The sequence below is a fragment of the Dipodomys merriami genome, unplaced genomic scaffold (assembly GCF_024711535.1).
Source record: "Dipodomys merriami isolate MVZ:Mamm:240054 unplaced genomic scaffold, mDipMer1.0.p SCAF_1, whole genome shotgun sequence".
NCBI lineage: Eukaryota > Metazoa > Chordata > Mammalia > Rodentia > Heteromyidae > Dipodomys > Dipodomys merriami.
The window spans coordinates 89,449,677-89,521,765 of record NW_027202270.1 but is presented as its reverse complement, the minus strand read 5'-3'; the positions used below and the strand labels follow the sequence as shown (position 1 = coordinate 89,521,765).

The 72,089-nt window shown below is 39.3% G+C and overlaps 3 gene segments (V, D, J or C); all 3 read right to left on the bottom strand.

The window, feature by feature from the left end:
- Positions 1 to 12,447: 12,447 nt before the first annotated feature.
- On the bottom strand, positions 12,448 to 13,511 carry LOC138840760 (T cell receptor alpha variable 13-1-like). The segment is given in 2 exon segments: positions 12,448 to 13,187; positions 13,344 to 13,511. Coding segments are annotated over 2 exon segments (480 nt in total).
- Positions 13,512 to 46,747: 33,236 nt separating this feature from the next.
- LOC138816295 (T cell receptor alpha variable 9-1-like) lies at positions 46,748 to 59,807 on the bottom strand. The segment is given in 2 exon segments: positions 46,748 to 47,133; positions 59,732 to 59,807. Coding segments are annotated over 2 exon segments (462 nt in total).
- A 7,805-nt stretch (positions 59,808 to 67,612) lies between these two features.
- Positions 67,613 to 70,545, bottom strand: LOC138815536 (T cell receptor alpha variable 12-2-like). The segment is given in 2 exon segments: positions 67,613 to 67,959; positions 70,473 to 70,545. Coding segments are annotated over 2 exon segments (420 nt in total).
- Between the last annotated feature and the right edge of the window lie 1,544 nt (positions 70,546 to 72,089).

Sequence of the window (72,089 nt, the reverse complement as noted above, 5' to 3'; positions counted from 1 at the left end):
AGCACCTGAGATTTACATAATTTTGTTAAAATAGAAAATACAATGACATATTGAAAACCCATTCTTATTTAAAACACTAGATATAATATGTCATTTATTCAGTATTAGCAGTGGATCAATTGAAAATTCAAGACTTTTGCAAAGTTTTGCTCACTTTTTGGTCACAGTTCTGAATTTATTTTTATTTTTATTTTTATTTTATTTTATTTGAGAACATACTGTACAGAAGGGTTACAATTACATGGGCAGGATAATGCACATATTTCTTACCAAGCATAGCAGCCTCCTCCTTTGTTTACCCTTCACCTCCCTTCCCAGCCTCCCCCCTCCCACCCACCCATTCATACACCCCTCCCCCCACCACACCGACATGGAAAGCTGGTTTTGACATGACATTTTGTACTTGTCATTGTTGCAACAGGTCCACCTGAATCCTTAAACGACTTGTTTGTCCCCATCTCCTCCACATGTTATACTGACATCAAATATAGTGAAAGTGGGGGTTACACTGTGGGGGAGGGACATACAAAGCAACAAAGAAATAAGTTTATAAATGCGTTAGAAACACATGCATTAAAGAAACGAAAACATTAAAATACATATTTAAGGGTTCGTTTTCCTAACATCACATTATCTGACCTTTTCCGCTTGACTCATACCTATACTAGATATTGCAAATAAGGGAAACCATGGGACCTATGTTTCTTTGGGCCTGGCTTACTTCACTTAATATAATTTTTTTCCAAGTTTTTCCATTTCCTAACGAATGGGGAAATGTCATTCTTTCTGATGGAGGCATAGAATTCCATTGTGTATATATACCACATTTTCTTGATCCATTCATCTACTGAGGGGCATCTGGGTTCGTTCCATATCTTAGCTATGGTAAATAATGCTGCAATAAACATAGTTGTGCTGGTAGCTTTAGTGTGGTCTTGTTTGTAAACATTTGGGTAAATGCCCAAAAGTGGGATTGCTGGATCATAGGGGAGATCTATGTGAAGTCTTTTGAGAAACCTCCATACTGCTTTCCAAAGTGATTGAACAAGTTTATATTCCCACCAACAATGAAGTAAGGTTCCTTTCTGTCCACATCCCCTCCAGCATCTGTTGTTGTTAGAGTTCTTGATTTTTGCTGTTCTACCTGGAGTGAGGTGATATCTCAATATTGTTTTGATTTGCATTTCTTTTATGGCTAGGGATGTTGAACATTTCTTCATGTGTCTATTGGCCATCCTTCTTTCTTCTTCAGAGAAGCTTCTCTTTCAATCTTTTGCCCACTTATTTATTGGGCAGTTGTTTCTTTGAGGATTTGTTGTTGGGGGGTTTAATATTATGAGTTCCAAGTATATTTTAGATATGAGACCCTTGTCCGTTGTATGGCTAGTAAAGATCTTTTCCCAATCGCTGGGCTTTCTATTGATCTTGCTAGCTATGTCATTTGCCCTGCAGAAGCTCTGCAACCTTATGCAATCCCATTTGTCCAACCTTTCTTTGATTTGTTGTGTTTCCGGGTCTCTATTCAGAAAATTTCGGCCTGAGCCAAGGAGACCTAGGATTTCTTCTATTCCATCCTGTAATGTTTTCAGAGTGTCTGCTTTGACTTGGAGGTCTTTGATCCATTTGGAGTTGATTCTGGTGCAGGGTGATATATAAGGATCTAGCTTTAGTTTTCTACATGTAGTTAACCAATTTTGCCAGCACCATTTACTGAAGAGGCTGTCTTTCTTCCATTCTATTGTTTTAGCTTCCTTATCGAAGATTAGATGGCTATAGGTCTGTAGGTTCATTTCTGGGTTTTCAATTCTATTCCATTGGTCCTGAGGTCTGTTCTTATGCCAATACCAAGCTGTTTTGATTACTATGGCTTTATAGTAGAGTTTGAAATTTGGTATTGATATTCCTCCAGCACTGTTCTTTCCATTGAGGAGTGTTTTTGCTATTCGGGGTCTTTTATTGTTCCATATGAATTTTTGGATTGCCTCTTCTATTTCCTTGAAGAATGAGAGTGGAATTTTGACAGGTATCGCGTTGAATTTGTAGATTGCCTTGGGAAGTATTGCCATTTTCACGATGTTAATCTTGCCAATCCAGGAGCATGGGAGGTTTTGCCATTTTTTAAGTTCTGTGTTGATTTCCTTTTTCAAGATTTTAAAGTTTTCATCGTAGAGGTCCTTTACTTCTTTAGTTAAGTTAATTCCTAGGTATTTTATTTTTTGTGGGGCTATTACAAATGGAGTTGCTTTCCTAATTTATGCCACACTTTTGTCATTGTTGGCATACAGAAAAGCCATTGATTTTGGCGGGTTAATTTTATAACCTGCTACTTTGCCAAAGTTTTGAATCAGCTTGAGAAATTTGGGAGTAGAGTCTATGGGATTCTGTAAATACAAGATCATGTCATCTGCAAAGAGGGAGAGTTTTATTTCTTCTTTCCCTATTTGGATCCCCTTTATGTCTGCATCTTGTCTTATTGCTGTAGCTAGGCATTCTAATACTAGATTGAAGAGAAGTGGAGAGAGTGGGCATCCTTGTCTTGTTCCTGAGTTAAGAGGAAATGGCTTTAGTTTTTCACAATTGAGTATAATGCTCGCTGTAAGTTTGTCATATACAGCCTTTATTGTATTGAGGAATGTTCCATGAATTCCTAATTTTTCCAAAAACTTCATCATAAAGGGGTGTTGGATCTTGTCGAATGCTTTTTCTGCGTCTATTGAGATAACCATGTGGTTCTTGTTCTTGCTCCTGTTGATGTGATGAATAATATTAATTGATTTGCGTATATTGAACCAGCTTTGCATCCCTGAAATGAATCCTGTTTGATCATGTTGTATGATTTTTTGGATAAATTGTTGAAGTCGATTGGCCAAAATTTTGTTGAGAAGTTTTGCATCAATGTTCATCAAAGAAATGGGTCTATAGTTCTCTTTCTTTGATGAGTCCCTGCCTGGTTTTGGGATGAGGGTAATGAAGGCTTCATAGAATGTGTTCGGGAGTGAGCTTTGTCTTTCAATTTCATTGAAGAGTTGGAGGAGAATTGGTGTGAGCTCTGCTTTGAAGGCCTTGTAAAATTCCGCTGTAAAACCATCTGGTCCTGGACTTTTCTTAGCTGGGAGGTCTCTTATTGCTGTTTCTATTTCAATGCTTGATATGGGCCTGTTAAGATAGTATAACTCATCTTGGTTTACTTTTGACATGTCAATATTTGCTAGGAAGAGGTCCATTTCTGTCAAGTTCTCAAACTTATTAGCATAAAGTTTTGAGATATATTCCCTTATAATGTTCTGAATCTTGGTTGTTTCCGTGGTGATGTTTCCATTCTCATCTCTGAGTTTATTAATTTGGGTGTGTTCTCTTCTTTTTCTGATAAGATTTGCTAAGGGTCTGTCAATTTTGTTAAGTTTTTCGAAGAACCAACTCTTTGTTTTGTTGATTCTTTCTATAGTTTTTTTGGATTCTAATTCATTTAATTCTGATTTAATTTTGATTATTTCTTTCTGTCTACTGGATTGGGGTTTATCTTGCTGCTCTTTTTCAAGGAGGTTTAGATGTGTCATTAAATTGTTAGTTTCAGATCTCTCCAATTTGTTGATGTAGGAGCTCAGAGCTAAAAACTTGCCTCCGAGTACTGCCTTTGCTGTGTCCCAGAGGAGCTGGTAATTTGTGTGTTCATTTTTGTTGAATAGCATGAACATTTTAATTTCCTTTCTAATCTCTTCCTTGACCCACTCATGATTCAGCAGTGTGTTGTTCAGCCTCCATGTGATACCGGACTTTTCTTTGGTGGCTTTTGGTGTTGAGTTCTAATTTTATTCCCTTGTGGTCAGAGAGAATGCAAGGTATAACTTCAATGTTTCTGAATTTAGACAAGTTTGCTTTGTGGCCTAAAATGTGGTCTATTTTAGAAAATGTTCCATGTGCTGCTGAGAAAAACGTGTATTCTGATGCTGCTGGGTGAAATGTTCGGCAGATGTCTGTTAAGTCTAGTTGATCTATGCAGCTGTTTAGATCTGCGGTTTCTCTGTTGAGTTTTTGCCGAGTTGATCTATCTAGTGGGGAGAGTGGTGTGTTAAAATCCCCAACAATTAATGTCTTTGGGTCTATATGGGATTTGAGGGAAAGTAGTGTGTCTTTGATAAATTTGGGTGCTCCATTGTTTGGCGAATAGATATTTAGAATTGTATTATCCTCCTGAAGGAGAGATTCTTTAATTAGTATGTAGCAACCTTCTTTATCTCTTTTCACGAATTTTAATTTGAAGTCTATTTTATCTGATATTAGGATTGCAACTCCCGCCTGTTTATGAGGGCCGTTTGCTTGGTAGATTTTGTTCCAGCCTTTAACATTGAAAATGTGTTTGTTTTTATGGGCAAGATGTGACTCCTGCAGGCAGCAGATAGAAGGGTCTTGTTTTTTAATCCAACTAGACAGTCTATGTCGCTTAATTGGAGAGTTCAGTCCGTTAACGTTAAGAGATAGGACTGAGAGGTATTTGGGAGTTCCTGCCATGTTATCCACCTTCTTGGGGGCTGCGAAAACTGGGTTCTTCCTATGGTTCTTGGATTTTCAGTTTGGGTGCAGTTTGTTGGCCTTTATTGCGTTCTTGTTGGTTTTCTATGTGTAGGACATCTTTAAGAATCTTTTGTAGGGCTGGTTTGGTGGAGATGTATTGTTTCAATTTTTCTTTGCTGTGGAAGGTTTTTATTTGGCCTTCAGTTATGAAGGAGAGTTTAGCTGGGTACAGTACTCTTGGTTGATAGTTGTTTGTTTTTAGGGCATGGCATACATCATTCCAGGCTCTTCTTGCTTTGATTGTCTCTGCTGAGAAATCTGAGGTGATTCTAATTGGTTTCCCTTTATAGGTGATTACCCTTTTCTCCCTGACAGCTTTAAGGATCTTTTCCTTGTTCTGAGTTGATCCTGTGTGGATGTGACGGTGGGATGTCCTATTCTGGTCTGGTCTATTTGGGGTTCTAAAGGCTTCTTGTATCTGAATAGGCCTATCTTTTTGCATGTTTGGGAAGTTCTCTGCTAGGATCCTGTTAAACAAATTTCCTAGACCATTAACTTCTGTTTCTAGGTGCTCCTCTACACCCATTATCCTTAAGTTAGGCCTTCTGATGGTGTCTTCCATGTGTTGAATAGATCTATCATGTTTCTTGGACTTGTCTTGGATGGTTGTATGTTCTTTCTCTATAATATCTAGGCTGTCTTCAATCCCTGAGATTCGATCTTCTGCATGGTCTAACCTGCTGTCAAGACTCTCTACTTTGTTTTTTATCTCTTTTCCTTCTAATTGGTCAGCTTTGATGGCTTCAAGCTCTTTGTTGAAGCTCTGTTTTAGGTCTTGTATGAATCTCTTTACTTCCTTAATTTGGTGTTCAGTGTTTGTCCTCAAATCACTTAGTTGATTGGATATGGTTTCTTTGGACTCCCATTCCTTCTGTTGGGTTCCATTCAGCTTTCCCTTTGTGGTCTCCCTGACTTCCTTCAGCTCGTTGTTAATGGATTCTATGGATGCCTTTAGTGATCTTTGTGTGTTCTCTACCTGGTCTCTCAATTCCTGTATTACTCTTTGATTAGCTTCCTCACGTTCGTGGGATTCCTGCAGTTCTCTTTGAGTGTTCTCAGCCTGCTCACGCCATTCCTCCCTTTCTCTTTGAGTATTCTCAAGTTGTTCATGCAAATCCTGTATTAGTTTTTCAGTAGCTTCCTCACACTTATGATATTCCTGTATAAACTTCTGGGATGCCTCCTCTCTCTCCCTATCACGCTCATACAGTGTCCTTTGTACATTGTCAAACTTCTCATTTATCATGTTTGTTAGTAGTGTTTCAAGAGCTATTTGGGAACTCTCCTCTGGATTATTCATTATCTGTTCTAATCCCTGATTATCAAGATTGGGAATTGAGATACCTGAATTTGCCATTTTTCTTGTGTTTTTCCGGCTTACTCTGCCCATTTGAGATGAAGATAGCACCAGTTTTGTGCTAGAACACTATCTTAAGGCAACCATCAACCAAAGTTTGCATTTGTACAGTCAATAGTCTACAGACACAATCTAGTTCAACAGATACATCTATTCAACATCAAACAACTATATGTTAAAGGATTTCGAACTGCAGAAAAGAATTTGGAAAACCAGAAATTATTAGGATTAGAGAGAGATGTGGGTAAAAAATAGGAATAGATTGGTGTGGGGAGGCACAGGGAGAGTTAACTATGTCCTAATCACAATGCAGGAAATGGGTTGGGTAGGATGCAAGTAGAGAGAGAGAGAAAAAGGAGAGAGAGAAAGGGGAATGAAAAGAGACCAGAAAAAAAATAGAAACGTAAAGATTAATGTTATTATAGAGATTAAAAGACCGTCTATTTAGAGAGGAATGTGAATATGTTGAGAGAAAGGGAGGGACATAGAGGAGATGTGAAAAACTTTAAGGATGGGAAAGGGAGAAGAAAAGATCAGAAGTTCAGTAGAGCTAGACAAAAAACAAAAAGATAATTAAGAAAGAAAGAAAAAGAGAAAGAAGACAAGAAAAGAAAGGAAAACGCTCATTCTCATATTCCTAAAATAAAAATTATAAGAGGAGCAAAAAAAAGTTACTGGAAAACAATTATTTTTTCAGAAGAGGCAAAAATTAAAGATTAATAAAAGTTTTAGAAGAGAAAAAAATTTTATATATATATAAGGTAACAAAAAACAAAAAACAAACAAAAAAAAGAAAAGAAGAAGAAGAAAAAAAAGAAAAAAGTCTTGATTTTTTTTGGGGGGGGGAGGGGTGGGAAGAATCCTGTATCTCCCTTTTGTCTGTAACCAGTCTCTTGTTGGAGTCTCTGGTCAGCTTGAGGTCCTGTGGCTTGATTGGTTTCTTAAGTCGGTTTGTTGGAAGAGGCAGAAAAATGCTCTGCTTTACCCAAGATTTTGAGATCCCCCTCCCAGGTTAGTTTTCTGGGAGGTTGATCTGCTTTGAGAATCCCAAAAGAGGGGGATGCGGTGATGAGGCTAGGTTCTGGGTAGAGTTGAGGCCTTTCAACAAACAGTAGCTTTTCCCTGGGGCTATTTTGTGATAAAGCTCACAGCGCCCAGCCTGGAGCCATTCTCAGGGTTTCTGTTTTTCAATTGATTGTGGGGGCTGCTAGAGGGATGGGCAGCCTCTGGCTCTGGTTACCCAGTGAGGCAAGCCACTCCAATGGCTGGCGCCTGAGCTGGGTGACTTTTCCCTGGATGGAGCTGAGTCTGGCAGGTCACTTCGCCGTTAAGTTCTTGTGACCTGCTAAATGACTCGTTTTATTCCAAGGCCTGAGCTGGAGCTAGCAGCTCCTCCTCGGAGCTTTGTCGGTATCCAAGATGGAGATCACCGGTGCTGGTGGGGGTGGCCTTCCCTCCTCTGCTCCCTGAGAAGGAGTGAGGATGTCGGGCTTGTACTCACGCCGAGTCTTGGATCCTGGGTCGTCTCTGGTCTGCAAACTGCAGGATGAAGATGTTCGCTCCTTGTCGTTTCTTGTTGGTGTTGAGTAGAATCCGCTCGTCCGCTGCGTCTGGCCCCTTCTTCCCGGACTCCCTATGTCTCAGGTATGACCCCGCGGTGGTGGTGGACGCCACGACCCTGCCGCTGCAGCGGCAGCTGCTGGCAGGCGCTCAGTTGTGTCTCCTTGGCTTCCCCTCTCTTGACTAACTCTCTGTTCTGTGATGGCACACTTGGTGTGATTCTCTGGCTTAGGACTGTTCACTGGAACTCTAAATCTGCTTTCTATGCGAGAGCTTGTTCAGATTCCAGCTTCTCCTCTGCCATCTTCCCTGAACTCCATGAATTTCTTTCAAGATTAATCTGAAGGCCAAGTAGCACATTGTTTATTATGGGTATTCTTCCCTTTCAATCCTCTGTTGAAAAGTCTGTGTTTAGCTTCAAAGATTCATGGATTTAAAAAAATTAGTCATAATTCTAGATGTGCCCTATGAACCTAGAGATGTATTTTCTCAGAGGAAACATTTTCCGTCAAATACATTTGTGCCACAGACCTGGCCAGTTTCTACCTGGAAAAATGATTCTTTGCTTTGGTCCCCATATTAGGTGGATGTCAGGCAATCCCCGAGTTCTGTAGTGTGCCTTTCTCCAGAACTCTTGTGTTTTGCTTACACGTGAGCCCCTCAGCTGTGAAGCTGAGATAAGAAGAATGAAAGATTTCTTTGTCTTCTATAATTCCACTAAGCAGTAACTTGCTCTTGCATTTTTCTGGTTCTGAGAGTTCTGGAGAACAATGAATGCCATATCCCCACTGCTGGGCTCCTTGTACCAGAAGAGAGCATGTCTCTAACACTGGTGTCATAGGTGCACTGCAGGAGTACATCCTCTTTCCCCTGAACCCACATTGCTGGTTGCATCTGAGCTACCTTCTGGATAAACTGGATCATGATGGACAAGATAGAATCAGAAAGTGTAAAGGAGCTCGGCACCAGTAGCTCACTCCTGTAATCCTAGTCACTCAAGAGGCTGAGATCTGAGGATTGTGGTTCTAAACCAGCCCAGGCAGATAAATCCATGAGAACTTAAATAAGCCAGAACTAGAGGTGTGGCTCAAGTGATAGTGTGCCAGCCTTGAAAAAAATAGCCAAGGGAGAAAGTAAGGCTCTGAGTTAAAGCCCAGTAGCCATGCATGCACGTGTACATGCACACACACACACACACAAACACACACCACACACACACACATACACATACTCATCAATGAATAGAAAAGCAAAGGAAAGGGAAAACAGAAAAGAGAAAAGAAAATTTAGTGTTGAGTGGTGTAGATCAAAGAAACCCCACTTTTACCTCCTGTTGCCCCCTTTCCCAGGTCCCTATAAGACATTCCTATTCCAAGTGCTCAGGTCACACAGGATACACATTTGCAATGGCCCACCCCTACCAGCCAGATTGAAACCATGGAGCGTCTGGAGACCTGTATGTGTGTTCTTCCTTTGATGTGAAATGTATGCTACCTCTACTTTCTGAGCTCTGAGCTCTGAGGGGCCCTCCCAGGGTGAAGGAGTTTGTGAGTTGTGTGTTGCTGCTGCAGGAGAATGTGAAACATAGAATAACTGGTGTACGACTTGTATATCATGTCTAACTTTTCTGTGCTGGCTGAGACTTTCACCCAATCCTACTTTTTAGAATTTTTTTCATTATCTTTAAATAGTTGTACTAATTCAACCTGCCAGTTTATGGATATAATGCATCTTGATTAATGCCACCCTTCCATAATGCCGCCCATCTCTTCCAACTCTACCCATCCCTCAAGTTACATAGTTCCATTTTCACATATGAGCATTGAATATTATGTACATTTGCCTACCTTTCTTCCACCATTGTCTGCTCCACCTTCCTTTGACATCATCCCCTCACTTTGGACAACACAAGTTCTAGCTTTTTCGTGTTCATTTTAATACATACTAACTTAATTGTTTGAAGGAAATATCATTGCAATCTTTCCTTGCATACACTACTTTAGTTATTTATGTATATATGCATATGGCCCTGTATATGTTTAAGTATATATTATTAATTTAAATATTAATTTTACATGTGAGATGAAACAAGAATCTTTTGTTTCTGTGAACCTGAGTTATTTCACTTAACATATTTTTTCCAGGTTTATCCATTTCCATGCAAATGATGTAAGCATTAACCCACTCAATCTTGTAAGCATTAATCTAAGGTGAAAATAATCTAAAGCATATCAAAAGGAAATTAATTTGATATCATAATCTCAGTCCTTACATCTGTGATATGACTGGAAGGGGGTAATAGTAACAATACCTGTTGGTATTTGTTCCTAAGGACCAACCTAAGATACAATAAATGGATGTTCTAACACCTATACTGCTTCTTAAGTAGAAATCAATCACTTTATCAACACAGGACAAAGTTGGATTTCAGCCTACCTATGGACACAGTAATATTCCTCATTTCTATTTTTAAATATAGACCTTGGAGTAGACTTTGCTTGCATCAGTGGTATTTTACTCTACAAAGTCACTACTATGCAACAAAGTGAAAATTTTGTTGCATTTTTTTATTCAATGCTATTGTTTGAAAATTCCCAATAAGTAGACAGTCCCAACTAGAATAGATAATGTAAATTTTGATCAATAAAATCAGCCTGGTAAATGTTATAAAAATCTATTGATGAAAATTTAAGCTAGAGCTGGGGCAACTAAAATTATACAGAACATAATTCAAACTGAATGTATAAAATAGTATCAACCAGTTGTCATGATTTTGTAGAACAAAGAAGAGTGTTTGAATATATGCAGTGTATTAGAATTCAATAGTCACAAACAGAAATACACAAAACATTTGTTTTTTTAAGAATACTTTAAAAATTGGGATTGTTGAGAATATAAGATAATTATACTTTCTGTTTTTCTTTGATGGAACTCTGCCTAATTTATTATGTTCTCAATTTAGAAATAAAAGCCTAAGACATGTCAAAATGTGAGGTAAAAGGAGAGCTCTCTCTGTATCAGATTCCTTCCTACCAAATCCCTGACAGTTACAGACAAATATAATTCAGCTAAGGGTCCTGAGATCTGAAGAGTATCATTGATTATCAGAGCTTAGTGCAATCACACATATGGTTAGAGAGAGATTGACAAGAAAAGAAGAGATTCCAGTGCAACCAAGGAGGCAGAGTGAGGAATGATGGAGTCACAGGCTGAGAAATGGTAGCAACCATCAAATTCGGTTCTGCTGCCAGATGCAGTCTGATGACATCTTGATTCAGACCCAGGAACACAAATTTCAACCTCATACTTTCAGAACTGTAGGGGGAAATGCATGTTGTTATTCTTATATATTCCTATCCTTTTAAGCTAACAAATTTGTTACAGAAGTAAAATGAGGAAACATACCACTATGGCCAGATCTAACGCTTAAATGTGTATGGATCTGAGATGCAGACTCTGTATTCTGGGTATTGACTTTGCCTGAACACTCTGGGTACATAATTATGGTTTGTTTTCTTATATTTGATCCATTGTCATCTTAATAAGATACATCAAGTAAGCCAAATGAATACCACATCATTTCTCTTTTATAACCAAGAAATAAAACAATAAAGTATAAGCCCTTGTTGTCTCCCCACCCTATACTGATTTCTAGGGCGAATTAGACCAACCAAGAGCAGACTTGCTTCTGTGGACCAGGAGTTAATTGTGTAATGAGGGAAATGAGAAAAGCCAGATGATGGCTGGGCTACAATATAGAACTTTGTTGTTGAAAACTAATATATTTGATTAACATTGCCTATTAGAACAAATCAATTGGCTGATAAGTAGCATCCACAACTCAGCTACAAGAGATTATTCTCACCAACCTAGTCTCCAATTACTTTCATCCTTAGATAAATATGGGAGCTCTTGATCTTTTGCTACCCTTGTCTAGAGTTTGGATAATTAGAGAATCAAACATTTACATAGTGTATTTATTTCTGCTGATTTGCTGACAAAAGTAGAAATATGTTTTTTAAAGACATTTAAGATAAAATATGTCATTCAGTCAAAAGTTAAGATAAAGCAAAAATTAGTGGTGAACTGTTAACTATAAGTCCACCTTCCTTTTGTAACCCACTACTATGAGATGATTAATGTAGATGATAAATGCTCACATAAAACTCTTCAAATACTAGAGAAATTTAAGGTGGCAATAAAATTGTATCCAAGGAGTAAATTTAATTTTCTTGAAACAATGGACCTTTATTGAGAAATATGAATTTAACTAAATTTTATTGTGAATTATTTGCTGTCTACAACATGACGTTATTAGGTGAACATAAGTTGCATACTACAAATGTCTATCATTTTACTTAGTTACAGTTTTGAAGGTTAAATGCAAGAAAATACTTATTTGAGAAAAATGTAATAGTGTATAATTTTATTAACTACAGTACTTATATTGTACATTAGACTTGTACACTTATTAATCATCATATCAGTTTCTTTGTATCCTTTGACTAAGTGTTCCCAACAAATAGTCTGAGTAAAGAATTATCAATTTTATCTTTTGATGTTTTATTTAGTTAACAGTATATAATAGTTAATCATGAAACTTTCAAAAGACTTAAACACCATGCACAATAGAGAGGCAATATTTAAATTGAAGTCATTCATATGGAGAAATTTGATATCATAAATTCATAAAGCACTGAGTTAAGAAACCATCATGTTGGATGCCATTGGCTCATGCCTGCAATCCTAACTATTCAAAGGTTACAATCTGAGGACTATGGTTGGAAGCCAACCCAGGCAGGAGAGTCTATAAGACTCTTATTTCCAATTGCCCACAAGAGCCCATGAGATTCTTTCCAGTTATTCATCAAAAGCTGGAATTGAGTTTTGGCTTAAGTGCTAGAGCACTAGCTTTGAACACAAAAGCTCAAGGGCAGGGACCACGCCCTGAGTTCAAGTCTACATACTGGCAAAAGACAAAAAGAAAAGAACCCACCAGTTGCTTCTAACAAGTTGTTAAGTGCAGCTTAACAAATGTTGAATCTGAGGATGAGCCTGGATTTGGCATGCCCAGAGAAGTTGGGAAATGAGACCTTGTATTCCATCCCTAAACCTAGCTCTACCGATTTTTCTTTCACCTCAAAGCATGCATTCTTCCTATAAATAATACCAAATAAAATAGAAACATTGTCTCTTACAAATAATCCACCTGTAAGAGGTTCTCAACAGCCATGTCCCCTAAACATAATATTTATTCTTAATATTTATTCTCAGTATCTCTGTGTTAGCTGCCACCTGCAAACAATAGGCAAATGCTGTGCTGGAAGGGCTATGGCAAGGAAAGATGTGGGCTGCAATCCTAGTGGCAGGTTTGAGGACGGGCTGCAGGTGCCTGGGGAGCAATGTGCACTTGCTGCACAGTAGTAGACAGCTGAGTCCCCAGGCTGAGTGTCTTTGATGAGCAGGGAAAGGTGTTTGTCATTCTTCTTCAATAAGACCAGGAGTTTTCCATTTTCATTTCTGTCCCGATTTGAACGGATGTCTATAATAAGCTGGGGACCCTGTCCTGGTTCTTGCTTGTACCAAGGGAAGTACGAGAAGGTACTGTCTGTGTAAGTACAGTTGATGACACAGCCGTCTCCCTCCTGCACACTCAGGACAGAAGGACTCTGCTCCACCTTCTCTCCTTGGCTCAGCACTATAGGGAGAGAAAGACAGAAAGGAGACAGTTAGGTCAGTACTCTTCAGAATGGTCTTTTCCTATAGTAACTATAGACAGTTTGGATAAACTGATCTTCTCCTGGATATCTAAAGAAATCCACTAATATATGGTTTCCCTTAATCCTCAACTCACAGTGCAGCTGCAGCCACAGAAGCAGGAATAAATCATGAATCAATCTCTTCATTTTTCTTCCCAAGTAGAATCAGTTGAAGACTTAAGATCTCCTATCTGGATGTCACTTCTGTTACCAAGTTGTCTCCCTTTCTCTCTTTCAGTTGTAGTATTTCCTGAGATGTCTACATAGCCAATTAGAAAAAGAGTTGCTTTTGCCCTTGGCCTATTCATTTAGAATCCACTAAAATGAACATATTGGATATCTGCTGAGTTTCACTGCCACCTTGTGGTCACACCCCTAACTACTGAACTCTCGTTAAAAGTTCATTTAACTGTGTGAACTACAAAGCACAAAACTGCAATAAGTTAAATAAAGTATGTCTTGATTAAACAGTAAATATACAGTAAGTATGTAGAGATCAAGGTTGACATTTTGTCATAATTAAGTCACTTTTTGGTAATATAAAGTTTGAACTCAAGGCCTCACTCATACTTTCTCCACTGCAATGTGTGTGTGTGTGTGTGTTTAACACCAAACTTTGAAAAATTCCTTTAATCTTTTTTCTTAAAATTTTATTGTAAAATATATTTTACTAGAGGTTATAGTTACATAAGTCAAGTAATGATACATTTCCTTTGAACAGTATTACCTCATCCCTCATTCTTTTCCAGTTTTTCCCCTACTAAATTACTTCCCCACAAAGTTGTATGGTTCATTTCCAACATAAAAAGTCCTTTAATCTTCCAAATTTCTAGGATTTCCTTTTTTTGTCAAAAAACCTTTCCCAAAGGCATTTGCTGTTGGCTCATGCCTTTAATCCTAGCTACTCAAGAGGCTGAGATCTGAGGATTGAGGTTCAAAGCTAGCCTAGGCAGGAAAGACAGAGACTCTTATCGCCAATTAATCATCAGAAAACCAGAAGTTGTGCAGTGGCTAAAAGTGGTAAAGTACTAGCCTTGCACAGAAGAGTTCAGGGACAGGACCCAGGCCCTGAGTTCAAGCCTCACAACTGACAAGAAAAAAGAGGCTTTCCCATCTACTTTAATGTCTTGATACTTTCTGCTTACTTTTGCAAGAATATTTCAAGTGAAACCTTAACACTGTGTGTGTCTGCAAAAAGAAATTGATCTTAGAGAACTGACCACAATCAATAATTTCAGAAAAACTAACATGATCTTATTTCAGGAAGTGATTTTATGCTTAGAGTTCCAGGAGTTGTGGGGAATTAATCTAATTCCTTATTCATGATACACAGACTTAAAGATTTTAGAAAGTTGTGATAATTACCCTCAAACCCAACTCAATTTAGAATTCATGTATACACACATACATACATGAAATATATAGAAAAATACATGCATGAGATGTATATTGCGAGTTTATAACATTTCCCTTTCAAAGGCTTTTGTTCTCCTTCTCATGTCCTATAATGGAATTCTCAAATCAGTCACTGGGCAATGTTTTCTCTGCTTTGAAACAGATACTTTAGGATAGTGCCATCTTGTTGAGTCATGGCATCCAGGTAAGGATCTTTTTAACACTTTGATGGACTGTGAGTTTCAGGAAGCCAATACATACCTTCATCTCAGTTTCATTCACCAGTTGACTGACAATGTTTGATTGAGGTTTATTATGTTGCTTTCCTGCCTTTAAAGGACATTTGTTGGAATTGGGTGCTGAAGACTCATGCCTGTAATTCTATCTACTCTGAGATCTGAGGGCATGGTTCAAAGCCAGCCCAGGCAGGAAAGTCTATGAAAGTCTCATTTCCAATTAACTACCACAAAACCGAAAGTGGTGCTTGTGGCTCAAGTGGTAGAGCACTCACCTTGAACTGAAGAGCTGAGGGACAGTGCCCAGGCTGTTCAAACCTCAGTATCAACAAAAACAACAACAAAAGATATCTATTTGGGATAATGAATAATGTTACTTTAGAAAAGACCTTAGAAATCATGGTCTGGAGAGGACAGCACTGTCCCTTTGGCTCACTCTCCAGCAGCCAGTAGAATATCCTCAGCTCATCCAAGTTTCCTTTCTTGACTACTGTGTCACACATTTACACAAACTGGAACTCCATAGTGGAAGCTCAGTGTTCCAAGACTGTTCCACAGTCAAACAGCAGAGCTCAGTTTTGGGGGTTTCATTATAACAGTTTCTCCTCACTCAGCAAATGGACCAGCAAGAATGGGCAGGTAGAGAATTCTCAGGAGGAAGTGAGGAAATGGAATTTCTTTCTATATACCCCCATTTACTAGATGTTTCATAGTGGCATCTTGAATATCCTTTCTATCATTGTAAACTGAACATCAACTGTCTTTTACAATGTTTATCAGAGAAAATTGCTTTGAAGGGTGTAGCGACCGTCTACTCGACCAGCGAGAAAGAACGACCACCACACCAAGAGTCTTCTCAGATCATGCTTTATTGGAGAGCCTTTTAGTTGATGGGAGAGCCTGGGCGCGAGAGAGCGTGCACCCGAAACATAGCCGCTTATATAGGGAAATAGGAACGCGGGTCGGTCTATTGTTGGTCGCCTGCCTTTCACCGTCACCAGGTGTCATGGGATTGGCTGGGGACTCTACCTGGCTCGCGCACGCGCAAAGCCCAGACGTCCCGCCAAGCACCGTCTAATATGGGGTGGTTACCTCAAAGCTGCAAGGGAATGGGCGGAGTCTCGCCCCGGCTCCCTACAGTTCCCCCTTCTTGATTTTGGTGACAGGTAAGAGTAGAGGTTGGGCCTCTGTCTAAAACATTAATGAGAGGACCTTGCACTGGCCTTCGCCTGAGGGGCGCCTTCCCCAGTGATGACCAGGCCCGTCCGATGCCTTTTTTGCAGAGGTGGGATCTTGGGCATCAACCCACTTGCAACCCAGCATGCTCTTCTTGAGGAGATGAGAACCATCTCCTCAAGTGCAGTGCACTTGCCTTGCACCCTGTCCCAAATTGCAAATTGCATACCTGTCCCGGTGCAATGGGATCCCCTGATCCCTCGGGGTGCTAAGGCTATGCAGAATGGTAAGGCTTAACTGCCTCTTAGGGCTGACAGCCAAATCTGGGGTGAGGATCCACTCTCCAAAGCGGCTAATGCTTGCAAGATAACAACCTTGTCCCTTCTGGTTTGGGCTCGAAGGCGACAGACCAACCATAGGCAGACCACGCATCCTCCCAAGCAGCAGGCTAAAAACATTCCGACTCCCACCCGCTCTTTGGAAAAGGACACCGCAGAGGCAATCCAGTCAGTAAATTGTAACAGCCCACAGCATCATTGGTTTAGCTATCACAGGGATTGCTATTAGCACTGTTGCTAACAGCAGGAAGATCAGCTGTATCAGGAGATGAGTGGATGGCATCTTCAAGAGGGGGTTCTGCTGCAGTCTCCACCAGCCTGGTCAGTCTCGTTGGCACCCAGTGAGGTACTTCTTGACTCGGGGGATATTTACCGACGTCCCCTCTCCGCGTGTTGAGTTCTGGCTCCGGTTCGGCCTCTCGCGCGGGTCCCGTCCCTGGTTCGTTCCCGGGTTTCGGCACCACTTGTAGCGACCGTCTACTCGACCAGCGAGAAAGAACGACCACCACACCAGGAGTCTTCTCAGATCATGCTTTATTGGAGAGCCTTTTAGTTGATGGGAGAGCTTGGGCACGAGAGAGCGTGCACCCGAAACATAGCCGCTTATATAGGGAAATAGGAACGCGGGTCGGTCTATTGTTGGTCGCCTGCCTTTCACTGTCACCAGGTGTCATGGGATTGGCTGGGGACTCTACCTGGCTCACGCACGCGCAAAGCCCAGACGTCCCGCCAAGCACCGTCTAATATGGGGTGGTTACCTCAAAGCTGCAAGGGAGTGGGCGGAGTCTCGCCCCGGCTCCCTACAGAAGGGCCATGTGAAATGTGGAGTAGTATAATAGTGGCGTGAAATTGCATAGCATCTTAGACATCCAATACCATTTCATGTCCATCTGTGAACCAGTGTGTGTGAGGTCACTCTAACCATCTTCTAGGCTTCTTCAGAAGCAGAAACAAATATTCAGGATGTTATCTTTCCTGGTCCATCCTTCTCTAACATAAATGATGGATAGTAGATCACTAAATCAACAGAAAATGAAATAAACTCCAGTCTGAGCATGAGTTAGCAGAATTGTCTATTAGGAAGCTCTATTTATTTTATTGGATAAATGAGTCATTTGTAAGAAAATAAATAATTTGTATCCAAATTACAGCAGACCCTTGACATCTGCAAATCTTTGGTTTCAAGCAGACTGTCATTGTGGAACAACATAAATTCTCAGGCTGCATTGAGTTCAGCATTGTGGATGCTTAGTTCATCTTCATTACAATGCTACCATGACACTGGCGATGTTTGGGGACACTATTTAAATACATGAAACAGATTTTACAAAATTAAGGGTAGGGAAACACTCAACAGATCACACAATAATTAAACAATGCGTGTGGTGTTATGTTCTTCAGTGCTGAGAACTTTTTGGCATCTACTGAGCTGCATAAGATATGTGTAGTTATTTTAAATTTCCAGTTCTGTATTTTCTTTTGTGGTTTTTAGTTAATCATTTTTATTTTGCCTAATCAAAACACTTTAAAGTAAGTTTACCTTGCTGTCTATCTTCATACAGGAAACACGCATCCACAAACACACACACAGAAACACACACACGTTATCCCACTTATTCACTCAACTTACCATCTTGGAGATGCCAGAGTGATTTATTAATATATTAAACCAAAACATGTTGTTGAATACTTTGAAGGATTCTGAATTAAGTCATTCTCATTCCAAGTGTACTTTCTAAATTCCAGTTTCCAATAGAATTGGCTACAAAATTCATGGACTCAATGCAAAATGAATTTTGGGGTCCTTTTTCAGGAGCAGAGAATGTATCACTAAGTAAGAGAATAACACTCCTTATAAAACACAATATATATACTGACCCATAAGTAACAAAACAGATGCAGAATGCAAAAGATTAGCATTAGAAATATATATAAAATTGCATTGCCTTTTGAAAATGATATGATAATTTCATTATAATACTTTTCTGGCTCGCATTTTTGTAATTTGATGTTGAAGGTTTTCACAAATAACCTTGTTCACAGTTCATTTTCAAAAAGATATCAGGTTCCCATCATCAATTCAATATGGAATCTGAAGGTTTGATCATTCTTAATTTGAAAAATGATGCACAAGTTATTGGACCTCTTTTATATGAAGTATACATTTTATATGCTATGATAATATAAAATATTAATGATAAATGATAAAAATATTTGAAATAAAGTATTTAACAATAAACCTGCCTCATGCCTGCAATCCTTGCTGCTCAGGAGTCTGAGATCTGAGTGTCATAGTTCAAAGCCAGCTGGGGCAGGAAAGTCTAGGGGATTATCATTTCCAATTAGCCATCAAAGAGCCAAAGTGAAGCTATTGTTCAAGTGGTAGAGCTTTCATCTAGAGAAAAAGGTTAAGAGACTGCATCCAAGCCAAGATTCTAGGTACCACTACAGCCATAACTAAATAAATAAATAAAAATTAAACAAGGTAAATTCACACAGGTTTACTTTAATGTTTCTTATAATACGTTATTGAAACTTCACAAGAAAAGAATGTTCTCTATCAAACTGCTATTTTTATTACCAATAATTTATGTCTGTTATCAGGCACTCTGCTGTGCTATGTGATATCTATTTTCAAGATTGAAAGTTGAAGATTTTGTAAGGAGTCACACATAATCACACAGAATGCTTTATTGCAATGTCTACCTATGTGCTTTCATGTTGCAGTAATGTAATAATGATACTTACTGATCTCCAGTTTGAGTTTACACCAAACACAGAGAGTCCATCCCATCACATGCACTTGGACTGGTCCACACAACTGCTCAGCTCTTTGATTATACCCTATGTCTTGAACCTGAGCTTGCCATTGCTTCTGTCCTCAAGCCTGTAAATCTTCTCTGCTCATGAACCTGTTCAATCTTCTTATCCAACTTCACTTATAAAAATGAAGACAAATCATTCAAGGATAAAGTAGTATTTCAAGACAGCATTAGAGGAACAGTATTAATTAAAGACCCAGGCCCTTCCTGAAAGCTGGACCCTGGGACAGCACAAATCACAAGCCAGGAAGCTAACCCTGCCTGCTCCCAGCTTCACTAGGATTGTCCATTTCTCTTCCTTGTAATTTTTAGGGCTGTATCCTTCCTTCTCTTGCACCTTACATTAACATTAATGAAGAGAAAGTTTTAAGGAGTTCTTCCTTATAAGGGGCTGTTAAGAAAAGACAGAATGGATATTTTTCAGTGATATATCACTGAAATCACACTATATAAATTTACAAATTACATTATATAAATTTACCAAAAGGTATTATTTACATTCTGAAATGTTCTAAAAGGCTCACTCAGAGTACAAGCTCTGGTTTTGGATCCAGCACTCCTAGATAGAAACCGCTCTGGGAAGTCACCTTCACTCTGCAATCCTTAGTATCTTCCTGTGCAAAGTGATGAAATATTGTCAGTACATAAATAATGCATATAATCACCTAGAGTCCTAACATTTGATGACAGGAAATGTTCTTTCAGTGTATCTGTTATGGGCCTATATTTGAAGAAAAATCTGAATATAAAATGTGTATGTGTGTTTATGTAAACTTTCCTTTGTTTTGTTTCTTGGAAAATTAAAAAGAACTGTAATGAATTGAAAACTAGAGTATATTTTTCTATTTTTTGACATATATTAAAAATGAACTGTAATGAGTTGGATCACTAGAGTATACACACATACACAAACACACAGATACACACACATACACACACACACACACACACACACACACACACACACACACACACACACACACACACACACACACATACACACATATTCAGTGCTAGTACTGGGGCTTGAAGCCAGGCCCTGAGTGTGGCCCCTTGAGTTTAGGTTAGCCTTCTACCACTTGAACTATAGTTTCACTTCTGGCTCTTTGGTGGCTAACTGGAGGTGAGTTTTGTTGCAGACCCTGCTGGCAATGTGTGATCAAAGGTTTCCCGCCATTGACCTCAACCCTCTGGGCTGCAAGTACTTCCCCTTTTATTTTATTTTGTTCTTCTTGGCTTTGTGCCTGGCGCTTATCTGGGAGAGTATGGTAGACAAAGATTGTTTGAACGAGGAAGTACACCTACTGTCTGCACATGTTGGCACGGTGGGTCCTGAAACAATGTGATGCAAGCATTTGAGAAACATAGAAAGTCTATATAGCTGAGGCTTTTGTTGAAATAAACGGAGTTGTGCTTTCAACCTTCTCCTCTCCTTCATCAATCCCCTAGCCCTGGGGGAGCCCCTGTTTGTGCTGCAGCTGGGCTGGGGCAACTGGCACCTAAACAGGGACCCGAGGAAATCACAGTGAGGACTCCTCGAGCACAGGAGTATCAAGGTAAGGGAACCATGAAGTGCAGTAGTGGAAAAGGAAAGGAGACGTAATATGGGGCCTAGGTGGGATGGCGGGGGCAGAGCAAAGAAAGACGATTGTTTCTGATGGCCTTCTTAGCCCTTGTAAGGCAAAAGGGCTGCAAGATTAGTCCAAAGGGGCTAGAGGAATTTTTTGAGGTTGTGGAGAATCTCTGCCCCTGGTTCCCCAATGAGAAAGCAGTGGATTTGGCTATCTGGCAAAAGGTGGGTCAAGATTTAAAAAATCAGATTAAATTTATAGGAAAACACGCTATCCCCCCTCAGACATTTCTTATTTGGAATATAAGTCAAGAGAGTCTTGACTCCAATCACCAGATCAAAATTGTTTCTATAAGATCCTTGTCTGAGGAAAAAAATAAAGAGACCTTCCTTTGTACATCAGATGTGGAAGGATAGGACTGTCAGTCTGAGTGTTGGAATTTCAGAAGCATTGAAAGTCTGTGTCAGGTTTTCAACACTCTCAGTAAAGAAGACAAAGACCCTCCAGGGTAGCGGCCCTACCCCAGGCCAGCCCTGTGAGAGCTGCCTTCTTCCCTGTGATAAAAGAGGAATGCAATTACCACAGATCTTAATTCAGACTCTGCCACCTATGTCTGCAGCCCAAAAGGCTATACTGACTGCTAAGGAATGGGGTGAGGATACTGGGGATTTCCAACTTTTTCCTGTCTTACAAGACTGAGGCCAACAGCAGAGAGGATATATTTGGAAAGAGATCTTTATCCAGTTGCCGTTCCTACATGGGTCTGGGGTCCTTTGCCACATAGGACCGTAGGGCTGGTGTTGAGCAGTCAAGCTGGACAATGAAAGACTGATTGATTACCCAGGTGTCATTGATAATGATTATTCAGGAGAGATTAAAATTATGGCTGGGTTGAAAAAAACTAACCTTGCTTGTGCCGGCCCATACTCCCATTGCTCAATTGATTTTGCTTTTTTTAGTTCCTCTTCCTAATAAGTCTCTTCAATCTAACCAGGGAAATAGAGGCTTTGGCTTCAAAGATAAAGCCTTTTGGCTTCAGAGAATTGGGCAAGAGCGACCTGAGTTAGAACTCAAATAAGAGGGAAGCTTTTTATAGACACCAAAGCTGATGTTTCTGTTGTATCTGGCCTATACTAGCCTCCCTCCTAAGCAAAAGAAGATATCCTCACCCTGCGCAGGCATGTCCAAAGTTACTCAAAAAAGTTCTGCCATGCTCAGGTGGCTGACCAAGGATGGTTATTCGGGCATCTTTTTCAACCTTTTGTTCTACCTGACCTTCCAGTAAATTTGTGGGGCTCAGATGGGTGCTTATATCCACAGTCCCAGCCCAGTTGTTACTCAACAAATGCTTAATCAAGGGTATGATGGATGTCAGGTCTGGGACACAAGGAAAAGGAAGGTTGGAAACTTACCAGCCTGTTGCAAACCCAAACAGACAGGGCTTGGGTTTTCCACAGGGCCACTGATAATGGCAGCTTTACATGCAGAATCTATATGTTGGAAGACCTCAACTCCTGTATGGGTAGATCAGTGGCCCTCGCCTAAGGAAAAACTTGAAGCTGCCAAGGCTCTGGTTCATGAGCAATTGAAACAAGGCAATATGAAGCCTTCCACTAGTTCCTGGAATATCCCTATCTTTGTTATTAAAAAGAAATCAAGGAAATGGAGACTTCTCCAGGATTTGCAAGAAGCTAATAGTGCTGTGTCCCCTGTGGGTGCCTTGCAACCTGGCTTTCCCTCACCAAGAACTATTCCCTTATTCCAGTGGTCAAGAGAAGGTTGAAGGGGCCAGAAGGGCTCTCACCCTGGAAACCCTATTTGTGGCTATGCTAACATTACTACCCTGTGCCAAAATTTCAGCTGAGGTACACTGACCCTATTTGCCTGACTCCCCCCATTGCCTGCCCAGTGTCATGGGAAGAACTATCCATGAGAGTGTATACTAATGCCACAGGCTCTTTGGGGGAGAGACAGCTGGATTTCTGGAGCCATATTCTAGACACTAGAATGGACTGGGCTGTCTGTTAGCTCACCTATTTGCATACATGGATGTGTTAGCGTGGTAGAACATACATGTGTAGTAAGGTATTCAGGGGTAGATTATGGCTCTGAGTTCTTCTGGGAGAAAAAGGTGTATGGATGGAAAAAGATGGAGGTTATGTATAACACTAATAGAGTTGCTTTGGCAGGACATGGTGTGTGCCCCAATGGATTCCACTATGCCAGGAAGTTCCTGCAGCTGCTGCTGATCAACCACCATGGAGAGCCTATGAATTCAACATCTTGTTTACTGTTCCAGTGGTGGGAGTTCCCCACTATGCATTGCAGGACTGGTCTCAGAGGAGTGATGTGATCAACAGTGTTTTGCCAGCTATGCTGTTGGTCAACCCACATGGACAAGCTCACCCTGACATCTGGAGACTGGCTACTGCCTTAAGGCCCACTTGGACTAATACCTCTACCTTCCCGTACCACTGTTCTAGAGACCTATTCCACTCCATGGATTTGTATCATTTACTGTGCAAGCTTGTGTTATGCATCCATACATGCTGGTGGTTGGGCAGGGTGTGGTGGTTAAGGATGGGGAGGCATTTCATGCCTCTTGACAAAATAATTGTGTTCTTACTAACTATATAAGTAATTCTGGACATTTTGGAGCACATACAGTGTTTGTTACAATACAACTCCTTATCTTATGTTGCCTGTTAAGGTGATGGAACCATGGTATAATGATTCTGGGCTTCAGTTTGCTATTGAGGTTCAAAAGGCTCTTAGCTGCTCCCACAAATTTTTGGAAATATTGGTTGCCAGCATTATTGCTACCATAACTCTGATTACCAGTGCTGTGGCCCTAACCCAAACCACATATACAGCACAACATGTTAATCATGTTAATACTTTGGCTCAAAATGTTTCTAGTGTCCTTGGGACCCAAGTGTGAGTGGGGAAAAAGATGGCAGAACATCTAAATGCTTTGGAAACAGCCATGATATATATTAATAATCAGGTATAATTGCTGAAGACTCAGTTAAAAATGACATTCCATGCTATTTATCAGTACATTTGCTACCCCTTTTAAATATGATGGAAATGTGACTTGGCCAATATCAAGCATCATATTCAAGGAATTTGGGCCCATGATAATTTGAACTTTGATATTATGCAGCTTCAGGGGCAGATATTTGGTACTGGTCACTCCACCCTAAAGGTAGCAGAGCCTGAAGACTTGGCTGCATCAGTTCTTCATTCCCTGCAGGGATTCACTCAGGAATTGTGTTACAACACTCCTTTTGGTATTTCTTGGACATTTTGCTGTTTGTTGTTTTGATGTTACTTTCTCTGCAATTCTTCCTAAGATGTATGATCCACTCCTTTGCCCTGGTCCAGGATATATATAGTTGCTCAATTTAAAAAATAATAGAGGGGGAAATATTGCAGAAGCTGAGGTGCCAGGAGCTGGCAATGTGTGAACAAAGCCTCCGGGACATTGACTCCAATTCTCTGGGTTGCAAGTACTTTGCCCTTTTATTTGAGGAAGTGTTTTTCTTGGTTTTGGGCCTGGGGGCTTATATGGGAGAGTATGGTAGACAAAGATTGTTTGAAATAGAATGAGGAAGGATGTGTACTGTCTACACTTGTTGTGGTGGTGGGTCCTGAAACAATGTGATGCAAGCATTTTACAAATATAGAAAGTGTATATAGCTGAGGCTTTGTTGAAATAAACAGAGTTGTGCTTTCAGGCTTCTCTCCACCTCCATCAGTCCCTTTGACCCCGCAGGAGCCCCTGTTCATGCTGTGGCTGGACCCTGGCAGAGTCTCACAAACTTGTTCTGTTGCTAAATCGTAGGTGCTCAGATCTCAGCCTCTTAAGTAGCAAGGATTATAGGTGTGTGCCACTGGGTCCTGGATAATCATCTATTTTTAAAAAGTGTTCCATAACAGTAATTCCTGTGTAATTGATGAAGTCTGTTGGGAGACCTGTTTTCCCATTACTTTCAGTCACTGGTTCCATGAGGGATTTTCTTATAAAATATTTCCTGGATGGTAAATGGAACAAATCAAATGAATGACATTCCTGAGATCAGAAGAGCTGACAGCGAGTCGAGGTGAATCAGGAACCCACAGCTGGGGAATGCTGCTGTGCACCCTCCCTGAGACAGAGGCTGGGGCTGCAGCCCAGCTGCACTTTGGGGCCAGGCTGCAGGGTGTCTGGGAGCACTGTGCTTCTGCTGCACACAGGTAGGTGCCCGAGTCTTCCAGCTGGGAGGCAGAGATGTGCAGGCTGTTGTAGCGTTCCTTAGAATCCAGTGTTGACTGCAGCCTTCCCTTCTGCTTTGTCCCTGGAGTCATGAAGAACAGGCTGAGGATGCCGCCACCAGGATTCTGTCGGAGCCACTGCACATTGGACACCGTGGTAGAGAAATTGCACCTCAGGGTCGAGCTGGCTCCATCCTGGAGTCTCTGGACTGAAGGGCTCTGCTCCACCTGCAGCCCTCTCAACCCTGGTGGAAAGAGAACAGCAGGTACAGATGTGTCACAGGGAAATCACCAAGGCAGCTGCCAAGCCTGAGGACACCCCAGGAAATGCCCAGGATGGGGAGGACAGCATAGGAGCTTTGTGGCAGCTGTCCCCCTGTCAGCTCTGGAGCTCCCTGACCCTGCTTGTGATGGCCCCAACTCAAAGCAATTCTGCACCCACAGTAGTCCCAGAGCAGTCCCCATCCTCCTCCCCATGGCTCTCGGGATGTTTGCTGGGGTGATTTCCCCAGCTCTGGAGGCAGCCAAGTTGTCAGCCCACACACACTTCTTCCCACAGGCAACCGGTTCCACCTGACTCACCAGAGCCAGTCAACTCTGAGCTCTGCCCTTCATCTAACAGGAAACCAGCCTCACTGCCTGAAGATGCACAGCAGCCCCTGCTGTGAGGGCAGTGTAAGGGTCCCAGTCAGAGCTTCCAATGTGTGAGGAGGAAAGGATTGGTTTTATCTTGACAGAGTCCACCTAGAGAGAAGCTTGTGGGGAAGGCTGTGTGCTGGAGGTTGATGCCTCAGGGAAGGACCTCTGGAAAACTGTGTTGAGTAGGGCCTTGAGGAGTTACAGGAATAGCAATCCCATTTCTTTAATACAAGCTTGCCAGAGAATTTGAGAAATAATTCACATGAAAATCCTGAGAAAGTACAGTTTTGATAATATGCAATGTGCCTTAATATAAACACAGTTGTGTAAAATTACTAGGACACTGACTGCACATAAATTGTTTCAACATTAGTTTGCTTAATTAAGAGAAAATAGGACAGACAAAAGCTGTTCTGATTTCCTTCTCTCCTCTTTTCTTTTCTTTTCTTTTTTTTTTTTTTTTTAGTCTGGTCGTGGGTCCTGAACTCTGGGCCTGAGCCCTGTCCCTCTGCTCTTCAGCTCAAGGCTAGTGCTCTACCACTTGAGCCACAGCGCCACTTCCAGCTTTTTTCTTTTTTGTTTATGTGGTGCTGAGGAATCGAACCCAGGGCCTCAGGCATGCAAGGCAAGCGCTCTACTACTGAGCCACCTTCCCAGCCCTCCTCTCCTTTTTTCTGTCCAGCCCTTTCTCCTACTGTCTGCAGGCCACACAGCAACTCTGCCCAGGCCTCACACAACCTCACTGAAGCCAAGACCAGGTTCATCATCTGGAGAACTGCATGCTGTGTTCTCCCAGAGATGTGACATGAGTCTTCTTTTACTTTCAGGGCTGAAGTTCTTAGTGACCCTCACAGATTAAGCAAGTTTGTGGGCTCTCACTGTTGTAGCAGAATGGGAAAGAAAGTCTTCTTGGTTTGGTAGTTGTTTATTATGTTTAGCCTCTCTGTACTGGCTGAAAGTCTCAACCAATCCAACTTCCTTTAGAATTAAGCGCTCTAACAATTTTTTCCCATTATCTTTAACTAGTTGTACAAATCATCTTGACAGTTCCTAGGTATAATACATCTTGATCAATATAACCCTTTTTGTAATTCTTCCCCTCTCTTCCAAATCCATCTGTTACCTCGTTACATAGTTTCATTGTCATATACCCACATTGACAAGTATGATTACATTTTCCCAATTTCCTTCCACCATTGTCTTTCCTGCTTCCCTTTGACATCACACCCTCAAATTCTGCAACACAATTCCCAGATTTGTGGTGTTCATTTTCTTACACAGTAAGATAATTGCTTGAAGGAGTTACACCATTGGAATTTGCATATACCAGCTGTCCTTTAGTTAATTTGTTTATATATAGATATGATCCCATATGTATCTACATATAGTTTTAATTGTAATCTAACTTTTTCAAATGGGAGAAAACAAGCAACCTTTGTTTCTTTCAACCTGAGTTATTACATTTAACAGAATTTTTTCTAGGTCCATCTATTTCCTTGCAAATAATGTATAAACTAATCTACTAAATCTCAGGCCTATCTGATTTACACATAATCTCAGTCTTTACACTTGTGATAGAGACAAGTGGGAGCTGTAATATTAATAAATACTACAGGTAAAATGTAAAAATCAGGTATCCTCACACCTCTGGATATTGTTTCCTTCAGTAAAAGTCAATCACTTCATCAACATAGAACAAAGTTGATTTTTGATAGAGTAATATTTCTCCTCATTTCCAATGTCTTTTCAGTTACCTGTTTTGGGGCAAACATCAGAAAATTTTAACCTGTATTTGCTAAGGATTTCACAATGAAGTTCTCAGAAACTTAGTACTATAAACAAGTTTGCATTCTGTATTTCATTTTAACCACACTCTGGTCATAAAGGCCACATTAGGGATCAGAATCTGATCTTTAGGTTTGAACTCTTGAATATTTTCCTCTTTGCTTTAACTGGCATCTGGATGATTGACAACAAGTTACTGGATCATTCCCTAGGGCCCTGATTGCCCTGATTGCCCTGATTATAGTATCTCTCACTGTCAGAAACCTCTTTCTTTTTTTGTCATTGTGGGGCCTGAACTCTCGGCCTGAGAGCTTTCCCTCAGCTCTTCAGCTCAAGGCTAGAGCTCTACCACTTGAGCCACAGTACCACTTTTTCTATTTATGTGGTGTTGAGGAATCGACCCCTTGGCCTCATGCATGCAAGGCAATCACTATACACCTTCCCACCTTCCCAGCCCCAGAAACCCTTTTCTGTGAACATTAACAATAAGGCAATATTAACAAAAGTAAAGGGAGATATTCTCAACAATTTGTGCATACATAAGAAAGCATATATCCTTGGACAGTAATGGAAGACTTTGGCTTCACTTAGAAATTTTGTTTATAATTTAACTCTCTCCATCTGCTGACTATCTAGAAAAAATAACAACATTCCATATCAGTTACAAACAAACTCTGATGAGTAGGCCCTATGAAAACTGCCACTTGGGCATTCATAAATCAGATTGTATGTTACATAAACCTGAATGACTTGGCATTCTGGAAACTATTCTGGAGAAAGTCTCCTTTGAGCCCTGTCAAGTTACCTCATTAGGTACTGTTCACCAAAAGTTTTCCAAGAAAAGTACAAAGAATTACCTTTGATTGCATTTGAGAGTTAGTTTGACATAATTCATTCCTAAATGACATTTAATTAAGAGATCTCCAGAAATGTCTAAGGCAGACTCTCAATAGAAAATGAATACTCATATCAAGGCATAATGGATCACACCTGTAGTATCAGTCTTAGATTGTAAATATAGGGGGATTTTAGTCTGAGGTCAGTCTATGGCAGAAACATGAGATTCTATTTAAAAAACAAACTGATGCAAAATGCTGGAGGTGTGATTGGGTTGTAGTGTGTTTGCCTAACAAACATGAGGTCCTGAGTTCAAGACCAGAATGCCAAAAGGAAATAAATGAGAGCTGGCCCAGGATCCATGGACCAAACCTATATTTTCATAAAAAGCATTTTCTCAACAGCATTGTGGACATGACTGGAACCACTATTTTTGTAGTCCCTTGTTTTCTCCTTTTAAGGTTATTTTGTCCTGTTAATAACAGAATCATGTTTCTATTTATAGCCTTTACTTAGGTATAGACCTTGGTATAGGCTTTGCTTGAGTCAGTGATCACACTGGCATAATTCACAGCCACTGTTGTGCTACAAAGTAAAAAATCTGTTCCATTTATAAGTCAGTGCTACGTCTTGGGAATTCCAAAGAAGTAGATGGTCCCAACTAGAATAGACAAAGTGAATTTTGATCAATAAAATCAGCCTGGTTAATTGTTATAAAAAAATCAATTGATGAAAATTTAAGCTAGAGCTGGGGCCACTAAAATTACACAGAACACAATTCAACCTGAATGTATAACATGGTATAATCCTCAACTGTGCCAACCAGTTGTCATGGTTTTGTAGAACAGAAATGAGTACATGAATTTATGCAGTGTATTAAAATTCAATATTCATGAACAGATATGCACAAAACATGTTTGTTGTTCTTTATATTAATTTTAAAACAAAATTATGACTCTGAGAAAATAAGATAATTATGCTTTCTGTTTTTCTCTGATGGAACTCTGCCTAATTTATTATTATGTTCTCAATGTAGAAATAAAAACCAAGGCCATGTTAAAATGAGAGGCAAAAGGAGCTCTCTCTCCACATCAGATTCTATTTCACCAAATCCCTGACAGTTATAGGTAGATATAATTCAGCTAAGGGTCCTGAGATGGGAAGAATGTCATTGATTAGCAGAGCTTAGTGCAATCAGACATATGGTTAAAGAGAGATTGACAAGAAAAGAAGAAATTCCAGTGCAACCAAAGAGGCAGAGTCAGGAATGATGCAGCCAGCAACCATCACAGCTAGAAGAGATAGCAACAAATTCTCTCCTGCTGACATCTTGATTCCAGCCCTGGAAAATGAATTCCAACCTCACACTTTCAGAACTGAGAAGAAAAAAAACATATTTTCATATTTTAAGATGGAGAAGAAAAAGAAGAAATCAGACAACTATGACCAAGATCTAAAGCTTAAATGTGTATGAGTCTGAAATACAGACTCTCTACTATACCAGACTCTGAGTTTGGACTGTGCACACTCTGGGTATATAATTGTGGTTTGTTTTCTTTTTTTTCTTTTTGGTCCATTCATGAACTCTGGGCCTGAGTGCTGTCCCTCAGCTCTTCAGCTGAAGGCTAGCGCTCTACCACTTGAGCCACAGTGCCACTTCCAGCTTTTTTCTTTTTGCGTATGTGGTGCTGAGGAATCGAACCCAGGGCCTCAGGCGTGCAAGGCAAGCACTCTACCACTGAGCTAATTTCCCAGCCCGTGGTTTGTTTTCTTATCACCTTAAGAAAATACAGGAGTTAAGCCAATGAAATTATATCAACTATATTTTTATTATTTATTTTTATTTATTTTTATTGTGAAAATACTGTACAGAAGGGTTACAATTACATGGGCAAGAGAATGAGAACATTTCTTATCAATCATTGTAGCCTCCTCCTTTGTTTCCCCTTCCCATCCTTTCTCATCCTCCCACCGTCCCCACCCCCACCAAAGTTATAAAGTTCGTTTTCGACATAACGACTTGTGTATATCATTGTTGCAATGGGTCCATCTGTATCCCTATTTAAATGATTTATATCAACAATTTTATAACCAAGAAATAAAGCAATAGAATATAAGCCCTGGTTTCCTTCCTACTCACAATCAATCTTGGGAGAATTAAACTGACCAAGAGTAGACTTGCTTCTGTGGACCAGGAGCTAGTTTTGTAGTGAGGGAAATGAGAAAAGCTGGGGGGGGGGGGTGGGCTACAATATTGATCTTTCTTGTTGAAAACTAGTATATTTCAATGACACTGCCTATAAGAGCAAGTCAATTAGCTGATAACTAACATCTACAATTCAGCTAGCAGAAACTGTTCTCCCTAAATGAATCTTCAATTACATTCATCCTTACACAGAGATGGAAAGAACAGAGGATCAATCATTTACAAGATAATTTTTTATTGAATTGTCAACAACACTAGAGGATGTGTTCTTAAAAAATTTAGGATAAAGCCAGGTGTTGGTGGGTGTCACCTATAATCCTAGCTACTAAGTTGGCTGAGATCTGAGGATTGTGGTTCAAAACCAGCCCAGGCAGGAAAGTCCATGAGACTCTTATCTCCAATTAACCACCAGAAAACTGGAAGTGGTGCTATGGCTCAATTAGTAGAGTGCTTGCCTTAAGCTGAAGAGCTGAGGGACGGTGCTCAGGCCCAGAGTTCAAGCCCCATGACTGACAAAATAATTAGGATAAAATAAATAGCTTAGTCAAAAATTGAGGATAAAGTAATAATCCACTACTATGCGATGAGTAATGTAGATGATAAATGATACATATAACTCTTTATATAACTCTAGAAATATAAGGTGACAATAAATGGTATGCAAGGAGTAAATTTAACTATCTTGAAATAATGGAGATTTATTGAAAATGATGAATAAAAATATTTTTAACTAAATTGTACTGTGAATCAAGGATTACAACATTACATTATTGGGTGAACATAAACAATAAATCAAATACTACAGATGTTTATCCTTTTACTAAGTTAGTTTTTTGATCGTTTGAGAATATTAGGAACACAAAAAACACTTATTTGAGAAAAATTGTAATACAGTGTAATATTATTAGCTATGGTCCTTATATTGTACATAAGATCTGTGCAATTGTTGATTGTACATATCAACTTCTTTGAATCTATTGACCAAATTCTCCTAACAGATAATCTGGATACAGAACTGTCAATTTTAAATTTTGATGTTTCATTTAATTAACAGATTTTGCATAATGGTGCATCAGAGAAAGTAACATGAAATGTTCAAAAGACTCCAATTCCATGCACAAGAGACAGACAATATTTAAACTAGAATTTTTCATATGGAGAAGTTTAATCTTGAAACCAATAAATGGATTTCAAGAAACTGTCCTGGTAGGTGCTATTGGCTCACACTTGTTATCCTAGCTATGCAAAAGGCTGAAATCTGAGGACCATGGTTTGAAGTCAACCCAAGGAAAAGAGTCCATGAGTCGTTTATTTCAAATTTCCTACCACAAAGCTGGATATTGAACTGGGGTTCAGTGGTAGAGCACCAGCTTTGAGCACAAAGTTCAAAGTGGGTGCTCAGGCCCTGAGTTCAAGTCCAAGTACTTGCAAAAGAAAAAAGAAAAGATAATATCATTAGTTCCTTTTAACAATCCATTAAGTGTAGCTTTAAGATTGCTGAACCTGAGGATGAGCCTGGATTTGGCATGCCCAGAGAGGTTGGGAAATGAGACCTTATGTTCCGTCAATAAACTTAGCTCTACCCATTTTTTTAAACCTCATATAAAAATACTGAGTAAATAGAGAAGTAATCACTTCACAAACATTCAACCTACAAAAGGTTCCCAACTTCCAGTGTCTCCTTCAGCCTAATCTTCTTATAAATCCTTAATTTCTGTGTGTTCTGCTACTTTTTTTTTTGTCTGTTGTGGGGCTTGAACTCTGGGCTTGGGCACTGTCCTTGTGCTTTCAACTCAAGGTGTGAGTACTCTACCACTTGAACCACAGCGCCACTTCCAGCTTTCTAGTGGTTTATTGGAGATAAGAGTCTCATGGACTTTCCTGCCCGGACAGGCTTTAAACGGCTATCCTCAGATCTCAGGCTCCTGAGTAGCTAGGATTACAGGCATGAGCCACCAGTGCCCAGCATGTTCTGCTACTTATAGACAGACATTAAGCAAATGCTGTGCTGGAAGGACTGTGGTGAAGAAAAGGGCTGGCTGCAACCAAGGTGGCAGGTTTGAGGACGGGCTGCAGGTGCCTGGGGAGCAATGTGTACTTGCTGCACAGTAGTAGACAGCTGAGTCCTCAGGCTGGGTATCTTTGATGAGCAGGGAAAGGTGTTTGTCATTCTTCTTCAATAAGACCAGGAGTTTTCCATTTTCATTTCTGTCCCGATTTGAACGGATGTCTATAATAAGCTGGGGACCCTGTCCTGGCTCTTGCTTGTACCAAAGGAAGTAGACTGAGGTACTGTCGGTGTAAGTGCAATTGATGACACAGCTGTCTCCCTCCTGCACACTCAGGACAGAAGGACTCTGCTCCACCTTCTCTCCTTGGCTCAGCACTACGGGGAGAGAAAGACAGAAAGGAGACAGTTAGGTCAGTACTCTTCAGAATGGTCTTTTCTTACAGTAGCTATATACAGTTTGGATAAACTGATCTCCTGGATATCTAAAGAAATCCTCTAATATACAGTTTCCCTTAATCCTCAACTCACAGTGCAGCTGCAGCCACAGGAGCAGGAATAAATCATGAATCAATCTCTTCATTTTTCTTTCCAAATAGGATCAGTTGAAGACTTAAGATCTTCTATCTGGATGTCACTTCTGTTACCAAGTTGTCTCCCTTTCTCTCTTTCAGTTGTAGTATTTCCTGAGATGCCTACATAGCCAATAAGAAAAAGATTTGCTTTTGCCTTTGGCCTATTCATTTAGAATCCACTAAAATGAACATATTGGTTATCTGCTGAGTTTCACTGCCACCTTGTGGTCACACCCCTAACTACTGAACTCTGGTTAAATGCATGGGTACCTAAGCCAAGCCAACAACACAAAACAGCAATAGGTTAAGTAAAGCTAAATAAAGTGTCTTGATAAAGGAGTAAATGTACAGTAAGTATGTAGAGATCAACATTGATATTTTGTCGTAGTTGAATCACTTTTTGGTAGCATTAAGATTTGAACTCAAGGCCTCATACTTCCACTGAAATGTGTGTGTGTGTGTGTGTGTATGTGTGTGTGTGTGTATGTGTGTTTACATCAAACATTATAAGGTCCTTTAATCTTACAAATTTATAGGTTTTTCTCTTTTTCCATCAAAAACCATTCACATTTACGCTATCTCATTGTGTTTGTGAGAATAATTTTAGGGAAACCTAATATTGTCTGTGTCTGCAAAAAAAAATATTGATCCTAATAATCAATAATATCAGAAAAACCAAGATGACCTCATTTCAGGAAGCGATGTTATGCTTAGAGTCCCATGAGTTGTGGGAAATGAATCTAATCCCTTATTCATGATTCACAGACTTAAATATTTTAGAATAGCTGTGATGGTAAGCCTTAAACTCAACTCAGTTTAGAATTCATATGCCCGTGTGCACACACACACCACACACATACCTATATGAAATATATAGAAAAGTACATGCATGAGATGATTATTGTGAGTGTATAACATTTCCCTTTCAAAGGCTCTTGTTCTCCTTCTCATGTCCTATAATGGAATTCTCAAATCAATCACTGGAGAATGTTTTCTCTGCTTTGAGAGAGATACTTTAGGACAGTATCATACTGTTGAGTCATGGCATCCAGGTAAGGATATTTTTTTAACACTTTGATGGACTAAGTTTCAGGAATCCAAGACATACAGTCATCTCAGTTTCCTTCACCATTTGACTGACAATGTTGGATTGAGGTTTATTATGTCGCTTTCCTGCCTTCAAAGCACAGTCATTGGGATAATGAATAACATTATTACTTTTTGAAAAGTCCTTATAAATTATGGGGTGGAGAGGACAACACTGTCCCCTTTGGCTCACTCTCCAGTAGCTAGTAGAATATCCTTAGCTCATCCAAGTCTCCTTTCCTGACCACTGTGTCACACATTTACACAAACTGGAACTCCATTGTGGAAGCTCAATGGACTAAGACTACTCCACATTCAAGCAGCAGAGCTCAGTTTTGGGGGTTTCATTATCACAGTTTCTCCTCACTCAGCAAATGGCTTAGAAAGAATGAGGCAGGAAGAAAATTCTGAGGAGGAAGTGAGGAAATGGAATTTCTTTCTATGGACCCCTAATTACTAGTTATTTCATATCAGTATCTTATACTTTCTTTCTACCTTTGTAAACTGAACACTGAGCAAGATCTGATCATTTATAACCATTTTTATACTGTTTAACAGAGAATAATGCTGTTTGAGCGCTGTGTGAAATGTGGAGTAGTATAAGGGCTGGGTGAAATTGTACTACATCATGGACATCTAACACCATTTCATTTTCATCTATGAGCCAGTGTGTGAATTCTCTCTAATCAATTTTTAATGCTTCTTCAGAAGCAGAAATAAATAATCAGGGTGTGATTTTTCCTGGTTTCATCTTTCTCTAATGTAAATAATGGGTGGTGTAGATCTCTAAACAGTAGAAAAACAAAATAAAATAGAACTCTGCACAGAATTAGTGTGACAAAGTATGAACTGAATCAGCAGTGATACTCACTAGACACTATGTTGGAAATGTATTATACAACTTGGGAAGGGAGAGGAGTTGGGAGCGAAAAAACTGGAAGAAAATGAAGATAATGTACTCATTATCTAACATGTAACTGTATATCACCTTTACAATAAAAATTTTAAAAAATAATACATTACTAAGTAATAAAGATCATCACAACTAGTAATATATGGGTGGACTCCACAGTCTGAGCATGGGTTAGTAGAATGCTCTATTGTGATGATGTATTTATTTTATTGGTGTATCCACATTACAGCAGACCCTTAACCTCTGCAGGTCTGTGGTTTCAAGCAGACTGTCATTGTGGAAAAGCATAAAATTTCAGAATGCACAGTGTTCAGCATAATGCTGCCATGGCCTTTGCCTTGTTTTATGGTACTATTTGAATACAGGGAGCAGATTTACACAAAATTAAGGGCAGGAAACACTCAGCAGATCTCACAATGATTTAAATATATGTAATGTTATGTCCTTTGGGGCTAAGAACTTTTTGAAACTATTTAATGAAATGTAAAGGGAAAGATCACTACCAGACTTATTCTATGAAATCAGCATAATGCTCAAAACCACATAGGGACCCATCAAAGAAAGAAAACTATAGACCCACCTCTTTGATCAACGTTAATGAAAAACTCCTCAACAAAATTCTGGACAACCAAATTCAACAGCTAACAAAAGACTATATATTACAATCCAACAATATTCATTCCAGGTTTGCAAGGTTGGTTCAATAAACACAAGTAAATTAATGTAATTCAACACATTAACAGAAGCTAGGACAAGAACTGCATAATCTTGTATGCCAACAATGAGAAGAGCAATGCTGAAATCAAGAAGTCAATTCCATTTGTAATAGCCTCAAAAAATTAAATACTTGGGAATTAATCAAAGATATGAAGGACCTCTTTTGTGAAAACTTTAAAACTCTGAAAAAAGAAATTGAGGCAGACTTAAGGAAATGAAAAAAAAACCTTCCATGATTCTGGTTGGGATGAATTAACATATTAAAATGGTAATGCTGCCCAGAGCAATATACAAATTCAATGCAATACCCATAAAAATCCCAACAACATTCTTCAAAGAACTGGAGAAATCAATGCAAAAATTCATATGGAATATCAAAGACCCAGAATAGCAAAAACAATCCTTAGCAGGAAGAACAGCACTGTAGGAATAACAATACTGAACTTCAAGCTTTATTGCAAAGCCATAATAATAAAGACAGCTTGATACTGGCACAAGAATAGATCTGAGGACCAATAAAACAGAATGGAAGATCCATAAATGAGCCCACAAACAAAACAAAAGGTTGGAAGAAAGACAGACTATTCAATAAAGGGTTTTGGAAAAATTGTCTAAGTATAGAAAACTGAAGCTAGTTATCTATATATCACCTTGCACCAGAATCAACTCTAAATAGATTGAAGCCCTCAATGTCAGGCCAGATACTGTGAAAATATTACAGGAAGGGGAATCTGTAATTTAGACAAGGGCCTCATATCTAAAATATACTTAAGAAAGAGCTCAAAAAATTAAAACTCCCAAAAACAAATCATCAAAGAAACAAAAAATCAGTTAATAAACGGGCTACAGACTTAAAGAGACATCTCTGAGGAAGAAATAAGAAGGGCCAATCAACACATATAGAGATGTTCAACATCTCTGGCCATAAAAGAAGTGCAAATCAAAACAATATTGAGATTACATCTCATTCCAGTTAGAATGGCCATTATTAGGAAAACTAACACTAACAAATGATGTCAGGGATGTGGGCAAAAGGGAACCCTATTACACTATTGGTGGGAATATAAACTTGTTAGACCACTCTGGAAAGCAGTATGAAACTTCCTTAAAAGACTTAACATAGAGCTTTCCTATGGCCCAGCAACTCAACTCCTGTCCATTTATCCAATGGCCAACAAACCAGGCCAAATTAAAGCCACCATCACAGTCATGTTCATTGCAGCATTGTTTACCATAGCCAAAATATGGAATCAACCTACCTCAGTGGATGAATGGATCAAGACAATGTGATACACACACACACACACACACACACACACACACACACACACACACACACACACACACACACACACGCACACGCACGCACACACACAGTGGAATTCTATTCATCCATCAAAAAGAATGATATTGTACCATTTGTAAGGAAAAGGAAAGGCTTGGAAAAAAATCATAACAAGCAAAGTAAGCCATAGCCAAATAAACGTTGGCTGCATGTTTTCTCTCATTTGTGGCATCTAGAATGTGCTTATAAATCTACAAGTAAATACACAGAATGACTAAAATAAATAAATAAGTAAATAAATAAATATGCACACATTCTGGGACATGATAAATTGTATAGGACCATAGTCATTAACATACAAAGGCCAAAGGAGGATATGCACAAGAGTGGTGGAGAAAGGCTCAGTAGCTATGAACAGATGATCATATGAAATAATATTGTATGAAATAAAATCAAAGAAAAGGGAACAGGAGACATTTTAATTGCCATTGTTTCTGTTTTTGCTTTATTTTACTTTTATCTTGTTAGTTTGTATTTGGGAGGGTAAAAGAAGGCACATAAAAGGGGAACAATGATGACAAATACAACATTGATACTCACTAGACACTATGTGGAAAATGAACTGGATATCTTGTGGGTGGAGATGGGAGGGAAAGGCTGGGAGAGAGCAATGGAAGGAGACACAGGGTTAGAAAATAACTGTACTCATACTCATTACCTGATTCATGTAACTGTAACTGTTCTGTATATTAACTCTACAATAATAATTTTTAAAAGCCAGAGGTGGAGCTGTTCACATGGTTTGGCATCAACCTAGAGCAAAAACATTAAGGGATAACAGTCAAGCAAGTAAATAAATAAATAAACAAGTAAAATAATTAATTAAATAAATAAAAGTAGTTCACAGCATTATTTTAACATTTTCTTTTACTTCTCAAGATTTGATCAACTGACAATGGTGTCATCGTTTGCATATAATTCAGAATTCTGATGCAAGTATCTTCTCACTATGCCTTCAGTTGCAAGGAAAATTAAAATTAAATTCTCCTCTGTGTTAATAATTTGTTCATTTGAACTTCACATCAAAATAGTAGTCTTTCCTATCAAATTGCTATTTTTATTATCAATTACTAATTTATGCCTGCTACTAGGCACTCTGCTGTGCTATATCTTATCTATTTTGTGGATTAAAACTTGAAGGTTTTCTTCTATGGATTCTATTAATTATTCCAAAGTATTTAGTGTAATGTCCATATATGTGTTTTATGTCCCTCCTCTCCTATGCACGTGGACTGGTCCACACAACTGCTCAATTCATTGAGTTCACCTCGTGCCCTTGAACCTGAGCTTGCCCTTGTTCATGTCTTCAAGCCTGTGAATCTTCTCTGCTCATTTGCTTGTTCCACCTTCCAACACTGAATTGGAACAATAACAAATGTTGGTGAAATGTGGGGGAAAAAGGAACCCTATTGCACTGCTGGTGGGAATGAAATCTACTACAACCACTCTGGACAGCAGTCTGGAGGTTCCTCAAAAAACTAAACTTAGATCTTTCCTACCACCCACCATACCACTCCTGGGCATCTACCCAAAACATCACAAACCAGGAAATTGTAAAGACACTTGTACACCCATGTTCATTGCAACACTATTCACAATTGCCATGTCATGGAAACTGTTCACGTGCCTTAAATAGACAAATGGATAAAAAGTGTAGTATCTGTATACAATTGAATTTTACGCAGCAATTAGAAAGAATAATGTTATGTCATTTTCAGGGAAATGGATAGACCTACAGTAAATCATGTTAAATGAGGTAAGCCCACCTCAGAGATAGCTTGCATTTTTTTTCTCTCATATGTGGAAGCTAGAACTAATATATGCTGGAAATGATGAATTATACAAAACTGTAGACATTCACACACAGTGAGAGCAAACAAGGGTACTCAGTTGGGGATCACAAAGATGCAATGCTTATGTACATCTGATCATATAAAATACTATTTATAGAAATTAACTCCATGACATAGAAATGAGGTTTTTTCCCTTTATTACTATTTTTTGTTTTATTTTCTGTTTGTCTTGTTTGTTCATTTATCTGTTTTGGGAGGATAAGGGAGGGCAAAGAAGTGGAGGGACAAAGAGTGAACAAATGCAGCAGTGGTACTCACTAGATACTATGTTGAACATGAACTATATAACTTATGGGTAGAAATGGGAAGGAAAAACTGGGAAACAGTGAGGGACAGAGTGACATTGTCTCAAAAGAAATGTACTCATGAACTGACTTACATAACTATAATCCCGCTATATATCACATTTATAATAACAATAAAAAATCTGAAAAAATCATAATAGGGTGTTGATGGTGCTTGAAAAAAAGAAAAGGACAAAATGGATATTATATGTGTATGTGCATATATATATATATATATATATATATAATCACATTATAGAAAGTTACCAAAAAGTATCATTTATATTCTGGCATGTTCTACAAGCCTGACTCAGTGTCCAGCTCTGGTTTTACAAATCCAGCCCTCCTAGATAGAACAATAACTTCTTAGGGAAGATCCTTTACTCTGCCTTCCTCAGTATCTTCTTGTGCAAAGTGTGAAATATTGTCAGTGCATAAGTCATGTATGTAATCACCTGAAGTCTTAACACTTAATGATAGCATATCTGTATGTATATATATATATATATATATATATATATATATATATATATATATATATATATAAACACACAAGAGTGTGTATCAGTGTATATACATTGTATATATCAATACATCTGTTATGGGTCCATGGCTGAAAAAATCTGAATAAAAAGTGTGGATGATGTGGTATAATGTTTTCATTTCTGGATAATATTAAAAATATACCGATAATGAGCTGAAATACTAGATCAAAGATACTATATGTGATGTATATGTGTTGTATATTACATATATATTGATGGATGCAGTAGCTCATACCTATAATCCTAGCTACTCAGGAGACTGAGATCTGAGGATAGTGGTTCAAAGCCAGGCTGGGGAAGGAGAATCGAGATAATTGTCTCCAAATAATCACTAGAAAACTGGAAGTTGTGCTGTGGCTCAAAGTGGTAGAGTGATACCCTAGAGTGGAAAAGCTGAGAGACAACACCCAGGCTCCAAGTTCATGTCACATGATTGGCAAAAAGAACCCTTCTCCCCCACCCTCATATTCAGTGCTGGTACTCGGGCTTGAAGTAAGGGCCTGCATGCAGTCCCTTGATTTTTTTTAATTAAGGTTAGCCTTCTAACATTTGAACTAGATCTTCATTTCTGGCTCTTTGGTGGTTAACTGTAGGCGAGTCTCATGAACTTTCTAATCACGGCAGGCTAAATAGGTGGTGCTCAGATCTCAGCCTCTTGAGTAGGATTATAGGTCTGTGCCACTGGGTCCTGGATAATCATCTGTTTTTAAAAAGTGTTCCATAACAGTAATTCCTGTGTAATTGATGAAGTCTGTCAGGAGACCTGTTTCCCCATTACTTTCAGTCACTGGTTCCACGAGGGATTTTTCTTATAAAATATTTCCCGGATGGTAAATAGAACAAATCAAATGTATGAGAGTCCTGAGATCAGAAGAGCTGACAGCGAGTCCAGGTGAACCAGGAACCCACAGCTGGGGAATGCTGCTGTGCAACCTTCTTGAAGCAGAGGCTGGGGCTGCAGCCCAGCTGCACTTTGGGCCAGGCTGCAGGGTGTCTGGGAGCACTGTGACTCGGCTGCACACAGGTAGGTGCCCGAGTCTTCCAGCTGGCAGGCAGAGATGTGTAGGCTGTGTAGCGTTCCTTAGAATCCAGTGTTGACTGCAGCCTTCCCTTCTGCTTTGTCCCTGGAGTCCTGAAGAACAGACTGAGGAGGCCGCTGCCAGGATTCTGTCGAAACCACTGCACATTGGACACCGTGGTAGAGAAATTGCACCTCAGGGTCGAGCTGGCTCCATCCTGGAGTCTCTGGACTGACGGGCTCTACTCCACCTGCAGTCCTCTTAACTCTGGTGGAAAGAGAACAGCAGGCACAGATGGTGTCACAGGGAAATCACCAAGGCACCTGCCAAGCCTGAGGACACCGCAGGAAATACCCAGGATGAGGAGGACAGCATAGGAGCTTTGTGGCAGCTGTCCCCCTGTCAGCTCTGGAGCTCCCTGACCCTGCTTGTGATGGCCCCAACTCAGCAAATCTGCACCCACAGAAGTCCCAGAGCAGCCCCGAGCCTCCTCCCCATGGCTCCTCGGATGTTTGCTGGGGTGATTTCCCCAGCTCTGGAGGCAGCCAAGTTGTCAGCCCACACACACTCTTCCCACAGGCAACAGGTTCCACCTGACTCACCAGAGCCAGTCACCTCTGAGCTCTGCCCTTCATCTAAGAGGAATCCAGCCTCACTGCCTGAAGATGCACAGCAGCCCCTGCTGTGAGGGCAGTGTAAGGGTCCCAGTCAGAGCTTCCAATGTGTGAGGAGGAAAGGATTGGTTTTATCTTGACAGAGTCCACCTAGAGAGAAGCTTGTGGGGAAGGCTGTGTGCTGGAGGTTGATGCCTCAGGGAAGGACCTCTGGAAAACTGTGTAGAGTAGGGCCTTGAGGAGTTACAGAAATAGCAACCCCATTTCTTTAATACAAGATTGCCAGAGAAGTTGGGAAATAATTCACATGAAAATCCTGAAAAAGGACAGTTTGGATAACATACAATATGCCTTAATATAAACACAGTTGTGTAAAATTACCAGGACACTGACTGCACATAAATTGTTTCAACATTAGTTTGGTTGATTAAGAGAAAATAGGACAGACATAAGCTGTTCTGTCTGATTTCCTCCTCTCCTCTCCGCTTTTCTGTCCAGCCATTTCTCCTACTGTCTGCAGGCCACACAGCAACTCTGCCCAGGCCTCACATTGCTGGACATGTTGAGTACAGCCCTCTACCTGTTACTTTTTTATTTTTATAACTCATTTTCTTCTTTTATTTATTTTGTTCCTTCCAGTCTTAGAAAAGATATATGAAAGCTTGGGGACTGATGCTATTGGAGAATATCCAGGTCAGTGAACTTTGTATAATATAGTTCTAGAACTTAAAAAAATTTAAAAAATGCAATTAAGACACATTCTTTAGAACTTCCCTGCTTACAATTCCAGCACAATCCCACTTTCATTATTTCCATTCAGAATCATTTTTGGAATTCATTTAAAACTTATGGGGTCCAGTGAATAGAGATTCAGGCAGCATTCTGAGGTTTCATAATGAATGACAGAACGGATGAACTAACATGAAAATTACTGATTTACACATGTGTGTGTGTGTGTGTGTGTGTGTGTGTGTGTGTGAGTTTCACCATATTGTCTGACCTCTCAACTATTCAATCCTCTGGGATCCTCAAAAAGTCACTCCTAGTTTCCTCTTCAGATATATACACTGAATATTATGAGTGCATTTGCTCACCCTCTTCAGTCATCTTCCCTCATCTTGCATATCCTATATTCCAGCCTTTTACTATTCATTTTTGTCAAAGTGTATGTTGGTCACAGTTTGAATCTTCTCTGCATATATTACACTCCAGTCAACAAGTTTGTGGATATATGCAAATGACTTTTGTATATTTACATATATAAAAATATATTTAAAGCTGAGCCTGCTTCTTCAACCCCTCCCTCAACATCAAGCACATTGCACCCTTCAAAGAGAAGTCCTAGATCTAGTAAGAGCCAGGAGTGCAGAAAGGAGGTAGCAAAAGGAGAATAGCATGCTAGTTGAATTAGCTCATGCACAGGAGAACTGAGAGATGAGTAGAAGGGGTCCCAAGGCAAATAAATAAATAAATAACCTTCAGATAGAAAAGAAATAGTTGAATGAGCTCATGCACAGGAGAACTGAGAGATGAGTAGAAGGGGTCCCAAGGCAAATAAATAAATAAATAACCTTCAGATAGAAAAGAAAATTGGGAAAGGAAAAAGGTGCAGAGATGAAATGCCAAAAATGAATGAAGATTTGTCTTTACAAAAGGATAAAACTAAACATGAGAACATTTCATACTCTGGTATAGCTAAGGAGAAAGAATACAAGTATAAACACAAATTAAAATTTTTTTTATTCTTTGCTCTACAGTTTGGAATATTTAGGAATTACTTGTGATAACATGACTCTCATCCCCCATTAAAAGCCTTGTAAGGGAAAATGTGAAAAATCCATCATCAGAATTACAAAAAAGGAGCCTTGGATACTCTGGAAACCCACAGCATGTAGGCTGATGAAGACTTCCAGGGTCTTTATGAACATTGCATTTATTTAGTTGGAGGGCTTCATACACCCACCCAAAATTTATATGCTGTAGCACTGACACTGAGAATCTGAGAATATGACTGTATTTGAATATAGAGCATAAAAAGGCAATTAATGGGCTCTTACTAAATAAATCTAGTCATATATGGACATAATCATGTATATCCTCAGAAAGAATGAGTGGAACTGATCGAAAATGCAGCCATCTGCAAGCCAAAGTGAGACTTCAGGAGAATCCTGTTGACTCCTTGACCATGGTTTCCAGGCTCCTTAGTAATGAGAAAGTACACGTCTGCTAAGTTTAAGTCATCCAGTCATAGTTTATTATGTCACCATTAGAAAACTAACACAAGATGTATTTTTAGTATTCCATTATATGAAATCAATCACAAAAACAATTTGGAGTCATAACTATAGATGAAAAAATCTTCAACTTCTAAATTTTACTTTTTAAATTCATGTTCTAGTCTGTTTCCCAAATAAAAGCATTCCCTTACCTCTAATATTCTACCAAAATGATGTCTAATTATCTTCCCAACATTCAGATGACTAGAAATATACATATATATGTATGTATAATGACTTACAAATATATGGACTGTGTGATATATAATGATATTAAATAACAAATTTGATATTAAATAACAAATTAGTGAATGTTTTAGTGTTGCCTACCAAGGCTTTTCATATTTTAATAATCATTGTTTATAACAATTTGAAACCTTGCAAGAACAATAACCAATAAGTTGTGGAGTATCTTCACCCAGCAAGAATCAGTGTAGCAGAGCATTATGACTACACAATTTACATTGAATGTTTTTCATCATAGACTATGGTGTATTGAATGTGTGCAATTTAAATTGTCTAAGAAGGCTCACCAGACATGGGATATTGCAGCAAGAACTGCAGAATCCTGTAAAAGGGAGTGGTTTCTGCTCATCCCTCCTTTCCTCATTGCCCTTTACAAAGCAAGTGTTCAAAACACCACAGAGAGACCTGGAGCTTGTGGAATGTCCTCTCTGTGGCTGGTTTTTGTTCAGCTGCTACTGTAGCCCCAGGCACTGTGACACTCAAGGCACAGAAGTATGCAGCTGAGTCACTCACATGCGCAGAGTGTTTCCTCAGGTGGAAGGAAGAGTCGCTCCTCTTAAATTCAGCCTCAAAGCCTTTGAGGCCTTGAACCAGGGGGTCTCCTGAACTATACTTGAGAAGAAGCTGGAGGCCCTGGCTGGGATACTGGACGTACCAGAAGAGATAAACTGAAGCACCATAGGAATAGTTGCACCTCAGCTCCAGAGAATGTCCTTCTGAGACAGTGATGTGGACATCAGGCTGGGTCACCGACTGGGCTGTAGCATGTCCTGGAAAATCAGACAGGTTTTTAAATCAGCACAAACTTGATTATGGAACTTAAGCATACCTACTTAGACCCTGAGGGTGGAATACAAGAGGAAAAGTACTCACTCAGGAATAAATGCATCGCTAGTGCTGAAAGGAGCACAAGAAGCATGGCTGAGCAGTCAAGATGTTGCAAGTGGCCACAGAAAGCAAGAACTTGGAAAAGGGAGGTGTGTGGAAAGTTCGGCTGGACTGCTGCAATCACCCTGGAGGCTTTTTACCCGTCTTATTCTTATCTGTAAGCTGCAGGAAGGAAAAACTAAGCAGATGCTTTCTAACAGATACAAGTTTTCTGGGGTAGGTAGCACCGCCCTCTGGAGGCCAGATTAGGAACCACAGGTTATGCATGCCAGTAGTTGCCCCTTACTGTGTGTAGGTTACAGGATGTATACTCAAGTTCACACAACACTCTTTATTCCCAAATCTGTGATGGTATTTTAGTCCTAGAGTTCAAGTTGAACTCTAGTGAATATTGAGATATATTGAAATATATGTTACTTCATGGAGAAGCCAGTTTATGAAAAGTACATCAAATATCTGGTCTTAGTTCACAAATAACTTGATTCAGATTTGCTGCTTCAGGCTGAGTTTGGATGGCCCAGTACAGCCATGGTGGTGATAGATGATGGTGGATGTATTTCCCATGGCTGAGGAGGGACTCTGACAAGAATAGTGCCTCTGTGCTTTAACTACAAGATGTAACTGTGGACAAGAAGACTTTGTGCCATGACATCTGAATCCAAGAAATTGACACCCCAAAGAGAGGAATTTGAAAAGAAGAGAACAGCAAAATTCACAGCTTCCTCTGCAGCTAGTGAAATGATTGGCAAAGTTAGAAAAATTATTTCCTTTGATTCCAGGCGATGAAATCACCTTCTTTCATTGTTCTTCCTGGAAAGATTGTCTTGCTGGTGGAAGATTTATGACTACTATTACATTGTGACTGTGTATTTTGTAGATGTGTATTTCTGATTCCTGACACCATCACCCAAATCAACATTTAAACATTCTCATCATCACAGAAAGAAACTCTGTATCCATAAAAATTCACCAATACTTCCCTCCAACCTAGGTAAATAAAAATCCAGATTAGAGGGTCTGGAAGCATGGGGTAGGTGGTAGAGTGTCAGACAATGATTAAAAGATCAGATTAAGAGTTTGAATTTCCTATTTACTGTTTTCATGTATGTTATATATATTATAAATACATTGTGTATATATACATATGCAACATTTTATATTTTTCATGGATATGTTTTATTATTTCAAAGAATGTCACATTTCTTGGACTATTTTTAAGTGGCTCTTCAATCATGCATTTTGTACACCTCTAACAACATGATACATGATGTATTTAGCAGTGAAAGCCTTCTGATGAGTCAATAAAAAAAGAAATGCAGGTAGACAGAGAAACTGGTGTCTTTCTAAGTCACTTACCTGACCAGTGCATATATAGTCCTGCATCATCTGATACTTTTTGGGTTTATTTTTCACTTATTTCTGTTAATTCAGAGTTCATCCATGTTTAAATATACATTGGTTTGTCAATTTGTCATTCTTTTCTATTTCAACATAAAATTTGTTGCAGGAATATGTGACATTTTTCATCATCAACTTATCAGGGACGTACAGTAAGCTTTTCACCCACAATATGTTCCAACTGTGTCTCTGTCTCTCAAAACAAATTTCCTTGCATGAACTGTTTCATGGTTAAGAGGATCAAACTCTAGGTAAGGTGAATATAAGGACCACTTCTTTAATCTTGAGGTTTTGTACTTTTAATGTCACAAACGTTAGGCCTTGTTGGGGAACTAGAGCTCATGCTGTTACACTCCCATTGTAAAAGCACTTGAGTGAAGCACATTTACTTCAAGTCTTCCTACTGTGTTCCTAGTGTTGCTTTGGTTGGTTGTTATACCATAAAAGTGATGGGTTTTCTGGTTCTTCCCTCAAGAGAGCCATCTGAGAAGCAGTAGCTCAGCAGCCAAGCTCCTGCTGTCACTCTGTTTGTGCTCAGCTCCCTCTGTGGTTTCTGCCACTGTGTCATTCAGAGCACAGTAGTACAAAGCCGAATCTGACTCTAGGACTGCAGCTTTCTTCAAGTGGAAGGAGGTGCTTTCTCTGTCATATATGGCTTCAAATCCTTTGTGGTTTCCCTTGTCATTGGCCTTGGAGACTTTAAAGAGGAGCTGGGGACCTTCTCCAGGATACTGGATGTACCAGAAGAGAGTTGGGTAATATGTTGCTTCATAGGAACAGTTCACAGTCAGGGAAGCCCCTTCAGAGAGGGTCACATGGCCTTGTGTTTGGGTCACCGAGTCTCCATGGCTTCCCCCTGAAAACACAAAAATATGAGAATCCAGTGTGAGTTATCTTGGTCTCCTTGGTATGATCTGGGTTCTGCCTCTTAGAGCAAACTGGTTAAAGATTTTTGTCAAAAATTAATGGTGGAAGAATCAAAGCTGATATGCAATTTTCCTCACCAAGCATTAAGAACAGTGCAATCACTGGTCCTTGGGAACAGCTCATTTCTAGAGCTTCTGCAGTCTGTGAATCTTAACTTCTTACTAGTAGTAAGGAAAGGTGAAGTTCACAGGGAAAAGATAAAGTTGAGATGAAGATGACAACAGGAAGTGGGTGTGTTAGGAAGATGTGCCTCCCCCTTGAGGACAGGAAATAAAAGTTAGATGATGTTTATCTTTTCTCTCAGGAGTCTGTGTTGAAGGGCACAGAAGGTGGCTCAGTGGTAGAGCGCTTGTCTTGCATACATGAGGCCCTGGGTTTGATTCCTCAGCACCACATAGACAGAAAAAGCCAGAAGTGGTGCTGTGGCTCAAGTGGTAGAGCACTAGCCTAGAACTGAAATGCTGAGGGACAGCCCCCAGGCCCAGAGTTCAGGCTCCAGGACCAGCAAAAAAAGTGAATTGAGCATCCACTTCTCCCTTTTACTAAGATGTCTGACAGCCTACTGATTGTACTTTGAAATTCTAAAGGAAACTTGCTCTTTTTCTTGTGTTTATTTTTTCCGTGAATGTGGCCTGTTTGGGAAACTCCATGTCATAACATGTCTACGAAGCATTTAATTTACTTTTTCTTGATTAGACATTTTTGACCATTCTGACCCATGGAAACGTCATAAGAATCTACTCTGGCATACAGTCATAGGAATGCTAATGCATGTTTAATCATTATTAGAAGACTTTGTGTTACACAGTCTTACAGGTTTTTTTCCCCTTTTTCACTATTTTCCCACCTAAATCCTAGGAAATGGTTAACAAATGTTTCCTTCTTTTTTAAAAAAAATAATAATCTTTATTGAAAGGTGATGAGCAGGGGAGTTACAGTTACATAAGACAGGTAATGAATACGTTTGTTTTTAAACACTCTTAAGAATAAACAATTAGTCTTTGGTTGAGACAATACCACTTCTTTTAATATCATACAGATTCACATTTAAGACATCATTTATGAGAGACATAATTTAATAAAAATTCTTAAAGAAAAAGGAAACATTTATATTGTGGGTAGGTATAATTATTAAAACTTTTCATATAACTGGGAGATGGGTCATAGATAGAGTGACTGCCTAGTATGCAAGAGACCCTGAGTTTAGCACCACAGATAATGTAACTCTTAGTTCGAAGAACACATTAATTAATGTTATTAAACCTTTACAAAATTGCCAGGAATCAGTATCTTTTGATCTAGGACTTTAAATGATTTTTGGATAGTGAAACTGATATATTGCACTCAGAGTAATTTTTTTAAAAATATCTATAAGTAGTTGTACAAGGAAGTTACCATTCAATAAAGCAATTTATGAATATAATGCATATTGATCAATGTCACGCCTTTCAACTCATCTCTCCCAAATGACCCTTCCCTCACTTTTCTTAATTTTGTAGAATGCACATTGAATTGTTGACTGCATTCTACTGCTCACCTCTTTTTTTTCTGCTCTTCTCCCCATGATCTTATCTCACCACTTTCAAATACCTGTTTCCTGCTGTTGATTTTGTGGAAATTTTACTTTGCCTTTCTAAGAAGTTATATTATTTGAATATATTGCATACCACTTAATGTATTTTCTGATTAGTTTATAAGCTAATTCTAGCTTCTGTATATGAGGAAAATTTGCAAAATTTGTCTTTCTTAGTCGGATTTACTTCACTTAGTGTAAGTTTTTTCCCCCAAGTCTTTCCATTTCTTTACAAATGGCACAATATCATCCTAATGAATGAATAAAATTCCATTTTGTATATATACAACATTCATCCATTGAGGGGCATCTGGGCTGGTTGCATATCTTGGTTGTTGTAAATAGTACTACAATGAACATGGTTGTGCTGGTGACTTTATTGTAACCAGGTGAGTGGTCTTTTGGATAGATGATCAGTAGTAGAATTTCTGGGTAATACGGTAGTTCTGTTTATCTTATGAGGAACCACAATAGTTCTTTCCAGAATGGTGGAGAAATGCAGCCACAGTGTGTTAAAGCTCCTATCTGTCTGCATCCTTGCCAGCATCTGTTATTACTTGTATTCTTGATGATGGCCATCTAACTGGACTGAGGTAGAATCTGTGTTGCTTCAATTTGCATTTGCTTTATGGCCAGAGAATGATGGATGAGTGTAATGCTGGTTTTATAGAGTGAATTTGGGAGTAATGTCCCTTTTCTACTTCAATTGGAGATTTTGAGGAATACTGGTGTTAGTTTTCCCTTAAAGAGCTTATAGACTTCTTCTATAAAGCCATCATCAAGTCCTTGGGATTTTCTTGAATAGAAAATCTTTTAATATATTTAAATTTCATTGCTTGTTATGAGTGTATTGGTTTATATCTTCTTGTCTCAATTTAGATATATTTATGTTATTTAGGAATATAAACATTTCTACTAGATTCTCCAATAGGCAAAGTCTTTTCAAGTATTTCCTGATAATATTCTGAATATTGCTTTAATCTGTTGTGATGCTTCCTCTTTCATTTCTGATATTATTTATTTGATTTCTTTTATTCTTTTAGACAATTTTCCATGGATCTATTTACTTTTTTTTAAAGAACCAGCTTAATTATTTTGTTGATTTTTTGTGTGTTTTTATTAATAGTCTCTAATTCATTTATTTCTGATCAAAGTTTTATATTTCTTTCCATCTATTAGTTTTTAGGTTTAGCTTGTTCTTATTCTTCTAGGAGCTTGATGTGCATTATTAGAGTATTGACTTGAGATTTCTGTCATTGGTTGATGTAGCACTCATAGTTATACACTCTCCTCTGAGTACTGTCTTTGCTGTGTCTCAGAGGAACTATTATTTCATATGTCATTTTATACTGAATTCTAGAAATATTTGAATTTTGTTCTTATCTCTTCAATGACCCTCTAATTGCTGAATAGCAATATATTACTGCATTTCTCTGAGTTTGGGTATTTTCTGTGATCGCTTTTGTTGTTGAGCTCTAATTTTATTCTGCTGTTGTCTAACAGGATGCAGGGAGTAATTTCAATTTGTTTTTGAATTTATACAGATTTGTTTTGTGACCAAAGAGAATGTGACACTGCTGGGTGAAAGATTCTGTAGATATCTGTTAGGTCTACCTCTTCACTATGGTTACATAAGTCTGAGGTTTCTTTGCTGAATTTCTACATGGATGATCTATCCAAAGGTGATAATGATGTGTTGAAGTCATCAATAATTAATTCGTTTTGATTTATAACTGTTTTTAGGTCATTTAGTATTTGTTTGATGAAGTTGGGGTTACCAGCATTCAGTATATCGATAATTAGAATTGCTATGTCCTTCTGTTAGAAAAGTTCCCTTTATAAATATGTAATATCCTGTGTCATTTCCAATGAAATTTATCTATTTTATTTATTTTATCTGATATTATCATTGTAGTGTTTATTATTTAGTACTTCAATGTGACCTGTTTATTAAGATCATTTGCTTGAAAACCTTTGTTCCAGCCTTTCACCTTAAGTAGACATTTGTGGGATTTTTTGTCAGATATATGTTTCTCCTGTAGGCAGAAGATGTGAAGTGGTGTTTCTTTATCCAACCAGCCATTCTATGTCTTTTGATAAGAGAATTCATCCTGTTTATATTGAGTATTAGAACTGAGAGGTAAGTGATAGCTCCTGTAATTTTAACCCCCATGTTTAGAAGTTGTGCCTATGCTATTCTTACCATATCTATCTGCTTATCTGGCAGGGTCTGAAACATGAAATTGACATGAACTAGGCAGGGAAACCAGATGCCTTTGAATATCTCTGTTGGTTCAGTGGAGATAAATTGTTTTAGTTTTAATTTTTATAAAATGATTTTTTATTTGCCCTTCAGTAATGGAGGAAAGCTTGGCTGGATACAGTATTCTTAAGTGTTAATTTTTTGATTTCAGTACTTGACATACATCATGTCAAGCCTTCCTTGTTTTTAGTGAGAAAGATGCAGTTATTCTGACAGGTTTTCCTTTATAAATAATCAAATCTTTTCACTCTGACAACTTTAAATATCCTCTCCTTGTTCTCTATTGATCCAGTTTGGGTCATGATGTGGCAGTAGTATAAGGTGCTTTTCTAGTCTGGTCTACTAGGGTTCTTAAGATCTCTTTTTTTTTTTTAAATATTATTTTATTTTATTTGAGAACATACTGTACAGAGGGGCTACAATTACATGGGCAGGATAATGCATACATTCCTTACCAAGCATTGCAGCCTCCTCCTCTGTTCACCCTTCACCTCCCTTCCCAGCCTCCCCCCTCCCCCCACCCAATTATACCCCCCTCCCCCCCCCCCCACCGACTTTGTAAAGCTGGTTTTGACATGACATTTTGTACTTCTCATTGTTGCAACAGGTCCACCTGAATCCTTAAACGACTTGTTTGCCCCCATCTCCTCCACATGTTATACTGACATCAAATATAGTGAAAGCGGGGGTTACACTGTGGGGGAGGGACATACAAAGCAACAAAGAAATAATCTTATAAATGCGTTAGAAACATATGCATGAAAGAAACGAAAACATTAAAATACATATTTAAGGGTTCATTTTCCAAACATCACATTATCTGACCTTTTCTGCTTGACTCATACCTATACTAGATATTGCAAATAAGGGAAACCATGGGACCTATGCTTCTTTGGGCCTGGCTTACTTCACTTAATATAATTTTTTCCAAGCCTTTCCATTTCCTAACAAATGGGGAAATGTCATTCTTTCTGATGGAGGCATAGAATTCCATTGTGTATATATACCACATTTTCTTGATCCATTCATCTACTGAGGGGCATCTGGGTTGGTTCCATATCTTAGCTATGGTAAATAATGCTGCAATAAACATAGTTGTGCTGGTAGCTTTAGTGTGGTCTTGTTTGTAAACATTTGGGTAAATGCCCAAAAGTACTGGGATTGCTGGATCATAGGGGAGATCTATGTGAAGTCTTTTGAGGAACCTCCATACTGCTTTCCAAAGTGGTTGAACAAGTTTACATTCCCACCAACAATGAAGTAAGGTTCCTTTCTGTCCACATCCCCTCCAGCATCTGTTGTTGTTAGAGTTCTTGATTTTTGCTGTTCTAACTGGAGTGAGGTGATATCTCAATGTTGTTTTGATTTGCATTTCTTTTATGGCTAGGGATGTTGAACATTTCTTCATGTGTCTATTTAAGATCTCTTGTATCTGAATATCACCTCTTGTATATTGTATATCACTCTTTTTGGAAGTTTTGGAAAGTTCTCTTTTTGAAGTTCTCATTTTGGAAATTCTCTGCTAAATTCTATCAAATATATTTTATAGTCGCTAAGCTGCTGCCTTTTCTATTTCCTCAATACCTATTAGCAGCAAATTAAATCTTCTAATTGAGTCTTGAAGTTCTTGCAAGCTCCCTTCCTATATCTGGGATTTGTTCTGTATGATTATCTCCTCTCCTTTATTCTATCTACTTTATCTTCACCCCCTAAGACTCTGTTCTACAACATCTATTCTGCCATAGAGATTTTCAACTTTAGTTTTCACTTCTCTGCTTTCTGTTTGGTCATTTTAAAGGTTTCTATATGTTTATGGAAGTCTTTGTTTAACTCTTATATTGACTTCTTTATTTCACTGATTTATCTGTGCCTTCTTTCATCTATTTTAACAAAGTGGTCATTTTTAACCACTGGACTCCCTTGCCATATCTTTGAATTCATTTAGCTTTCTATTGTGTTCCCCAGGAATTCTTTCATTATTTTGGGTTAGTCTTGTTACATTCTCAAAATGTCATATAGGTTTGCTGACATTTTGTGTACCATTTTTACCAGTAGATCTTTTAGCCCTATGTATAGAGGTTTTTCTAGATTATTATATTTGTATTCTATTGTTAAATAGTTGTTGTTTTCTGGGGGTGTTGTGCTTCCTTGATTTCTCATATTTCTTATATTTCTGTGATGGGCTTTGCACATTTGGAGATATCTAATATCTTTCAAACAGCTTGGTCTTTGTATTCTTGATTAGCAAGGCAGTTAATGTTTTATGGGTGTGTCTCTTTACTGGTGTAACATATATGTCAGCTTTGGTACCTCATCCCAGCCTAAATGGTTGATATCTTACATATACTAAAGTGTCTTGGTTTACCTTTTCTATATCACCAGTCTTGTATGTTTATAGGATTGGAGGAGTCCTCCTACTTCTTTATGAGTAGGGGAGAGTCAGTCACTTGATGGATGAAAATCAGACCATTAGACTCTGCACCTGCTTGCATGGATCACAGCTGGGAAAGGTCTCTATTCTCTTCTGTGTCCCAGACAGGTCTCTGATTTTGGCACTGCCTTTGGTTCCGGTCCCTGTAATGTGTACCACAAGGCTGGAGGCTGGAAGCTTATGCTTCAAATAGCTTTGTCGGGAGCCTGAGATCAGGGTTCGGTCACTGAAGTTTGAGTCCTTCAATCCCTGTGTGCATAAAGCTCCATTGGAAGCTAGCCTTCACTCAGCACTGAGTGGTAAGGTGGTAGCTGGAGTATGGTTTAGAGAACCATTCAGTCCCTGTCCCTGTTGGCATGGGTCTTGGCTACAGGTTGGCTTTCACTCAGTGCTGGGGACTACAGTGGGTGCTGGACTCTGATTTGAGGCACTGATTAGTCATTGTCCTGTTAGTATGAGACTTGGTTACAGGTCTGCACTAATTCAGTACTGAGGGCTAAGCTGTTGAGGTGGAACTCTGATTTGGAGCCCCTCCCTTTGGTTCCTGACTCAATCAATTCTTGTCTGTCTCTGTGTGAGGTTTGCTGGAAACCATATCCTACTTCTATGTCCAGGACTGATGGAAAGTGGGGCCCTCTTGTTACCACTGTGGTCTGAGATCAACAGTCTTTGGGTCTTGAGCACAAATCTTTGTCCCTAGTCCCAGGTTTTCTTAAGTGCCGATCTGTGATGTGGTCAGCAGGAAGTAAGTTTCCCTCTTTCCTATGAAGGCTGAGATTTGTGTCCTTTCTAAGTTCTGAGCACAGATTTTTGTTCCTTGCTTCTGCACCCGCACACACCTTCCTATGTCCTGTGCCTGCTTCTGAGCTTGAGACTTGGTTCTATTCCCACCCTTCTCCAGGTCACCTGGTAGTTGTGTGTGTGACTCATGGTATGTGGTGCTGGGTGGCCTTCTTTCTAGGTTTCTCCTGCAAAGGAACTTTCTGTGCTTCACTGAAACTACAGTGGTGAGGGGTGCATTGGTTCTGCCTGTTTGTCCTGTGTGATGATCAGCTGTGACCAGTTCACTGTGCCTAAAGGAGGCCTGTCTCTTGTGGCATGCTGTGCCAAGTGGAGCACTACACCTAGCTGCTGCAGACCTTGCAACAGTATTTTTAGTTGCTTTTTCTCCTCCTTCTGAGGTATAAGTTTTAATGAAGCCAGGATCTTCCTCATGTGCATTTTTGAGCTATAAAAAATAAAACATGTTTCCCAATAAAAATTGTTGTATTTTTGGTTGAGCAGACAGATCTCTGATATTGCCCTGTCTCTAACCTTCCATCTTCTTTCTCAGAGTAATTCTTCTTTGGTTGCTTTTCTGGTACAAGACTTTCTAAAATTTTGCTTTACCACATGTTATCTGTACATATTTCCTTCTGGCAGTACTATTGATAAACATAATTCAATATAATTTTATTGTCACAGAATGTAATAATTACAAAATAAAGATTTTCCTTGAAAGACCAAGCAGTGAGCACAATGACACATTGTTGGGTTCATATGTTTGTAGAAACCTTCTCATAGAAAAGGTAATGTTATTGCAAGGCAATGTAACCAATGGACAGTGTGTACAAAGGATGGGTTTTTCTGAACAAGCCTTACTAATGTTTCTCCTTGAACATAAACACCTTTTTCAGTGCTTTCTGGAAATGTAATCCTTCATAAAGGCTGAGAGGGCAGATGAATGGCCCCACATCTATGCATAAGCTTTAACAGGAAATAGCCCTAGGGCCTTGCATAAAGGTATAACACTAACACAAGATACCTGAGTGATATAGTAAGATTCATAGGTTTGGAGCTGTGATTTTGTAACTATTATGACATACACTGGATCCTATTTGGGACTTGTCACTTCTTAGTCTGGGTGTCCTATTTGTCTTGATTTCTCACATCTGAACACTTGATATGGGAGACAGGGAGGAAAAAGTTATGTAAAGAACAGACCATAAATTATGGGGAAAGTTCATCCTCTGTTGTGAATCTAACATTTATCATGATTCCAATGGCAATTCAATTGAGGTCTGAGATTGTTAATTTTGGTTTTATAAGAGAATTTCAGGTTAGAGCTAGAGACAATCTCAGACTGACCTAGTGCTCACTATGTAACCCAACCTGGTTTTAAACTTGTGATCCTTCTGCCTTATAATTTCAGTTCTGGGATTAAAAGTGTGTAGACCACAGCAGGCTTGCATTTGAGGTTTTATAAAACACAACAACACATGGTAACTCTTAAATTTATATTGAAAAATGAGAAACTGTGTACAGAAAAAAATTCCTATGAAAACACAACAGAAATTAAAATAGACTGAAATGCTACTAATAGAAATAGGTTTTGAGGGGTTTGCCATTAGTCCATTTGAGGAGCATACTACAAATCCCTATGGCCTGCAAAGCTTTGAGACGTGTTTATACTGCCTGGACCATGAAATGACATAGGTTCTGAGGTTACCTCTTCCATTTGCAAGTCCTTGGCCCTAGGCAAGGACTTATCATGGACATACTTCTCATTAAGTCAAGTAAGTTAATAATATTTGCCTCATTGAACAAGGATTGATTTGGTGACCTAAAGACATTTACCATGCTTCTCTTGAGTATGTGCTTAATAATGGTTATCATGCAAGAGCGTGGTGGTTCGAAGCTATAATTCTAGTTACTCAAAAGTCTGAGATCTCTGGATTGCAATTCAAAGCCAGAAGGATCACAAGCCTGGAGGGGAAAGTCTGTGAGACTCGTATTTCCAATTAACTACCAAAAAGCCAGAAGTGGAGCTGTCACTCAGTGGTTGAGTGTTAGCCTTTAGCAAATAATCTCAGGTACAGTGCTTAGACCCCGAGTTCAAGTCTCAAGAGCAACACAGAGAATAAAAGTAACTAAACACCCATTGCAACAATGAGAAGTACAAGTTGTCATGTCGAAAACAAACTTTACAACTTTGGTGGATTTTAAGTCTGATAAGCCTTTGAAATGTGATCCTCAAAACTTTCTTGTTTTTATTTTTCCTTTACTAATCCATTCAATGAAACTGAAGTTAGAGCAAAGCTCTCAGAAGGATTGACAGAACAGGTTGGCAAAACAGGAAGAATTAGGCAAGACTTTTTACAAAAAGCAACCATAATCATAGCTGATGATGACAAACAAGGACGAACAGACAGGCTCATAGGTACTAAACACACACACACACACACACACACAGAGAGAGAGAGAGAGAGAGAGAGAGAGAGAGAGAGAGAGAGAGAGAGAGAGAGAGAGAGAGAGAGAGAGAGAGAGAGAGGTTTACCTAAATATGTCCAAGAACTGAAAAGAATCAATATTCACGAATATTCATTATATTACTTTCTTACAAGTCATAAACTCCTTTCTACGGGATGAGTCTTGGTGGTGCTAGAGACAAATAGAAATTCATATGAGGGAAGTAAAATATGAAAATACATTTTACTTAATCAAGAATGCAGTATTAATGAGAAATCTATGTCTCCACTTATTTGCTCTCAATTGGAAATGTTTAAAGGCAGAAATCAAGCCAGGTCCTTATTTATAAAAACAGAGGGCATCTGTGACTTACAATCATTCCTTTTTCTGTATTAAATTTAGATACAAAGACTATACCCTGGAGAAACCATAGGTTTGACAGAGAAAGGAAATATTCAAGTCTTGTAGCTTTATTTATACCTCTGAAAGTTGTACTACAGTTTAGGCAGCCCTCCTTTCCACTTCTGAAGTACCTTTCTCTTTATCTTCATAAAGGCTTCATCAGATAGCTAGTCCAACATCAGACTTGTTTCTGGAAAGAAGCCCATAATCAAAGTGCAGTGAAATGTATTTCTGGTGATGGCTCACTTTTGACTTGTAAATAGCAGCCTTCTTCCTGAAGCCTTATATATCACTTCCTCCCAGATCACCCAGTAAGGGAGGAGGAGGGAGGAAGGAAAGGAAGGAAAGGAAGAAAAGAAAAAGGGGAGGCAGAGAGGGAAATAGAGAAACACACAGAGGCCCATCTTTAGAAATCCTATTACTACAAGTGAACTAGTACGATTGGATTAGAGTCCCTTTTTTATTAATAAGTTTTTTCACTGTAAGAATCCCTCTTTTTTGAGCTTTATTTCACCTTTATTATATATCTATAGAGGCTGGCCTCCAAATGCAATCACTTTTGGAATTAAGTCATCAACATAATGATGTTCATAACATCAAGCCTGGAAACATTGTTGAGTCTCTAGAATTTACTATAGCTCCCTGGTGGCGCCCTGAAGCCTTCAAAGTTTGCAAGTAAAACATTGTGGGGTGTAGTGAGAAGTAATTCTCTGATTTTCTTCATACTGCTCCTTACAGCATTTCATACTCCAGCTGAAATCATAGGACTCCTGCAGCCCCCAGAATCTTTTCTGGTTTCACTTACATGTGGCCAGTAAGGAATTCTTACTTCTCAATTTCCCGGTGTTAGGAAACAGAATCATCACATTTATTAGCCTCATTACCCACTATGAAAGTTCATACTATATGTTCCTTATTTACCTAGACACCAAAGCTTCTTTTCTTGGAGAAGCACTCACAGTTGGATTTGACCAGCACTCTAAAAGGGATCATTTTTTTCTTGTTATACAGAAAAGTGTATAAAAACTGTCTCCAGACCAAGACTTGCTATTGGAAATCATTGTGAATACATTTGAGCCTCAATCCAAGAATCCACATCTCCAGGCACAGGGCATTTTTGGAATTTAAAGAAAGAATCATGAGTGACTTCCCTCATCTCCTTTCCTCATTGGCTGTAACAATTAGAATATAGGAAGACTCTGAAAAGTCCTTTCCTGGAAGCTCTCCTTTCCTACAGTGTTTTTGAATGCCTATACAGGAAAGATGGAAATAGTGAAGAAACAGAACAAAGAAATAGAGACCAAGAGTTGGGGTCTCAAACCATGAGCTATGAGGATGACAATACCCAGGAGAATTTGGAGCTACACATGTAAAAATCAATGAAGCTGGATCCCTCATTTCTCATTAATCCTTAAGATATTTTCCCTGACACAGAAGTGGAGGTGTATCCAGAAAGACAAATCCACAGATTCTCTTAAGAGACAACCATGTGGCACTTTATTCAAGTGTTCTTCCCGAAGGAGCTCCTCTGACCCTGAACTGCCCTCTCCAGTCCAGCTACTCAGTTTTGTTTTGTTCTGTTTTTTAATTGTGAAAATACTATACAGAGGGGTTACAATTACATGGACAAGGTAATGAGTACATTTCTTATCAAACATTGTTGCCTCTTCCTGTTTCCCCTTCCCATCCCTTCCCATTCCTTCCCATCTCCCCCCGCCCCCCGCCCCCCGCCCTCAAGTCCCCCTTCCCACCCCTGGCCAAAATTGTAAAGTTCATTTTTCGACATAACATCTTGTACATCTCATTGTTGCAATGGGTCCACCAGTATCCCTATCTAAACAATGTTTTCCCCTTCCCCTCCACAAATTATAACAACATCAAATACAGTGAAAGCAGGGGTTATACTGTGGGGGAGGGACGTACAAAGCAACAAAGAAATCATCTTACAAATAAGTTAGAAACAATTGCAAGAAAGAAAAAACATTTGAGTCTTTATCTTGGGATTCACTTAGCCTAACATCAACTTATCTGACCATTTCTGCTTGTCTCAGACATATACTAGTAATTGCAAATAAGGGAAACCATGGGACCTATGTTTTTGCCTTAGTCACCGGATCTCCACTCATTTTTCCTGAAATAATTAAGGTGGTTTTTGTTGTTGTTGTTATTTTGTGGGTTCTTTTTGGGAAAATAGAAACAGACATCAGAGACACAAGTCCCCAAATTATAAACATCCAGACTAGAAGAGAGTCATTAAAAATTGAAATATCACTTATGGAGAATTAGCAGCAGGACCAGAACCAACATTGAACAGAAAGAAGAGAGCATGACAACTAAGTTGTGTTCATCAAGATACACAGGCTGATGTCCTGTCTCAGATCTGGGTTCTGGTCAGGACCTTCTGAAGAGCCTTGATCCTTTGAAAGAGTGCCTTTGGGTCATGCAGCAACTGAAGAGTAAGTGAAAAGAAACCATAACATGCCAAGGAAAAATAGGGTCAATGGGAGAATAAACTTCATTTTAAAGACGTCGCCCCCTCTTGGTTTTTCTGAGCATCTGCAGCCTGCACCAGGACCTTATCTGTGAGTCCAAGCTTGAACTTGCACATAAATGACTCTACTGTCACTTACATTGATCTTGGTCTCTGGTTGTCTTTGGGGGGGTCTTGAGTTCGAGTCTATCAATGATTCCTACTGTTCCTGACATGATGGTATGCACTTATGTGCCCAGATTCTTCCACTGAGATAGAGTCCCTGAACATTTCTGTGTTGGCTGGCCTCTACCTCTTATGCTCCATTCTCAGGCTCCTGCATGTAAAAATATGGGATAGGTTCTGGGACGGGTGGTATAGCCAAGAATGCCTCTTGCCTTCTATGAGTTTAAAATCCCAAGGGAGACATCACACACACACACACACACACACACACACACACACACACACACACACACACACACACACACACACATAGAGCGAGAGAGAGGGGGGAGAGGGAGGGAGAGAGAGAGAGAGAGAGAGAGAGAGAGAGAGAGAGAGAGAGAGAGAGAAAGAGAGACAGAGAGAGAGAGACAGAGAGAGAGAGAGAGAGAGAGAGAGAGAGAGAGAGAGAGAGAGAGAGAGAGAGAGAGAGAGAGAGAGAGAGAGAGAGAAGCACATACATATACAAAATAACTTGAACATTAGAATTGGAGATCCGGACAGTTCTTCTCCTTTATTTCTTTCACTTTTCCCTCTCCTCTTTCTCTTTCATTCTCTTTTTCTATCTCTCCTCTTTCCCTTCCTTCCTTCTTTCCTTCCTTCCTTCCTTCCTCCTTTCTTTCTTTCTTTCTTTCTTTCTTTCTTTCTTTCTTTCTTTCTTTCTTTCTTTCTTTCTTTCTTTCTACCTTTCCTTCTTTCTTTCTTTCTTCTTTTTCTTTCTCTTTCTCTCCCTCCCTCCTTCCCTTCCTCTTTCTGTGCCTTCCTCTCTCTCTGGGGTGTTAATGTCACATGATAGCAGAGAAGAGGGACTTCTTGGACTCTGTCTTTTCTTACCAAGTGCCTTTCCACCTGCATGTCCTGAGCAAGAGCATGGGGCTGGCCCTCAGGACATGATCTTGAAACGTTCCTACTGCAGTGTCCCCTGAGTGGCTCATGAAACATAGGGCTGTTGAGGAGTTGTGATGAGCTATTAGAAGCATGGACCAGAAAGAAGCAATGCCAAATTCAGTTGTGTTGTCTGTAGAAGACAGACCAGATTCTGTATACCTCATTCAGTTTATTAATGCCTGCATGAAGATCACAAAATACCTGGATATTGATGTCAGTATAACTTGTGGAGGAGATGGGGGAAAAGCAGTTGTTTAAGGATACAGGTGGACCTGTTGCAACAATGAGAAGTACAAGTTGTCATGTCCAAAACGAGCTTTACAACGTCGGTGCGGGGGGGGGGGGTGAAGGGGGGGAAGGAGAAGGATTGGGATTGGGGGGAGGGGGGAGGCTGGTAAGGGATGTGAAGGGTAAACAAAGGAGAAGGCTGCAATGCTTGGTAAGAAATGTACGCATTATCCTGCTCATGTAATTGTAACTCCTCTGTATAGTATGTTCACAAATAAAATAAAATAAAATAAAATAAAAACAAAATACCTGTATATTTGAAATAGCTCACTTTGATGATTTGTCCCATGTCATGGGAAATGTTGGCTGGGATTTCCTTTTCCTTGGGAAGGAGAGGGGCCTTTTGGACTGAGCATTGACACTTCTGGAGATCACAAGTTTGTGACAGTCATCCTATCTTGCCTCAGAGTGATTCATAACCTCCTAGGAGTCTATGAATTCCATCTGAGATTGGATCCCATTCTGGAGGAAGCTACATCAACTCTGCCTGGGGAGAGTTTTCTCTTCCCAGTTTTCTCTTTCCCAGAAAGAAGCAATGCCAAATTCAGTTGTGTTGTCTGTAGAAGACAGAAAAGATTCTGAATACCTCATTCAGTTTATTAATGCCTGCATGAAGATCACAAAATATCTGAATATTTGAAATAGTTCACTTTGGTGACTTGACGCATGTCATGGGAAATGTTGGCTGGGATTTCCTCTTCCTTGGGAAGGAGTGGGGCCTTGTGGACTGAGCATTGACACTTCTGGAGATCACAAGCTTGTGACAGTCATCCTATCTTGCCTCAGAGTGATTCATAACCTCCTAAGAGTCTATGAATTCCATCTGAGATAGGATCCCATTCTGGAGGAAGCTACATCAACTCTGCCTGGGGAGAGTTTTCTCTTCCCAGGACTGTGCCTATCAGCACCCTGGTTTGTGAACGGCTGAACCTACAGCTTTCTCACTGTGTCTCCCAGAGCACAGTAGTACACAGCTGAGTCTGACAGCTGGAATGAAGATTTCTGCAGGTGGAAGGTGTTGTCACTCTTAACAAGAGTTGCCTGGAAACCCCGGTTCTCTTACCTCAGGCTTTGTGTTGAGCTCTTCAGAAGTAGCCGAGGGGCTTTATTGAGATATTGGACATACCAGAAAATAAAGGCAATTGAGTAAGTGCTCTGGTAAGTAGAGTTGAGGATCAGAGGTGCCCCCTCTGTGAAAGTAACCAAGCCTTCTGTCTGGGTCACTGAGTCTCCACTGGTCCTCCCTGAAAAGATAAGTAACATTGTTATATGAGGAAAAAGGCTAAATATTATCATAATTGTAGGACAATGACATATTGTTAATATGTAGGATAAACTATTACTTACTGTACATTAAAAGGATCACAAGAACTGAGCAGGTGACAGAAAGCATGTTGTTAGAAGGAAATGATTCTTGCTCCTTCTGATACACCCAGTCGTACAGAGCGCTTTTCTAGCAGGATTGTATTGAAACTCCTCACTCATGAATAAGACCTTTCTGAACATCACTCTGACTTGTGACCACAAAGGGAGTAGGGGTGTTATACCACCTGAATGCAAATGCGACCTACATTTGAGAGTGCAGCGCCTTCTGGTGGTTGACTGGAAAACTGCAAGACAGTATGGCTGACCCTGAGTTTTTTGTTTTTTAGGTTAATTTCTTTTTTGAAAAAAAAATTTATTTATTTTTTATTGTGAAAATACTGTACAGAGGGGTTACAAGTACATGGGCAAGATAATGAGTACATTTCTTATCAAGCATTGTAGCCTCCTCCTTTGTTTCCCCTTCCCATCCCTTCCCAGCCTCTCCCCCCCATCCTCCATCCAAACCTCCCCTCCCCCACACCAAAGTTGTAAAGTTTGTTTTCGACATGACAACTTGTACTTCTCATTGTTTCAATGAGTCCACCTGTATTCTTATTTAAACGACTTGTTTTTCCCCTTCCCTTCCACAAATTATACCGATATCAAATACAGTGAAAGCAGGGGTTATACTGTGGGGGAGGGACATACAAAGCAACAAAGAAATGATCTTATAAATGCGTTAGAAACACATGCATGAAAGAAAAAAACATTTGAATACATATCTTAGGGTTCATTTTCCTAAAATCACCTTGTCTGCCTTTTTCTGATTGACTCATACATATACTAGAAGAGGCAATCTAAAAATTCATATGGAACAATAAAAGACCCCAATAGCAAAAATGCTCCACAATGGAAAGAACAGTGCTGGAGGAATATCAATACCAAATTTCAAACTCTACTATAAAGCCATAGTAATCAAAACAGCTTGGTACTGGCACAAGAACATACCTCATGACCCTGATTTTTTTTATTTCAGTGGACTCCCTTATGAATGGGAGATAAGTTCCAAGGCCTCCCGTCGATGCCAGAAACCTCTAGTAGTACTGGACTCTATGTATGATAAGTTTTACCACACAAATACATATATATGTAGACATACACATAAGATTTACTTATAAAGTTAGGTAATTTGTTACAACACGTTGCTGTCTACCAGGACACATGCTATATTCAAATCACCCACAGAGTAGAACATTTTCCATCTGACTAAGCACTCACTATGATCTGCAGCAGTAAGTTTTTCAGTGAGAGTTACAACCAAAAGAACTGGCACATATTTACTTGACAAAGTACTTAGCAAGGTCTAGTGATACAGCTCAATGATGGAGCACCTATCAAAATATGCAAGGCCCTGAGTTTGATTCCCCATCTCCACAAAAACAAATAAAACAAAGAGTAAACAGTGACTAAAGGGTAGCTAGTTGTGCCCCATGGACACTTTGCACAGGGATGGTTCTCTCCTGAGTGGCAGAGCATAGGAGTGCAAGATTTCACTACAGTGCAGAGTGGCATGACACTGAAAACTCATAAACTTTTTATTTCTGGAACTTTCTGTGTAATACTTTTGTATTTTAATTGATGGCAGGTGATTAAAAACCATGTAAAGCAAAGCATCTAATGCAGGAACTGCTATAAGACAGCTCCGGGGAAGGTATATGCAGAAGGAAAACAGAATCAAATTTCAGGAAGAAAGCCATGGATATGTGCTTTACATATTTACAAGTGTACTTAGGATACTATGCAATTATTCAGAAATTCATTAGCCATGAAATTAACCCAACTCCATAAGATATGCTCACACCAGGCAAGCCAAGACTTCTCCACTCTAGACCTCTAAGACTCAGCCACCTCTTGAGAAAAGCCAATCATCTATCCATGGGTAGTGCCATGGGGAGTTGTTTATTTCTAAAAAGCTCTGTCTCCCACCAGGACCACACTAGGGATCAAGCCTCATCACAGGCCTTAGTGGGTCAGACCCCATTCAAGCCATAGCACTGCTTATGTTGCTTAAATGTTGTAATACAGAAAAAACTAACTGCAATTGCCTGAAGGATGAGAAAAGTCACATTACACAAAGAATCAATGCTAATAATACCAATTAACTTTTAAACAAAAACATTGCAGGACAGAACACAACTAAATGACTAAAAGAAAAATATTTTAAATGGATCATGGTTTAAAGGTAAAACTATAAAACTCTTTTGGTGTTTTGTGTTAAATAAAATATGTGACAGCAGTAACACTAAGGTGGAGGAATATGGTAAGTTCCCTTTGACCCAAATCAATTCTGCATTAGAGATACTATGAGGAAGGTCAGGGTCTCAGTGATGTGGATATAGGAATGATTCAGGAAGAAGGATCACTAGGAAGCAGCAGGACCTGGATCCTGACTGACATTATCAATCATCTTATTCACAGTGGGTGGAATATGTCTTTCCTATGTTGCAGGTTGTAATGTTTTCATAACCCCAACCAATAAGCTCCTTGAACTACATCTCCTGGGTTTGGTCCTGATCTCCTGTAATAGGTATGTTGTCTGGGAAGACATCAGTAAACAAAACAGAAAAGACTTTATGGGCACCAAATTCAAGGGAGTGAGATGAAGCTGTTAATTCATATAGTGAAGTAAAGAGATCTAATTTGAATAAAAATTTAAGTTAAAATGACTATAATCATTGTATGTCTAAGCAGAAGGCTAGATCTCAGCACCAGAGGATCTAGTGTTCTCAGATATTCCTATTTTTGGGGGTGGGGGTCCGGTGTGGGGCCTGAACTATGGGCCTAAGCGCTGTCCCTCAGCTCAAGGCTAGTGCTCTACCACTTGAGCCACAGCTCCACTTCTGGCTTTTTTCTTTTTGCTTATGTGGTGCTGAGGAATTGAACCCAGGATCTCATGCATGCAAGGGAAGCGCTCTACCACTGAGCCACCTTCCCAGCCCCATTTTCCTATTTTTTGTACACCTTATTCTGAGAAATATGTGTGTGTGTGTGTGTGTGTGTGTGTGTGTGTGTGTGTGTGTGTGTGTGTGTAAACAAGAAGTCAACTTTGGAAAACAGCATGGGTGTTGGTGGCCATTGCACCTGGTATTTTGGCCCTGACCCTTTCTTACTTTCAAACTGGCCTGAACCAGAGAAACAGAGTAAGGGAGACTCAACAGCTCTAGAAAAATTCTTACCTTAAAAATATCAATTTGGGGCTGAGATGGTGGCTCAGTGGTAGAGTGCTTGCCTTGCATTCATGAGGCCCTGGGTTCGATTCCTCAGCACCACATAAGCAGAAAAAGCCAGAAGCAGCACTGTGGCTCAAGTGGTAGAGCGCTAGCCTTGAGCTGAAGAGTTGAGGGACAGTGCCCAGGCCAGAGTTCAGGCAAAAAAAAATCAATTTGTAGGCTGTAATTTACTTCACTTAGGCTACTCAGAGACATTATTATGCATTGGAATAACATTAAGAGGTTCTAGCCTTCCTCAGATGGACAGAACAGGATCGGTGGTCTCAGGCAGGGATGAATCTTCACTGTCTCAGGCTGCTGGAGGTAAGTATCACAGTGGGAACAAAGAGAGTTGGCACTTCAATTTTGTAAAAAAATAAAAGTGGGTTATATGAGACATATATATATATATATATATATATATATATATATATATATATATAAATCTACCAGGTCACATGACATTTCTTATTCAATACTATTAATAAGGACATGACCTATCATGCAGAAAGAGTTAAGATTCCAACAACATGTTTCTCGATAGAAACCTTAAAAGCCAAGAGGGTATGTAATGATCTGTAACAGTCAACCTAGATTAATCTACTCAGCAAAGCTCTCATTCTGAAGTGAAGAAGAACAAACTTTCAATATTAACCAAAAGAGAGAATAAGTCTTTATTCTCTAGATCAAAGTCCTTCCTTTGGTGCCTATGCTGTTTTATACACTTTCTCTAGGAAACCAGAATTACTGTGCTCTCATGTCAGCTGGGTCAGGGGCTCCTGTGGTCGATGCTCCCCATATCTCCATGGTACACTTAGTATGGCTTAGGAAAGGAATTCCAAGACCTACTCAGCCCTTACACCAGTACACCAATTTAGATCCCCTCTGATTTTTTATCTTTGACATATCACATTTTTTGCTTTAATTTGTGTCTTTTACTACTCTAGACGGGGTTGCAACTGAGAGTACAGCTAAGTTTTAAACCTGTAATAAAATAACTTAAGACTAAAAATCTCTTTCAAAGTAGATTGTTATTGGGTGTCTAGTCCTAGATAGATTTGAAGATTGCAGTTCAAAGCCAGCCCAGGAAAGGCGAGTTCACAAAACTCTTCAGAAGCAGAGCTGTGACTCCAGTAAGAACACTAAGTGTGAATGCACAGGTCCTGAGTTTAAGCCCCAGTGATGGCACAAAAAAAGCAAATTAGAGTATTATGAAGCCTTTATCTCATTTGCATTTCTGTTTTGCTATTACATTCCTCTTGAAATGAATGAACATCTTGAAAAGCTTAATGGAAAAAAGCAAGGCATGTTAATCACTGAAAGAGAATATCTATTATCATATTACATTTACTTTTATACATACAAGTATCAAAAACTATGGTTAGTAAGAATGTGGTATTAGACTGGGTTAGACATCAAGATGGATAGACAAAGTTGGTGTACATTTATGCTTGTCAATAACACCTCATTTTTTGAAAAAAAGAAGATAGAAAAGCAGGCATAATGTACACTGCTTATGGAAACAGTTTCATAGAGCTTTCATATGCACCTTCTTGTCAAGACATATGCATTAATTGTGTGAACCTTTTGTGCATATTTTGAAAGTATAGAATTGAAAGAAAAAACTGGAAAACATGTCAACTGTAGAATTTTAGACACGTTTCTTTATAGGATCATGAGCATGTGTGCACACAATTTGAGGGTGGATTCTTCAATACAAGCTGGGCACAGCCTGAAAGCATTTGTTCCATCCAGGCCTTCAGTCTATTGGATCTGTCCTGTCCACCTTTAGAGGAGCTTTTCACACTGTGCAGAGTGCTAATCACCTATGGAAATAGCTTCACACACACATAGAAATGTGCATCACAAATTGAGACATCAGTCTACTCAGACTGATAGTCAAAGTTAACCATAACAAAGAACAGTATTCTGTCTTTAAGTTCCCTTCAGGCTCAAGTATTTTCACAATGATAAGATAGTAAAATAATCAACCCCTGCCTGCTATTGCTCTTAGCTGCTATTACATCTAGGGCACAGAATAATTGCCCTGTGCTACAGCTCAGGCCTTACTGGGGCCCCCATAGGTTTGTGTGCAGACTGCAGGTGTTGGGGGAGCACTGTGCACTCACTGCACAGAGGTAGGTGGCTGAGTCACTGAGCTGGGAGCCTCTAATGTGCAGGGAAAGATAAAGGCTGGCTCTATTGAGATGCGCTGTGAATCTTCCCTCGTGTTTATCACCATTGGAGTATGTAGACATCAGCAGCTCAGGTCCTTTTCCAGCATACCGTCTGTACCACACGAAGTATTGAGAACCACTGTTCTTGTAAGTGCAGTTGAGAGAAGCAGTGGCTCCCTCTGGAACACTGAGGGACTCAGGATGCTGCTCCACCTCCTTTTGTTGGCTGTTCACCCCTGTGCAGAAAGACAAAGGTCAGACAAAGACAATGGTTGAATAGTGGATGCTTTCTCTACAGGCCTCTTACCCTCTCTCATTGACTAGTGAGCACTTTCGTGTTTCTCCTCGCAGACCTGAAATATAAAACAACTACCAACACTGGACTTCATATCCCCATAAAAAAGTTAAACTCACAGTTCATGTGAAGCCACAGAATCACTAGTAAGACACTCAGGGATCTCATCATTCTTTCCCTTGGATTCACTGAGGACTCAGAGAATAAACTGTAAAGGAAAATGTGTCTCATTGAGATATTCTCACTACTGTGCTTTTGGAAACATAAAAAGACTTTTTTACCAATCAGAAAAACAAGCTTCTTTTCTTCACCCCCCACTTCACCAACAAGCTCCTCCCAGCATCCCCTTCACATGCATTCACTCCCCCACCACACAGTGCACTTGAGAAGGTCCCTTGGGATCCTTGAGAAGATGCTGCCCTCTAATGGTTTCTCAATAATGACTAAAGAATTATTCAGCATCCAGACCCATTTTATGTGAACCATTGAAAGTAAACCCCATGTTTTAGTGGATAGTAATTGTGCTATGGCTTTCCTTATGGTATTGCCAATGGGCATGTATTATATTTTAGTTGGATGAACTTTTTACATTTTTCTCTCTGCCTATCCCCCTTTCCTACTACTGTTTGACAACTCTGTTTCTTTATGCCTTCATCATGCATAATGCTTATATTTCACTATATTATTCACCATCTTTTATTATCTTTTACTCTCCCTCTCCCAGTTGTTCTTGTGAGACAATCCCACAGACATAATTATGTTATATATAGATTATGTATAGAGATAATAGATAGATAGACAGATAGATTAGATAGAAAATTTTGGCAAAAAGTTTTGGTGCCAGTCCTGGGGCTTGGACTCAGAACCTGGGCACTGTCCTTGAGGTATTTTTTCTCAAGGCTAGCACTCTACCACTTGAGCCACAGCTCAACTTCTGATTTTTTTCTGGGAAATTGGAGACAAGAGGCTCACTGTCTTGTCTTGCCTAGGCTGGCTTTGAACTGCCATCTGCAGATATTTGCCTCCTGATTAGCTAGAACAACAGGTGTGGACCACCTATGTCTGGTTTGAAGTCATTTTAAGAGAGAGGATGGGAGGGAGAATGACAGAAAAAATGAGTTTGATAAGGGTACAATGAATGTTTGTATGAAATTCTCAGAAGGAAATCCCATGTAGAACTAGTATTTGCTAACAAAAATGTGATAAGATAAGACTAACACTAACTTTTTAACAGTAAAAGACTAACACATTTTTACAAACACTAACACTCAAGTTAAATAAATATTTGAGACACAACTGCTGAATATTATTGTGTGAAAATTATTGTTGGATATAAACTTCTTGAGTATCAAGAGTATCTAGAGTAGGCATGAGCCACTTTATCTGTTTACTTAGTGGTTCTTTTTTACGTTTTTTTATTGCAAAAATGCTGTACAGAGGAGTTACAGTTACATGAGCAAGGTAATGAGTACATTTTCTATTGAGTACTGTTGCCCCTCATTTGTTTTCCCCCTACCATCCCTTCCCTCCCACCTCCACAACTATCCTCCCCCACCCCCCTGCCCGAAGTTGTAAAGTTCATTTTCAATATAGTATTTTGTACATATCAATGTTATAATGGGTCAACCTGTATCCTTATTTAGCATTTTGTTTTTTTCCTTCCCCTTCCCAAATTAGAGAAGTGTATATACAAGACTCAGGGCACCAAAATCAAATACAGTGAAAATGGGTTATACCCTGAGGGAGGAACATACAAAGCAACAAAAGAAATCACATGGTAAATTAAAAATACGTTAGAAACAATACCAAGAAAGAAAAAAGATATTTATATTTCATTCCGCTTGACATCATTTTATATGGTTATATGTACATAGCTTTTGGCCTTTTCTGCTTGACCTACATATGTACTAGTTATTGCAAATAAGGGAAACCATGGGATCTATGTTTTTTTGTGCCTGGCTTACTTCACTTCACTTAATATAATTTTCCCAAGTATTTCCATTTCCTTACAAATGGGGCAATGCCATTCTTTCAGATGGAGGCATAGAATTCATATGTGTGTGTGTGTGTGTGTGTGTGTGTGTGTGTGTGTGTGTATCACATTTTCTTGATCTACTCATCTACTGAAGGGCATCTGGGTTGGTTCCATATCTTAGCTATGGTAAATAATGCTGCAATAAATATAGATGTGCTGGTAGCTAGCCTTGGTATGGTATTGTTTTTGATCATTTGGGTAAATGTTCAAAAGTAGGATTTCAGGGTCATAGGGGAGTTCTCTATGGAGTCTTTTTAAAAAAAATATCATTTTTATTATTATGGAAATACCATACCGAGGGGTTACAATTACATGGGCAAGATAGTGAGTATATTTCTTATCAAATATTGTTGCCTTCTCCTTTGATTCCCCATACCATCCCTTCCCTTCTCCACTCCTCCACCCCCATATCCCCTTACCACCACTCCCCCAGCCCACACCCTGCCAAAGTTGTAAAGTTCGTTTTTCGAAGTAAGGTCTTGTACATCTCATTGTTGTAATGGGTCCACCTGTAACCCTATTTAAACAGTTTGTTTTTTCCCTTCCCCTCTACAAATTATATCAACATCAAATACAGTGAAAGCAAGGCTTATACTCTGGGGGAAGTACATACAAAACAACAAAGAAATCATCTTATAAATATGTTGGAAACAATCACAAGAAAGAAAAAAAAATTGAATCCTTATCTTGGGGTTCATTTCACCTAACATCAACTTGTCTGACAGTTTCTGTTTGTCTCAGACATATATTAGTTATTGCAAATAAGGGAAACAATGGGACGTATATTTCTTCTTTTTACATGAAAAGTAAATATTTATTACTGGAGAAGAGAAAAATGTACACAGAAAATCTATATTCTTTCTGTTCAAGCACTGGTTGTAAAATAAGGTCCAAATGCCAACTTTGAAGATATTTACAAGAATAACTTAATACATAACCATTTCCTGTGAGGTGGACTTTTTAAAATACAAAGTCTATACTGCAAACTAACTACAGTTTCTAAGAAGATTAGAGAAGTAGTAACAAAAGATGTATTACATTTTACTGCTAAATATAAAAGGGATACAGTTATGTGATTCTTAAATGTTTAATTGCTTGATTTGAACAGAGTAATGAAAAAAATCAAGACAGACTGGCTTTAAGATTTTTTGAATTCAATTATTTCTACTTTCACATCATCTCCATTTAGCTGATAGACATATGTGACCACTGTGGAAGCCTGGATGTCCATCAACACAAACGATGGAATAATATTTGTTTCCAAGGCATTATATGCCTCAGTGGCAGAAGCTGGGTTAATGTAGAATTTATTTTCAAGCTCAAATGCTTCACATTTGTGAGTGTGTCCTGAGATAAGAATGTCCACATCGAACTGCCTCTGCAGCAGGGCCAGGCTGGCCAAGTCTCCCCACAGAATGACCTGATGTCCGTGGATCAAACCGATTTTGAACTGCCCCACAGTCACAAATTTCTGTTCCGGGTAATTCAGGTTCTCATCGAAGTCTCCGCTCACGATATGGACATCACCAGCCAGAGTCTTGAGACAGTCATAACTCTCTTTGGTGCAAAGGTTTCCAGTGCAGAGAATGTGCTGTATATTCCCCGGTGCCAGCAGTTTTTAGAAATTAGTCGGCAAACTGTTGCAAACTGTGAGGGATATGCAGATCTCCTAACACCAACACCAACTTGGCATACAAAGAGCAATCTTCACTGTACAGAGATTCTCTTCAGATATGGATTGAAGTACAGTTATTGTGGGAAGCATTCTGTCATGCCGCTTCACTCGCTGCCAGCACTTCAGCCCTCTTCCTCTGACTTAACCTGTATTTCTTTGGGCCTGGATTACTTTACTTAATATAATTTTTTACAATTCTTTCCATTTCATAACAAATGGGGCAATGTCATTCTTTCTGATTGAGGCATAGAATTCCATTGTGTATGTATACCACATTTTCTTGATCCATTCATCTACTGAGGGACATCTGGGTTGGTTCCTTATCTTAGCTATGGTAAATGATGCTGCAATAAACATATTT